The following is a 56,966-nucleotide window of genomic DNA, read 5'->3' as shown; positions in this document are numbered from 1 at the left end:
GAGATACAGAAAACTTCGAGATCAACCTGCAAACAAAATCTTCTTGGTGAGCTAAAACAGTCTGGCAGTTCCGTGTCCTTCATTTTTGTTCCCATGGGTTTTTTTTTTACTGAAATGCTGCCCTCGAGTGGCGACCAGCTGATTGATCCCAACTGGAGATCTCTGAGCTGCTACTCCTGCCTGGCTGGTGCTCTGTGTGCCACTTTGGGGGGTAAACGTTCCAGGTGCCCAGGTAGCCACCCGAGCGCGGGGAGGCTCCAGAGGAGGTGTTCAGCTGAAGGCCGCTGGTGAGCCTGCTCTGTGCAATAGCTGGTGAGAAGGTTCCAAATGATGTTACAGCACAGCAACTTGAACTCCCAGGCAGCAACAGTTTCCTCAGCTTTTACAAGAAAATGGAGAACTGTAATTCTGAAGGAAGTGTAATGATTTGAGATGATACTCTGACCACAAGCTCTCTAAATTTGATTTATATGAATGATTCTTCTGGTAACTCTGCCTGTTACACTGTTTCTGGACTATAGTTCATCGTTTTAATGCCGAAACTGTAACTTTGTAGAAGTGTTTTCCTGTGATGGGGTGAAGGTCTCTGAGCTTGTCTGAGCAGTACATTGTGCTCTCTGGGCCTCTCCACAGTGTTTTATAATTTCCTTTCTGTTAAACTCTGAGCAGGCTCGAGTTAGTATCTGACAATGCGATGCATACGGAGGAAATGCCATGTAGCAAAGGCCCTGTATGAAGGTAGGCTGTGAATGAGCTCCACAGCACCCCAACAGTTTATTAAGTCAGAATACAAGATGAAGAGTTAATAAAGGGATAAAGGTGGCCTGTGGGAAAGCAACTTGAGGCATTACTGCTTTCAGTTTTATACTATGACTCTCTACCAGAGGTTACAGTCTTTACAGCAGTTTTGCTAGAAGCATAAGGACATTGGCTCCTCAGTCAGTAAGTCATAGCTCAGTGTACTAGTTTAACTCAGAGATGCTTGTTTTCCTGGGCCACTGAAAAGTGTCAGTAAGTGACTTGTTTTGCCTGCAAGTTGAAAAACAAAAACAAAAATGAGAAAGGGTGAGAAACGGTTTTTATGTGAAGGGAGTTATGTCTTTTGGGAGGATGTTGTTTTTAGCATTCCCAGGGTATCTGAAGAATGCTCCATGCTACAATTGGTCCATTGTAGACCAATTGTTCAAGGGGATCTACAGTCCTTCCTGTATGTCGTTAACTCTTCTGGGAAGAACCAAGTGTGTCCTATTGGGAATATTCTTGTGCTCTCATCTTTTCCTAAGGACAGAGGACAGTGCTTTTCTTATGTACTGCAAACTTCTATCATCCTGCACAATGTGCAAAACGATACATTCTTTCTGCATTAACACATATAATTAGGGATGGGCTTGTTTGTTCAAGCATCGGTATGGTTTGTGGAGTCAGATTAAGTGAGTATATAAGGTCATTATAATTAGAATAGCTTCTTCCTCCTCAGAGACTTTCAGGCAGTCTGGTTATTTAAGTGCCCGAGTCTTTCCTACTTCCGTATTCCTTCTGAATCTCTTTCGGTGCCAGTCTTATTGTTTTATTTTTATTTCCTTTTTTTTTTTTAGCTAGTTTCCCCCCTCACTGCTCAGCCCTCATCCTGTAAAGTACTTGCTGAAATGACAAGCTAATTCTTGCTCACTGTCCTTTGGGTGATTAGTCTTTGCAGTAGCTGTGCCTGCGTGTGCATGAGTATATGGCATGTATGAGTATATGAAGGCCTCTGAGAGCTTCTGTGTGAAATATCTATGTCAAATATTGCCAGTAAATCATCTCCTTGATGATTTGGCTCAGCTGAAGACTGCCTGTACTGAAGAGCTCTCTCAGAAATTACTTACATCTCCATTTCTAGTTGCTGAGAACTCCTTAATTAAGACTCTGGTACTGGCCATAAAATGTGATGATTTTTTTTTTTTCCAAATGATAGTATTGGCACTTGATGTGCTTTTACCCAGCACTGCCTCAAGTCCCATGAAAACAGAGTAAAGTATGGGAAGGCTGGCAGGGGCATTATTACCACAGGCCAGAACATAGAAAGGAAATGCCTAGAATATTATGGTAGTAAACCCAGTATATACTAGTTTATGCTATGAATTGGCAAACATGAATGCCAGACTTGCAAGCAGATGTTAACGACAGCTAATTCTAGAGCCAAAGTTAGTAAGTTGGAGTGCTTGAAGCAGTGGTTATGTTTAACATTAAACAAGTGTTAGGTCAGATGCTAAATGTCAACCACTAGGCTGTATGTATATGGAGGTTTGGACAATGGTGGTTCCTGGAAGCAGTTAATTTTCACTGGACTTGCAACTGAAAGTACTTAGCTGTCCAGAGCTGCAATGAGAGGAGGCAGATTCTCTTTCATTTAGACTGTACTAGTTACATTAGACTTCACATTTATTTATAATAAAAGTGAATACATTTTGATACATTTAATCTATTACTTAAATTTAATTAATGAATTTAATTTTGATACATTAACAATTTACAATAAATGTGCATGAATTAAATGTACCAAAATGGAAAGCCAATGTATGAAACAAAAAAATTTAAGGAAAATAATGTGCTGTCACTATGTGAAAATGAAAATAATCCCTGCTTGTTTCTATTAGAAGCTGTAATAGCATTTTATCACCCTACCGTTTTCAGTTATACGTGCTCACAAATGTTTTGGTGGGCAGGTAATCTATATAATGCCATCATAACCTTACAGTATAACAATGCTGGATTTATGGCCAAACACCCATGAGTATATCAGACTGGGTTTTTTTACACTGAAACAATAGGTGCAAACATAAGCAGTAAAATATACAGTGGCATAGATTAAAAAATAAGATTAAAAAATAGAAACAATGGGTGGGGTGAATTGGGCATTTTGGTATGAAAGCTTTCTATAGTGATTACTCTCTTCTACAGAATTTAGATGCAGTCTGGTGGCAGAAAGTTTTGAGAGATGGTGAAACCTGAATTGGAATAAGGACCCATTGATTTGCTTGTTGCTTACACCAAATAATCTTTGCTTCCCTTGAATTTCAAATTTGGTCATGCATAGAATCATCTATGCTAGTGTCTTCTGTCCTTATAAAGATACCTTGAAAGGAAATGAAGGGAGTAAAGTGAATATTAGTAAAATAAGAATGCTTGCTCCCTGCTGTTCAATGCAGAAAAGCATTTTTCCTTTCCCTTTCCTATCTGAAATCTTCAATACACTTTTGGCTTTCGTTTCCAAGCTCAGTCCAGCATCCATTTGTTACTGTGCGGTGAATCTGTGTATGATACTAACTAGATATGGCAGCTCTTTTCTAAAATAGACTGTTCCAATCTGTCACTTTATTCTTTGGCACCAGGGATTTTCATTTTCCTGAGATGAACTCCACTACTGACCATCCAACCTGATGGAGTGGAAGAACTGCAGAACAAACTGCTGCCATCAGCTAATTCACCTGGACAGAGCAGTGTGTGAGACCTAACTCATCCTGTGAGTGCTCTGTCATTCGCAGCAGCTGAACAAATATTTTCAAGATGGCAAGTGAGCCAATGGGAGGAATTACCTGAAAGAGCCCGAACTTTTCATGCAAACACCTGTGCTGTTCTTAGTCATGCAAGTTTGCTGGAACTTGCCTCACATCTTCTCTCCTGTTAAGCAATTCTTTCAAACTGCTCTGAATAATTTCCTAACTCCATGTCACATGAAGAGCTTGAAAAGGTATCTTCAGTTTCTCAGAATTAGCCTTCCACTGTTTCCTGGTGAGCATCCCTGGCAGGTTTGTTTCATTAGGAAGTAATAATCAAATTAATTAGCATTTAGGATAAAGGTTGACTTTCTTGTAAAATTATATAAAACCCTTGAGGCCTACCTGTTTGTTACATTGGTTACAGCTGCCAGAATGCTTTTCTCTATCAGAAAAATGCAGCTTGATTATGAACGTAGCCCCACTAAGTGATGCCTTTGTTAACTATATGTATTGTTTGGTATCTTGCTTCTAGTGGGCATGCCATGTAAAGAGAAGAGAAGGTGAAGGAGGTGGAGCAAGGGGTAAAGGAATCCATCAGAAGAGCAAAGTGGTCAGAGGCTGTGTCTTGGCCTTGCATGTACAAAACATGAAGCTGAACTCTGCAGCTCCATAGCTGGGAACAAAAGCTCAAAGGTTTCTGCACATGTCAGGAGTAGACTCAGAGCAACCCTCTGGCGGCAGAGTCTCTGTAAAGCTGTGCCTGTGCCTCTCCAAAGACTTTGTGTAAGGAAAAATAATTTTAAAAATTGTTATTGTCATGGCTTTGTCCTTGTCTTGCATGGATCCTGAGGGATTAGGATGGCATTGTGGGATGTGTGTTCACATCCTTTTGTTGCGTCTGTCTTCTTCTGCAGCATAATGGGAAATAATGCGAATTTGCAAAAAGATCCAACTAGACTTTTTTTTTCCTCTACTCCATTTCCATGTAGTTAGTCATATAGATTAAACTTGGCAAGCTGATCACCAGTATTTAATGCATGAATTGAGAAACAAGAAGTACTTGATTTATTAATCTCTTAAGTGTTGTGACTAGTTGCCACCTGCTTTCATTAATTACTCTTATAATTGTCTGTCAGGGCAAGGTGTTAATTTTCCTTCATTAAAAGTAGCATTTCAGACTATCAGTATATTTCTGCTCACTCATATGACTGATTAGTATGAAATGTAGATTGAGTACAAAATATGCAAGAAAGAAAGAACTTTTAAAAAGTAGAATATTACATGTTAATTGCTCTTCTGGTTGAGGGAGAGGTCTGTTCATGTAATCAGTCCAAGTTAGTGCTGAGAAATACATGAAATCTAAGAAAAATCAAGAGAAGTCAGCTAATGTCGTGTTTCTCACAGAAAGATATGACTGTGGATATCAAGTGGCTCTGAGGGCAAAATCTTTGTGAAGTTGCAGGGTTTTTCACCTCCTATCAAGTGCGCTCTACTCATCTCTGAATATTTGTACAAATGGCTCAAACAGCATGGGAACTCTTACAGTAAACAATTATATGCCTCCTAGGGAAATAATGAGTGACTTAAAATTAGCAGGCAGAAGGATAATGTTCAGCAGTAGTTCTGAGATGTTGGCTCTGAATTAGATACTAAAATTGGAATCTTATTTCACAGCTTTGAATAGGAAAAAGCCGGGTGTGAACAAGAACTAGGTTTTTTTGTTTTAACTGGCAAAACTAACTTCCTTGAAGGAAAAGGTGTTGTGAACTGTGCTTCAGCTAGCTTGGTTACACAAAGATTCTTCAGCCTGTTTTACTGAAGTAAAACTAACAGACATGTTTAATCATCCTGTGAATTGGAATCATTATTTTAGTATAGTCATAACTACAAAGGAAAATGTTAATCACTGGGACTGGATTATGCAGTGACCTTTTAAATCCATGGTGTTTGCAGCTAATAGACTTGCTTCAAAGTAGGAGTCAGAAAGCACTTTCAGTAGTGGACCTTTCAGAAATAGTTAAATGTTTCTGTCTAAAAAAAAATAAATGCTACTTACCAGTTACTGATTCATTTTTCATTCAATGTGTAATCCACACCATGAATACTTATTATGTTCTCTAGGGCCTCAGTGTCCTGAAAAAGTAGCAGTTTTCAGCTTTATATATAAAACTTGTAAACTACTTTTATTTTTTTCTTTATTGAAATGATTTCATGTTTTGGTTTGGTATCTACATTAAATCTGAAAGTGGAACCAAGAAACCCATGTGTTTTTCAGGCAGATCTTTCTCCCCAGTAGGACAGTGGCTGCGGTGGTATTGGTCACCTCCATGGCCTTTCTGTGGTGAAAGCACCTGCGAACAAAGAAGGGTTTCTGTGGAGAGCAGTGGGTGAGGACTAGGAGGTGAGGAGTCCTTGCTCTGCTGCAGAGGCTGAACAAGGTCCCTAGGCAGTCAGTCGTGCCTAGGCTGGTCCTGTCTGACTGCCAGTGCCTTAAGAGGTAATTGGGCTTGAGGTCACTGGAGAGAGCAGAATAGCTGAAGGTAAATGCAGCTGAGCTTCTATACATGAGGTGCAATGGAACCAGACATACATTTGTGATTTTGAACTCCAAAATAGAAATATTAAAACTGCTGGTTTAGTTTCTAATCTCTTTGCAATGGTAATGATGCTTTTGCTAGATACTTGGGCCCTACGTGGCACACTGGGGCCTCCCATTCAGCTGAGGCTGCCAGGCTCTGTAAAATATAAATAGCTGTTACAAATGCACATGCAATCCTTAGAGCTAGTTTTGTAGCTTCTAATTGACCCAAGTGATTATCTAAGCTACAGTGAGAGCACTACCTGAGCTGTTCCAGTGCAGGGCTTAGAGTCATCTTCTTAAAAGCCTCTTTATGAATCATAACTCTTTCTGTCCCTGAATAACTTAAAATCTAACAGCATTGCAAATCTTAAGATTAACAGTCCAAACCTCTTAATGATGGTTGGTTCTGACGCACATCTGAAGAAGTAGGTACCATTACTCATCCTCATTTGGACTATATCCCTAGGACCATTTTGTAACATCCTGTAGTTCTGTTTCTTCATCACCAACTCCTGACCTGGCTCTGTAAACAGGCAGGCTTCTGTTGTTGAATGTTAAATCTGGCAAACGAGTAAATCAAGTAGAATGTGTATTCAGAGCTGACATTTCAAAGGTGAAGCCTATGAGGATTAGACTAAGATTGAATTTATTTTTCCAAAAGTGATTACACTAAAACATATTTCTCTGCAGTGGACGACATTGTGCCATACTGGTAATTCAGTCACTTTTCTACCTACCTTCACTACTCAGGAATTCTCTTCACCAATGTTTTTGCTTGCAAGGGCTTCTGCTCATCACCTCTATTGCCAGCATACCATCTGTGCACAAAATCTACCTTAGCTTCACTGACAGCCCATAAAGTTTCATTTTAAGGTATCCGCTATTACATTAGTATATCTGTGCTGGTCTTCCGTGTTGTCTGTATTCTCTCAAGCTCCCTAGTCCTTCTCATAAACAGAGATCTTGACAGAGTAGCAGCACTTCCTTATAGTGACCTCTGTCTCACTCAGTCTTCCCTGCATGTGGCTTTGTTTTGTGTGGCTACATCTGGTTTGGGATGAGGCTGCTATTGTTTCAGATGTGCCATTACACAGAGCAGCTTAGTTGCTCCTTGTAGCTGGATGGCAGTTACTGTTTATGCTGAATTTCAGGAGACTCAGGCCAGTCTATCACCATGAACAGCATCAGTTTCCACCTACTTTTATATTTTGTCTCCTAGCAGGAGCACGAACTCTGATTAGTCCGTGTTGTGATATATAACAAATCTTTCAAGTCAGTCTGAACTGGGTTCAAATTAAAATAATGATTCTTCTCCCCATTTGCACATGTAAATGAGATGAGATCAAAACAACAAAAGCTCCATGTTCTTTATTACAACTGGCCTGGTCATTCTGAAAAATAATTTTGATCTTCCCTGTGTCATCCTGGAAACTATACCTGTAAATAGGTTAGTTCTACCTTGTTAACATCAAACCCCACTGTGTCTCAGGTATAAAGTGCAGGACAAGAAAATGTCCTCTTATTGGAGAGAACATCTTGTTAGTCACGTTTTTCATCTGCACCCAGGCAGGTTTTTCACTATAACTCTCTTTCAAGAGAAAGTGATGTTCTGGAAGAAGAATGTGTCCCTGCTCCTCCCTGAGCCAAAATAAGTCCTCAGCTCTTTAGACTATCCTCAGGACTTTCTTCTGGGCAGTTCAGTCATTTGGCCCTATTAAGGCAAGTTCAGCTGGAGCCCTGAACCTTGGGTGAGTGTTGTCTGGGAGACAGAGTCAATGGCAACTGAGGAGTGAGGTAGAGGGGGAAGTCCAGGGTGCTGATTTACATCACTCAGTGCTGAGATTAAAACAGGGAGCTCTTCATAAGCCAGAGCTTTTAGCTAAAGGCTTGGCTGTATCTGGAGAATTCTTTTGTGCTATCTACATTAAGGGAAAAGCACTTCAGGCTTTGAGCCTTGAAGCCAAATTGTAAAGTCTTGAAAGAAAAGAGCTGTGGTTGTATCCCCCACACTGCAGATGCATTCTTGCTGTGGACATCAGGCAATTAGGGGGGCAATGCTGGTCTCATTCTCCTGCTTCCTATAGCATACCTTGTAGGTATTAGCAGTACCATTTATTTTTAAATCTATTTTATATGTCTAAAGCAGAGATCAACTTGAGTGCTTTTAGTTAAAGGGAGAATGGAGGTTCTCAATGTATTGCCATTTACTGCTGCTAGTAGATCTGTAGCTCTTTCCCTAGTGGTATAAAAGTTGTTAGGAGCAGCAGGTATTACCTGGAAAGGTAGTGCAAAGAACTAGTGAGGCGACCTGGGCTCTGTAATATGACTAGAGACTTCTTTTGGTGATGTATCTGAAGGGTGGATGAGTATCAGTGACTCTGTGCTTATAGGTGTGGTATATGAAGTGACCTTGTGATTAAGAACAGATGAATCCATCTTTCAACTGTTAGAAATAGTCACCACTGAGGAGCCAGTCCTAAAAACCTGTAATGATAACTGTGCCTTTCTTGTTGTGTTTGATTTTGCATCTTTTTTTCCTGAATGATTGCTTGTATAGACTGTCACTTAATACTGAAACAGGAAAAAAACCCCAACATTTCCAACTGTCTGCAGTTTTGAACTCTGTACTACAGGGATTTCTAGGCTATGATCTTTGGATTTCTGAAGGTTAGTGGCCTACTGTCCTTCTATCAGAAGATGTAAACTTATTTGTGGTAGGTCTCAGTCATCCCCTGGGAGGAGAGTGGACAAACCCTGACCACTTCCTCCCATGAATAAAGACCCAAGCGAGGGCATGCTTGGGAGCTTCTGGTTCCAGGTACATCCTTCCTTGCTCTGATGCTGAAGAGCTTTCTGAATGTTAGAGACTGGCAGGTGCTGGCAGTGAATCTCAGGTCTTTTAGTGATGAGCACACAGGGTCTAGGCAGATCTACTTGGTGTCCATCACCTTGGCAATGCCCTTCCTTGAGGCAGCAGTCACGCCAGCAGATGTACCCAGCCTTGCTTCGTCAGTGCTCCTTGAAGCTCAAGGCTTTTTCCCATATGCTATTTGGACTGGCTGTAGTCTCTGCTGTTTGATGTCTGAAGTCTTTCAGTGGTTTCCCTAGGGAGTGCAGTAACTATTATGACCATGGGAGAAAGGAAAGAGTGAAAATCAGGCCATTAATTAAAGGCTGTCTAGTTTGAGTAATAATGGTTAAAACACAGTTGCCATGACAGCAACGCCCCTGGATGCTCCAGCCTGAGTCACGCTCCTCCTGCTCCCCTCTGCTGTGTTGGGGTGCCCAGCTGCATGCATGTAGAGAGGGTGATGCTGCTTTCCAGAGCTTCTCCAGCTTCTACCCAGACAGTGAGCAAAGCCTTCAGTGACTCACAGCAGAGATCAGAGGGGAAGGAGGAGTATTACTGCAGCCCCAGTGAGCTCCACTGGAAAACAAATGCATGACTAGTAGATAAATCTTCATTGACAGGATAGTGCATCAGGCTCTAATGCCTGATGTAAGAGCTCCTACACAAAATGTCAAGGGGACTTGTATTTTTAACATTTTGTTGGGTGAATGGGGAAAAAAGTACTGAATGTATCTGTGCCTCAGTTTCCACCTCTGTAGTGTGCTAAGAATGCATACAGTAGTTGCTGTTTGAGTACTTTTAAATGTTTGCACTAAAACTGTTTGGGAAAATGCAGCAAACTATAATATATTAATGATTTGAAGATGGTCCAGAAATTAAAATGTCACCTGTACCAGTCTGAGGGGGAGTGCAACTGATAGCCACCCCTTCTAAAGCAGGCTTGTTTTCTAAGTGTAAAGGTGACATTGGGGGGCATGTTCTGAGGCTGAGTAACCTGAGGTAGCCATTAATGCCCAATTTAGAGAAATGCATAAAGATGCATCACCCAAAAAGCATTTATTTATGACCTTTATGTATTCCTTACCTTTGCAAAAATCTCAGTGCACTTACAGTGGGGGCCACACATTCAGCCTAAATCTCATCTTGCCTCCTCTGCCTCTTCAGTTAACCGTAACTAACTTGTTTTTCATCCTGTGACTTCATTATGGGGCGCAAACCTACTGTACGCTCTGTTCCTGGCAAAGCAGCCACCAGTACTAACCTACCCAGAGCCACAGCGGGAGAGTGGGGAGCTGTACTGTGCAGGGCACCCCGCTGAATGCCAGCACTTGTTTCAGAGCTTTTATCATTTCTGCTGCTTGTAAAACTTGCTGAGGGTAATGTAATCATTTGCCTTTGCAATAAGTTGATGTTAATTAATAGCAGGTGACTGTGGCATTTCCAGCAGAGTACATGCATGTTCCCTGTTAAAACCCGGTGAACTAAACCCTATTTTGTGACAATGAGCAGGCAAGGATGGGAAGTAACTTGCTGCTTGCTTGGGCTTTCCTTCACAGTGTATGAATACTGTTCCTGTCCTGTGCAGCAGGTAAGAGAGGATTTCCAAATATAGCTTAGCCTAGCAGCAGTGTTTACTCTAAACTCCTACAAGGTATATGCAGTCTGCCTAGGTACCATCAGCACACTGGTGAGTACTGCAGGTGCTGGGCATGGTCTGAGTGAAAGCACTTAAAAGGTTCTTGCTAACTTGGATGGCAATGAGGTTAAAATCTGGTTGTGCAGTGCTAGATTCCTCAGAGCTGGGATAAGAGTTTTACTGTATATGTACCCTTTGTAGTATCTAAATTCTTTTGGGGGTAAATTTCTCTTTAAGTTTAGAGCAGCTTTATTCAGGGGAGGAGATTCAAAGGGTCATCCAGAGGGCTGATTAGCTTGGCACTGATTTAAACATTTTCAAGTAAATTAGCCTGCTGAGGTGTCATTTGTTAAGTTCCAAGCAGAGATAATGATTGGGCTCGATGTGAACATCCGGAAAAGGATCCAGAAGGCTGGTGCCAATGCTTTTTTAGTATCTCTGGCAGATCTTGTGCACCAAACTGCTCATGTGTCCAGAGGTAAACCTAATCACCAGCTGTAAGCTGGTGTCCCTCCGCCGCGGCTGAGCTCACAGAGACCTTAGGCCTTTCACTTCCTCTGTAGCAGGTGGATTTTACTTTCAGCACATGGAAATACCTGCATATGTTGTACCTCATTCATTTTTGCCATTGCATCACTTAGTCTCTGGAACACAGTTCTAGTGTCAGCTTTTTAAATTTTATTCTAAATGATGCAAGTATTTGGCCTGGTTTAGATTACAGGCTGGTTACTGGCATGCAATTTAAGAATACCAGATACACAAGAGGCCAGACTGGGTGGCCCCATAGTCCCTCCTATGGAAAAATGAGACCCAATAGGATTGTTATTAAAAGGCAACAAGTTTCAAAGCAGCAGGAGCTGACAGTAAGTCATAGACAAAGCTGTGGCCTGTACCACCGAGGTGATTACACGCGTGGCCTTTGCAATAGCTTATCCGACACTGATATGAGTGGCATAGCTGGATGCTACAATGACTGTGTGCATCAGTGGAGAAACAATAAGCAAAACCGTTGCAAGTGTCCTCCTCAGCATACAGATCTCCTACTTGGATATTCTTGCAGCATTTCATTCCAACTCCAAGCTAGTGAGACAGCCCAGTGTGTCCTTCACGGGGCCAGCAGGTACTTCAGTGGTGTCTCTGGGAATTGCTGCTCTTCTCAGCACTGGCTGTGTGCAGGTGTGAGTCCTGGCTGACTTCAGGGCATGCAGGATCATATCCCTTCTTGGAAACAGTATGTTTTCTGTTGTACAGATATTAAAAGTAACTTGTTCTGACTAGTTAATTTAATTATGGAGTCAGTTTGAAAGCTTCAGAAGAGTGAAGGGAAATAATATTTTTAATTGGTTTTTCTCATTGGTACTAAACTAGAATAGGAAAGAACTAGAAGATATAACTGTCTCATTTTAATGAAAAATATATACCAAATGGAAGCAAATGCGTTTTTATTTAAATGTCATCACATATCTTTGTTTGAGTCTTTAGTCATACCTGTTTGAGCAGGGGGGTTGGAAAAAGATGATCACCAGAGGTCCCTTCCAACCCCTACCACTCTGTGATTCTGTGATCATGGAAATGATCTTTCAAACTCTATGAATCTCTAACGCTGGAAAGGGACTCCAGCTCTTGGCAGGTGGCATAACTGCTTATGTCCCTGCTGGCTGGGTTTGTCACAGCTGCCAAGCACTTCTGTCTGCTTATGACCATCAAACTTCCATTTCCCTTCTGTCAGGCACTCTGGTTTTTCTCCACAAATGCATATGAGATCAGTACTCTGCAAAAAAGCATGGTAAAGGGAGCAATTTAAATGTGAGCTAACCATGTCCAGCTTCATAAGAAGTGCTCTTGACCTTATTCCAGGCTCAGAAGAGATGCCATAAACTCCCCTGCATTGCATTTAAGATGATGTCACAATAATTAACCTGGATCAACCAGTGCATCTGGAGTATAAAGGCAGGGAGAGATTAACTGGAGCTTTAATCAGCTGCCACAGAGCAATCAGTTCTAAAGATCAAAATTTGAAGGCGATTAATTTGAAGGGATATCCTTATTTTCTAGTGAGCTTGACACATTTAATGACACTTTGTCCCCATCCTCAAGCAGCCTAAAAGCATGCACGGAAAAATACAGGAATGGGATGGAGTGACTGTGCCGCCTAGCGGGGCCGGGCAGGCGGGGGAGCCTGTGGGGGAAGCAGCACTAGCAGCTGCTGCGGAGGTCTTTATTTTTTCTGTTTCTGAATGCAGAGTTAAGTGAACTGTTATAATGACAAGAAAATGGATGCAACCTCTAAGCAACCTAGTTAATGTGGACAATGAACACCAGTGTGTGCAGTGTGCCAACACTGCTGGAGAACAAACTAATGTTCACCTGAAACCTCTTAATGCTGATTAGGCAGATAATAAGTATATAACCTTTTCACGGACAAGTGGCAGAATTAATGCAAGATTCTCAGGTTTGGGAGGTCTTTATAGGTAACATAGATTGAGAGTCCAGGCAGCTTTTAGGTGACTTGCACCTGTGGTGACAGCTGGGAAACAAACAATTTGCAAGTATGAAATGTTGCTTCCAGATTCTGTTCCATATATTATCAATGCAGTCATTATCAGAAAAGATCGAGAGTGAAACAATACATTCCATTGCTTTATCTGACAGCCTTGTTTTCTCTTCTCTTGCTCACTGAACGAGTCTACCTAATGTCAGACTCAATAAAGTCGGCAGCTGGCTGTAAGAAACAAACAGGCCCTCATTAAGGGAGGCCCCTCATGCTGCTTTTGTTTGTGCTCATTTGCTTTACTGGAATGGACAAGAGAAGCATGAATATTTAAAGCACTTTGAGCTGGTTCCCAGCGACTGCAATACAATTCTGGTTGGTTTTTTTTTTTTCCTTTTTTTCCCCTCTTCCACTTCTTCAAAAAGGAAACCTCAAATACCATTGACCATTCTGCTCCATTCAGACATAGAGGAACATTCACTATAGCTGAAACAGAATGACAGATATTTCTTGGTGGTTGTTGGTTTTAATGTGCAAATGCTGCTTTTTATTAAAATAGCTAAAAAGTTGATTTGAGAGTTGAATGGTCTAGTGGTTGCTGTCCAACATGCTCACACCCAGCAGAGTACTTGCCCTGTGGTTTCTCTCTCCAGCTGTCAGTGATCTCCGTGAGCTGCATTTGGATGCCAGCCTTCTGCAGGTTTGGCAGCAGCTTGACAACTGGGCACAGAGCGCAGAGCTCCTGGCTGTGGCTAGAGAAACACACAGACAGCTCAGAGCTGCTGCAATATGGCAGAAGATTTAGTCAGCTTGCACCTCTTTCTTTGATGTTGTATTAAAACTCCCTAGACTCTCTGTATCAGTCAAAATTGAGAAGATTTTACTTTTGGGTAGATGCATCAGAAGAACACCAGCAAAGGACCTTCTGGTGGACCAACCACAAGCAGAAAAAGAAGGAAAACATAGGCCCACTGTTAAACAGAATAGGAGAGTCAGTCACCAACAACACAGAAAAGGCAGAGGTCCTCAACACTTTCGTCACCTCTGTCTTTGCCAGCATTGTTGGATCCCAGGCTTTGGGGTCAAAATTCCCATTTGATCCAAACATAGACCCACCATCTGTGAAGGAAGAGTTAGTATGTGAATTATTACAGGAGCTTGACCCCTACGTATCGATGGCCCCTGACGCCATCCGCCCGAGGATGTTGAGAGGGCTGGCTGACATCATTGCAAGACCACTCTCCATAATCTTTGAGAAGTCATGGAGAACGGGGGATGTCCCAGAGGACTGGACGAAGGCCCTATGTACAAGAAAGGCTCGAGGGAGGATCCGGGTAATTATAGGCCCATCAGCCTTACTTCAATATCTGGGAAAGTTATGGAACGAATCCTCCTGGGAGCCCTCACAAGTCAAATGAAGCACGTGACTGGGAAAAGCCACGTGGCTTCACTAAGGGCAGATTGTGCTTGACAAACCTGGTGGCATTCTATGACAAAGTGACTTGCCTGGTTGACATGGGGTGGGTGGTGGACGTTATCTACTTGGACCTCTCCAGGGCTTTTGATACGGCCCCCACAGTCTCCTCCTGGAGAAATTAATGCGTTATGGCCTAGACGAGTGGTCTGTGCAGTGGGTGGGGAACTGGCTGACAGGCCACACCCAAAGGTGGTAGTAAATAGCTCTTTTTCAAAGTGGCAACCTGTCAGAAGTGGGGTCTCCCAGGGATCGATATTGGACCCAATGTTATTCAACATCTTTATAAGTGATCTGGATAACAGGGTCAAGTGTAGCCTGATGAAGTTTGCAGGTGACCAAATTGAGTGGGGAAGGAGACACTCCAGAAGGGAAAGCTGCTCTGCAGGGAGATCTGGATAGGCTGGAAGAGTGGGCCAGCTAAGAACCTTATGAAGTTCAATAAGGACAAGTGTAAGGTCTTGCACCTGGGAAAACATAATCTGGGAGTGCAGCACAGACTGGGATCCACCTGGCTGGAGAGCAGCTCAGTGGAAAGGGACCTGGGGGTCCTGGTGGACAGAAAGCTCAATACGGGTGAACAGTGTTCTGCTGCGGCCAAGAAGGCCAACAGGGTGCTGGGCTGCATCAAAAAGGGCATCACCAGCAGAGATAAAGAAGTCATTATCTCACCCCACTCAGTGCTTGTCAGGCCACACCTGGAGTACTGTGTACAGTTCTGGTCCCCTCCATACAAAAAGGATGTGGACAGGCTGGAAGGGGTCCAGAGAAGGGCCACCAAGATGGTCAAAGGACTGGGAAGCCTGCTATATGAGGGTAGGCTGGGAGAACTGGGTTTGTTCAGCCTTGAGAAAAGGAGGCTTAGAGGGGGTCTCATCACCACCACGTACCAGTACTTAAGGGGTAGCTACAAAGAAGATGGAGACTCCCTTTTTACAAGGAGTCACATGGAGAGGACAAGGGAAATGGACACAAGTTGCTCTTGGGGAGATTCTGATGGGACATGAGAGGGAAATTTTTCACAGTGAGGACAGTCAACCATTGGAATAATCTCCCCAGGGAAGTGGTTGACTCAGCCACATTGGACACTTTTAAGATTTGGCTGGACAGGGTGCTGGGCCATCTTGTCTAGGCTCTGCTCTTCCTAGAAAGGTTGGACTGGATGGTCCCTGAGGTCCCTTTCCAACTTGTGATTCTGTGATTCTGCATGGCAGCAGCAGGACATGGATGTCCAGTGGTATCATGAAGCACCTGGGGTTTGCACCGCTGTTGCTCAGTCTTGAGAGAGTAGTGAACAGATTGGAATAGGAAAGATATGAAGATTAATGCTCAGTGACTCCAACAATAGTATTGATCCTCTTTTTGTAAATGAGTTTTCAACTGTTCATATATGAAATTTTCATTCTGAAAAGAAATGGGTGCAAGGGAGAAGCTGATTCCTAAAATAAAGGTTCAGAATGAGAAGGTGGGATACAGTATCTGTGTTCCTTGACATATATTGCATTCATAGTCAAAATCCAAGGGACTTCAACACAACCCCTGTAATGAAAGGGATGCAGGACCAGTCTTTTTGCAAAAGCTATGAAATATGTAGAAATAAAACCCTATTGTAGAGATAGGAAATGGAGTGTGTGACCTCATGAGCTTCTCTGCAGCTGTATTCTGATTCCCTTATGACTGAGGATCTGGGAATTGTGCTGCATAGCTCCCGTGAGCACTGCCCCTGATGTTAGGCTCTGCAAATTCCAGCAGAACCACATACTGGGACAAAGATACATCCTCTTCTTTTACTGAGTTTTCCTCATTTTTTTGAAGAGCATCATCCATTTTTTGGCATGCAAGAGAGGAAAAGTAGAAAGATACTGCAAGATTTGGGAGTTAAAGTATTGACATAAGCAAAGGCAGTCTTTAAATGGGTAGAGAAGATGTTTTGTTTCTCTGTGGTCAAACTGTGAACTTCCCTGGGATTGCAGAAAGCACATTGTCTGTAGCGAGTTGTTCTGAGGTTTCTTTTTTTAACTGTCCTTATGTATGTGTAGTTATGTGTATTTTGCAGTGTGTTTTAACATACAGCATAGGTTCTAAGGGTCAGCTTAACCATTTCATTAACTCAGACTATACCTTTAGGCATTCTACAATGTGCTTGATTCCCTTGAAGCTTAGAGCTGTGTATACCCTGGAAGAAATCAGTATATGTTCTTAGTGTCCAATTCTAATGAGGCACGATATGGAAAATTGCTGAGACACTGTGTGGAGACGAGAGGGCAGGAAACACGTGGCGCTCTACCTCATGCTCACAGAAAGCCCATTTTGCAGGCTTTGAGTAGAAGCTAGCTGAGGAGGGATAATTTGATATAGTGCTTCTGCTGTGTCATGGCTGCAAGATCCCGATCAGACAATAGTGATTTTATGCATACAACTGCACATAGTTGAACTGGATTCTAAATTATGCAAAACAGTGAAATCTCTATCTTCTCTGAGTTAGTGATGAAGAAAACATGAAATCTATTCTTTGTAGCTCCAACGGCAGCAGCCCTTTATTAACTGCATTCATTTTTTAGTTCAAAAAAGAACAGCAGCCTGCAGAGATCTGTTATTGCTTTGTCACATCATTTCAGAGCTGTAAAAAACAGAGCTAAAGAAAATATTAAGCATTGCTGAATAAGAGCGCTGCTTTTCAGTTGTCTTTGTTTTACACTGTGTGTTTATTTTTAGAGCCCTGTCATATATTAAAAATAAATGCTAGTAATACGATCTAGTTGTGGGATATGGGGCATAACTTTCAAAAGCATGTAAGTTCCCAAAAGGGGATTGGGCACCTGCGCCAGATTCTTATGGTGGGTTGCCATCTAAGGACAGGAAACAGTATTTTATGTATCTAAACTTACACTGCAGCTGGTGAGAGCAGGTACCTAGTCACTCCTGAAAATACCACGGGTTTTCATGTGCAGCTTTAGATGTTTAGATGCATCACAAAAATCTGACCCAAAGTATCCCAGATAGTGACACATTCCAAAAATGTGAGTTTTTAATTTCCAGTGTGTTTCCTTTGGAGAAAAGTGCATCTCTTGATGCATCTTCCTCTGAGTAGCTCAGAGTTTCACAAGTGTTCATGGAGTTGGGAGGCAGGAAAAGTATTAGGTTGATGTTAAGAGTGTGCAAGCTGAGGCATGGACAGGTATGATGAACTTGCTTTAAATCTGGGAGATCTGTTAAACCTGGGAGGAGAATTCACGTTTCTCTGCTACCAATCCTGGTTCCAAGCGCCCAACCATCATTCACAAAGCTTCAGCCCAGTGCACGTAATGTGAGGGGAAGAGAAAGTGAAACCTGGCAGATATTCCAGACAAGTGAAAACTGTAAGAGCCACAGTGGAGAAAGATGCTTAGCCTGATCTCAGAGCATCAAGGGAGGCTTGGTTAAAGGCACAAAACCATAAGAAATTGCAAAAGCCAAATCCTTTATGAAGGTTTATTTAGAAAAACCACAATGCTGGGGAGTCACTGTTACATAGCATGGTAATTCCCTTCCTCTCGAGTACTATGCACCACACTGTGCGCATGCAATTACTTTTGTTCCAGAGATAACATCTTCATCTAGAGTTATACACGTACACATACGATCCTTAGTGCACGCTACAATTCACATATGTTATGACACGCACAAAGTTGAACTTTTCCATGAAAAACCTGTATAAAAAATACAAACCAAACTGAAGCTGTCAACACAAGAAGCAATGTGCAAAAATAGACAGTTACTTCTGAATGTTTGCTTAATAAAAAAGGACTCCTCTGTCCCTGTTCCCCATTCAGCATTGAGTATGCCAGATGTTGCTTGAAAGTAGAATTTAAAATAACTAGTCATATCCTGACCCCCTTCATGTTAGTTGCAGAGATTTTTACCAGCTAAATAATCCTATATTAATATGAAACTCTGCCTCCAAGCATCACCAGTGTGTGCTGCTGTTGTATTGAACAGATCTTCACATTGTTGCAATGTTTGATTTGTGCTGCTCAAGGCCAGGTGACAGCTAAGCCCTTGTGTGGAGCACACAGAAGAGGCAGGACAGGTGTCCCTGGTCACTAAGCCCCCTGGCAGGGGCTGGCAGCAGCTGCCTGGAGCAAAAGGCCAGGGATTAGGAGTTCTCATGCGTGCTGGAAGGAGCCAGACCTTCCAGGTCCCCTGCCATGGGATGCACAGCTCCAGGCACTGGCTGCTAGTGCATGGAGTGGCTAGTGTCTGAGATGATACTCTCAAGTGCCTGAGGAATCCTCTGTTCAGAGGAAACATGCCTGTGCAAAGAACATGGCAGATGAAGGGATGGAGAGCCCACAGGGCCTTCTCCAGCCAGGTACCTTAGTCCATAATGCAAACTGTAGCTGACATGGATGGAGCCACGTGACTATATAACCACTGTGTGGCTCTGGGCAAAGCTATACAGAATGACATGCTGCAGACATCATGAAGCAGTCAGACCAATCCATCCTTGTAAAACTGCTGCATGCAAATAGCAACACTTTAAATGGCAATTAAGACTGGAAATGGATTGCACTTGTTTCCCTTAAACACATATAGGTACCAACCTTTAAAAAAAGAAAAAGTAACCATTAAAAAAAATCTTCAAAATGCATAAAAAAAATTTGATAGTTGGGATTCCCTTGCTTGGATCAAAGGCAAAGAAGAAAAAAGGGGCAGTGTGATTCTAATTACTGAAGTTTGTCAGTAACCATAATCTTTTGGTTTTGGGGATAAGGATTCTTCCTACCCACAAGACTTGATCCTGCAAAGTCCAGTACTCCCCTGTTAATCCACATGTTTTTAAAGGACTATTTATTTAAGCCCATGCAGAGTTATGACTGTGTTACAGAACTTGTAAGTTTTTAAAATGGGATTCATAGTTTTTCATAGCAAATCCTGCATGGATCATGGCCAAATCTAAGCAGGAGTCCCGTGTGTTGTATTTTTTTTACTTGCAAAGCAAAGGTTTCAGCCTTATTCTGAGGAAGGGAAGGAGAAGTGGAAATTGTGAAGAGTGGGAGCTTTCCAGGGAAGTAAACTGTGGATACTGCACTTTACATTCCAGCTCAGCAGATCACTTTAGCAAACTATTTTAAGTGGGATTTAAGTGTATGTTATTTAGTCTGGACCCTAGTATGAAGACCAGTATCCAACAGGAAGTGTTGCCTTGGACCTGCTCATTTCCATTATAAAAGGCACTGAGGGAGGGTTCATGCTGTTAGCTTGCACCCCAGCACTGGTCATGAAAACATCACTCAGGGAAGTCAGTCAAACATGTACTGACTGCACCTGGGGCTCCCCCAGTTTCTAATCCCTGGATGGCCAGCTGCACAGTGGCTCACAGCAGCTCTCCCCCAGGGTCAGGAGTATGCTGTAGTGACCATGACCTCCAGCATCATCCCGTTGCCCGGGTGAAGGAAGCAGTGCTTCATCCCTGTTGTCCCGAAGGACATCTTGGAGGAGAGGCCAGTGTTTCCCAGGTAGCAGTGCTAGCCCCACATGTGTTTCTGCAGCTTTTTTGAAAGCATTGGTATGTGTGATACACCTAACCCGAGCCTCCCTTAGCTCTTATAGCACGTGTATGTGTAACCAAAATGAACCTCTGGCCGATTGTCAGAGGCAACTGTTGGCAGTGATAAAACAGTGGTACAGAATAGTTTTAGACTGTAAAATGCACAAAATGAAACATCAGACTGAATTCTTACTAAAACTTGGATGCTGTTGAGCATGGGGGTTAACTGCTCCTTCACAAGGTTTTCCACTGGGTTAAGATTATGTACAGCATGTAAGTTAAGGCCCTGATTTAGCAAAGCATTTGTGCATATACTTAAATCTGCCCTTATTCAGCTAAGCACTGACACAAATATCTAAGTGCCTTGTGATACACGGACAAACCTGAACTGGAGCCTGTAAGTGTAAGTCATGTAGTTGGTACAACTACCCTCTTAATGTTTTTTCCTGGTAGCACAGCTGCTCTCCTAGATCAGCTGTTTAATTAATCTTCATCTAAAAGGTCCTGAGAACATTTCTATAATACTAACAAACATACATAAATACCAGAACTAAAAAAAGTCAAAACACATGGCTCAAAGCAAAACAAATATTGCTCAGAATACTTGTTTAGATTAAGAATAATAGCTGTAAACTGTGAATTCTAGTAGCAAATAAAAACCCATTGGCCTAGAAAAAAAAAAACCCAAACATTTGAAGTCTATAGGGTTGGCAGCACTAATATTACCTTACAATGTGGAGTAAGGATAACAAATATCAGTGTAATGTTACAAAATGATCCACCTAACCTAAGCTTATGTAAACAAGTAGGCTTTGACAATGTTTATATATCTAGGCATGATCCTGCACTTGGACCTGGATGGGTGGAGACCCGAGAAGGTAGAAGGGTGCTGTTCCAATGCAGTTCCAGCTGCAGGAGAGAGTCTCGGGTGTGATCCTGCAAACCTGTACTGCTATCACTAGTTCTACACCTGGGAGTATCCCACTGAAGATTCAGATCAGCAGGACTATACATATATAAGGAAGGGTTATTCACAAACATAAGGCATTGCAGGACTTGGCCCTAAAATTTCTATTTTCAGCAGAGAATCCCTTTATCCATACACAATTTCATATTTTAACATATCAAAAACTGTCTCAAATAAGGGTTAGTGTCACTATGTTATTCTCAGTAACACAGTTAAGATTCTGTGCATTGGCTTCAGATACTGTGAAACATTTTTAAAATTAAAATTAAACCAACCATGAATCTTTCTCATAAAAATTAACTGTGAAAGTTAAAAATGAACCGGCTGCATTTTCAAGGTTAAAAGGAGACATTAACAGAAATGAGCAACTCCCATTGTAATGGTTTTCCAGTGCCTTCCTTTTTGACCAGTGAACACTCTGAGATTGCAGCTGTTGGCAGCTTCCAATCTTGCCTTGCATCCTCTATGGCGTGGCTACTGCCGCTCTCCTTCCACCCGCTTTTTACGAACTAGGCCAATAAAACAAGAAAAGAGCAGTCAGTATTGCTCTCCTGAGAAACCAAGGACTTTTCTCACTGACAAGCTCCCTTCTCAGTAACATGAGTAAGAAGGAAGAAGCTTCTAAAAAATATTTGTCAGGATTATGTCCATAAATGCCATAATTAACAGATCTTAATGCTAAACAAAACAATAGTATCTAAATGGTACTTTTCTGTATCACAGACTGTAGAATTTCACCAAATGTTCCTATCAATGCATTTTCTATAAAAAACAGATTCTGAGCTAAAGGTTTTAGATGATGGAGACTTCACCACTTCCAGTGCTTCCTCCCAGTGGCTCAGTTTAGATTTTTGTTACAGTTTTATTGTTCTTTTAAAAGCCACTGTGTTCCAACTAAGGTGATGCTGGTCTGTTCTAGTCTGCCTGGCAGTGCTCTGGATCATTTAAGCGTTAGGCATCAAAAATTAATAACTCTTCTAATTGCACAAGTGTCTGCTATTAGTAAGCAACAATCTCTCAGAAAATAATTTGAAGTACTCCTAAGTACTGATATCAGTGAGTACTGGCAACAAGGAATACATCATATTGGACATTTCAGTATCTGTTTAAACTTCACATGCTCTGATCACATCAGCCATCAGACAATATGTTAATTAATTCTGGATTCTCACTAGAAATGAAATAGGCTGAAGTTGCCATTTAGCAAAGCAGAGAGTGTTGAGCTTTGTGTTATGGTATGGGCACAATTATTTTGAGAAGCAGTCCCATGTGAATTTTTATAGTACTTAGGGTACTTTACAGCTGATATAGAGCAGGTCTAGTTGGGCAGTATTTCCTATTCCATACCATAATAAAAATGTATTGAGTCTTCTCTGACTTTTCCAGGTAAGATTAGTGAGGTTCTCCTGTTAGTATGATAGAAAATTTGATGTTACATCAAACTGGCATGTCCTGTTTCTGATACTGAACTGCTGAAGTATAGAACAAAAGCAGTAAAACTGGATGAATGAATGTTTTTCACTACAGAAGGTCAATAACAACAATATATTACTACAAACATCATGTTGCTTTACTGTCAGGAGGTTTATTTCATAGTGCGTTCTTGGCAAACTGTCTGCATTATTCCAAAGCCTACAGTGTAGCATCAGTCATTTGTGACTGCTTTCAGAGTTTTATTGTTTATTTTATTTTATTGAAATGTTTAGGTATTCTGCCCTACTAAATCTTGAACAAAACCATACAATATGAGACCAGGAAAATTAAGATTAGGTACAGGATATATGTCTAATGGCAACTGGTTAACTGTGGGAAAAAGTCTTCCTCTCTTTGGTGGATGTTTTAAATTCCATTCTGGGATCCTAATAGTTTCAGGGACAATAGTATATCATGGGAATACTTAGGTACTGCTAAAAATTAAAACTGAGGAAAAAAATTAAAAGTATGCATGAAAGAAGTAGGTTCTAGCTCAACTTCTCTCTTAATTCTCACATAGAGAAACCCAAGCTGAAGCCAGAAAAGGCATCATGGTTTGACACCCCACTTTGAAGTAGAATTGATTAATAACCCAGTGTTTTTTGTTTCGTTTTATTCTTACTGTAAACTACTACCTAGTCATCTCCTCCCTATTCTGTGTGTTAGGCACACAGGGTAGAGTATGACACACACAGGTAAAACTTGCAAACCTTTACTGTCTTTGCCTGTACTTGGTCATGCCGGCAGGAAAACCTTTTTAAACCTTTTTTTTTTGTTTGTGGTTTGGTTTTTTTTTTGGTTCCCTTGGTTGGGTAGGCTTGCTCTGTCATGGGCAGGGCAAAGAAGTGAGGACTTCTGTGTTCACTGGACAAACAGGATAGGTTTGGTTCTCTAGTTACTGGCCAGAACAGCTGACGGGAAATCCAGGCTGTTCCATGAAGAAGGCTGAACTATCTCCTCTTCCTAGAACAAGTGGGAGGGGGAGAAGAATAGCAGCTCCTAATCGCAGTAAGATCTGTGCTGTTGTCTCTTCTAGAGTTCGAGGAGCTGTGCATCACCCCTCGCATATAGCAGATTGAATGTTACAGAGTTAAAATTCAATCTTATGTACAGACAGGAAGAGTTCTGTCTAGGAAGGTCAGGGCTTGGCTCAACACAAACAAAAGATGAGTAGATTTAATAGCATCTTACCCAGATCGTTGTTTTTAGTGATAGCTGCTGCTACCCTGGTTCTTGGACCTTGCTTTGTGAACTGGTATCCAAACTTGAGAATCTTGGAGTTCTCCTCCAGCATCTTGGCAATCTCCATCTCTACAGCTGTCCCCAGCTGCTGCCTCTGTTGGTGATGTGGTAAAGTGTCCCCAAAAGAAAAGGAAATATTTGTTTTCATATGAGAGAGAAATAGTGGTTATATTTCAGTAATGTGCTGCAAACTACAAAGAGAATCCTTTCCCTAGAGATTTTGCTCTGGGTTTTATATTTGGCTTTGACCAGTTTTATTTAGAAGTTTTCCACTGTTTGGTTGCATGCACATGGGATATGAACTACAGAATGACTGAGCCACAGAGGCCGCTTTGACTTTGCCAGAGCCCTCTAGGACAACCCTCTGGGAATCCATATAGAAGGGAAACAAAAGTGGACTCACTCAAAGCTCTCTCTTTACCTGGTTGTCAATTTTAATCTCTGTCAGGGATTCATTCTCTTTCAGTGCATCAATTAGTGCCAAAATACCCGTCCCAGTGATGAAGTTGGATTCTACATTCAGACTCTTCAGTGTTTTGTTCACTTTCAACATATCTGCAAATGCCTGAGAGGTCAGAAAGAGGGAATATGAGATAACGTCTTGAGAATTTCAGGGAATAACCGAATCTGCAAAACATGGCTTAGTACCTACAAAGAAATAAAACACAAATAGGCTTAGAAGAACATAGAGGTAGATCAGAAGAGATCACAATTCTGCTTTGCATAGTCACAGGGAAGTTCTGCAAGGGCAGATGAAGAATGCATCCTAAAGCAGACACAGACCTATTTAAAAATTGTTGTGATTTTTTTCCAAACAGTGTTTAAACTTACAATAGCTACAGGGTCATTGCTTCGAGTAGCTGCAAGGCTGAATGTCTTCACATGTGTGTTGCTTTCCAAAGCTTTTGCAAATTCTTTCAGTGTTGGAATAGGAATATTCTGCATTAAGATAAATCCAGTAATTAGGAAAGCCAGTCACATCGCTAGACACTGATTTTAATTATTATCAAACTCATTAATAGCCACAGTCTATGCAATTTAAACATTCCTGATGCTTTTAAGAGTATCTCAGAAGGGACAAAGCAGTCTCTGCTTATAGCAGCCTTCACAGACCCATGGAGGCCTGTGCTAGGATGCAATGTCAGCATTGCCTTTAACTGGGTCAGGCCAACATAAGCACGTGACTGATCTCTGAGCTACTTTCCTATTTTGCTGCTGGTTGTTCAGTCTCTGTGTGCCAGCTCCTCCTCCATTTGCATGTGTGGGCTAATTGAATTTGGCCAGTGATGATTATATAGTGCCCATGAGATATCTTCCTTTAAAATCTGCTAAAGGCAGCCAGCCAGAAGGAGACACCCCTTGGGCAGGTGATTAATTGCCATCTAATTCAAAATCAGGCATTGATGACCTTGGAGCCTCTACCACAGTTCCCTCCTCTCTGCTTTCTGGTGTGTCCTGCTTTTCCTAAACAGCAGCCACACACAAAAGTTGAAGCTAAAAGGTAAGGGCTTTGGAAATATTTCAATAAACCCTCCTATGATAACATAAATGAAACCACAGCATCTACCTTTATGTTGTTGAGATTAATTTCTATGAGACTAGGATCATTTGCTTTTATCCTTTGTAAACTTGCTTCAACGTTGGTTGGATTAGGTGGCTCCTCAAAGACAGGCTTGACCTTTTCACCTTTCACCACATCTGTAACACAAGATCACACGAAATGTTGATGTGAGGAACAGGCATCATCAGTAACAGTCTGGCTTTTCATTTGCCATTTAGGTTTGTACTGTAGCATTCAAGAAAGGGTTTATATGAACCACAAAACTTGGAATAGGATAATTAGCCCCATTATCCCTGCTGTGCCTTCTGCACCTTCTGTGCACCCAGAAGCATGTCATTCGAGGCTGCGGTCACAGCGGCTGGGCAGCGTCCTCATGGGCATATTCCTCCTTTCTGTACAGAAGTTCCAGTATAATAATTTGAGCCAAAGCAGCTTTAAAGACTATTGAATAGGATGTAATACACTGCAAGGGCTGCTTCGTTCTTTGTCTAACACCTGTGAAGGAAGGTGTGCTCTGAACTTGTCCATTACATTAGTGAGAAAATATCCCTGTATAGGCTTTGCAAACATAAAGGAATGTGATCAGGAGGCCCCTCAGTTTCCTTTTTTAGGCTGATGCTATCAGCCTTACTATAAATTCAATTAGCTCTTGTAAAATTGCAACATTTGCACTTTCTAAATAATAAAGCTATCAAACATGAAAAGCAAGTCTGTCTGCCAGCCCCCCAAGATTTATGAAGTCTTTGAGTATTCATGCTCCAAAGAGATACAATTTTTAATGTTTGCAGCTGTGAGCTATAAATATTCTTAGAAATGCATAAAAATCATAGCTTAGAACACAACTAGTATTTCTAATTCCCACACATATAGTTGTAGAGATTAATTTATAAGCCCTGACCACCCAAGGCATTAGAGGCAAGAAAGCAATATGTTACTGACCACAAGTATGTTTAAACCCTTTTATTTTACGTTGCAGAGAGTTATTTTGAAGACTTGTGCTCAAGCCTCAATGTACTACACATTTCTGTTCAGTGCAATGGGTAAAGTTCATGCCGTATCATGGACCAAAAGAAAAATATTTTTTAGAACTCATACTCTTAGTAGACGAAGTTATGCACAAACCTTGAGCTGGTTTTCAGTCTGCTCCCTTTTACCCTGAACTTTTTATTTTTTTTACTAATTCCCCAAGTGACCGCACATATGCCTGAATAACACTCCAGCCTTCCTAGGGAGTAGGAAATTGAAAACTACAGATAAAAATCATATAGAGAATTCACCCTATCTTGAAGGCAAGGATGGAAAGTAAGCAAAAACCAGGAAAGCATTTTTTATGCTTGTGGCAACACCCTGCCAAGCTGGGAGCTTGCACTCTGTCCTCAGGTTAGATGTCACAGTGTACTCAGTCTAGAGTTAGCAGTATTTTTCACTTTCTGCTTGTTGTTTCCCATGAGTTTTATCTTATTTCTTTAATAATAGTGCTGTTTTGCCACATTGATGGGCAACCTTTGAGATATCTCCATCTTCTACTGGAGCATTTCACTTGGCTAAGGAAAGGTATTGCTTTTGGACCAAAGCATAAAGTGACTTGACAGTGATTTTCTGGTTCTTAAGTCTGTGATTGGAGCATAGTTTAGCTGACTCACATAGCTGACATTTTGACACAGTACAACAAAAATAATCTGAAATCTATGTGGATTAGTAACGCATGCAGTTGCCTGTTATGAGATAGATGACAGCTTGCACAGGGCCCCACTGGGGAGGCTTGCAGAACAATCTTAACCCTGAGAAAAAATGAACTGACATGGTGTTCTGTCTACTTCCCCACTTCCCCTTTAGTAAAGAAGGATGAAAATGAAAGTCCTTGGTAAAGATAGCTGCTGTTTATGTGGCATTACAAGAAGAAAATGGTTTTTGAGTACTGCTTCCCTAGAGAAGACCTTTCCACAATTTTGCCTTAAAAAGCATAATTTAGCCCACTTGATATCCCAGAGCTTGGAGGTGATGAGCTCTGGATCAAGGCTTGGCAGCTCTCAAGAAAAACTTGGAATTCAGGCATATCCATTTCTACCCCCATCCAGCCTCCTGTCATTTTTTGAGCTAAGATCTGATTCACCAAAGGTCTGTTTATTTAGTGCAAACATTTCTGGATTTGTTTTTATTAACTACAGCTGTTTCTGCTGGGGGATTTCCTGAGCAATTACACTTCCCATGTACCTAAGGAGCCATATAAGGGCCAACATTTAAACATGCTGCCACAGGACTAACATGAAGGTAGTAGATCGGAGAGAGTGGCCAGGGCAGGAGCACATCCATGTGGTCTTTGCCTCCCTATGAATGCAGCTCAAGATGACTCTGGTCAGAGATGTGACCCCACCAGGGATTCTGCCAGGTTCAAGCCCTGTGGTTACAAGTCGTTCTTCAGTTCTGTAAATGTGAGGCAAGATGGCCTGGCCTGGGATGTGGCCACCTCTTAGCTACAGCTCGCTATGTTTTCTGTCTGCTGCCTAAACCGAAGAGGAGCAAAAATATATATGTCTTGGCTTCCTCAATACTCCCATCCTTTCAACCACCTCTGCAGAGCCAGATATTGCTCTCTGGGAAAACAGAGCTCCTTAGGAATGATTTATTTGCATAGTACTGTTGTCATTATAGATAATGAGTATTAAGATTATATGTACTGTAAAGAGCTCCCCCTCATGATTAATTATGATCAATCAAGGTAAGGCCCAGTTACATTACACTAAATTAGACCAATACACCCAACCTATAGGTGTACAGTTCCCTAAAGATGACATAATGCCCACAAGAGAAATCTGCTTGCTTACTTCTCACAGTTCCTTTTCCATCTTTACTGCGGGCTCCTCCTTCATCAAATTTTGGGTTGTTGACCATGTTGTGCACTCCAAGAACAGCTAAAATACCAGCAACAGGATGCAATGTTAATAGCAGGAACAAAGACTGCAGAAAAATACTTGCTACAAATTCTAGTTTAGTTCCCCAGGCGAAAAGCCCTTTATAAAATAACTCTCTGAGTCATGCTTGCATGTAGGGAGAGTCTTAAAGAGTCTAAATACTGGAGATACAGACGCTTTTAATATAGGTTTTTGAACAACTGAACCAATGTAGTATGCATATCACAGAAATGCCAGCTGGAAGGAACCGCTGCATGTCATCTTGTCCAGGCTCCCTCTCAAGCAGGAGCATTGCCAACATTAACCAGGTCAGCTGTGGCTTTGTCTAGCTGGATCCTGAGAACATCCAGGGATGCAAATCCCAAATCTCTTTGGGTAACTTGTTTCAGTGCCACACTCCTAATAATTATATTTTTTTTGCCTAAAAAACAACCTGAACCCCTTATTGCTCTTTATTGTATTGTTGGGCATATCCAAGAAGAATTTGACTGTACATGTGGTTAGCTTAATAAATTGGCATTCACACTGGGGTTTCTTACAGAAGCACACGGATGCTAATGTGTTTAGAAAAAAAAATATTCCAGGACTTTAAAATAAATAGTGAGGATATAAACTACTACAAGAGAAATTATAAGAGAAACCAAAACTCCATAAAACAAGCTGCAAAGTTATTTTTTGTGCAAGTGAACTTCCATAGTATCAGAGAACAAATTGTGTTGTGTTTGCTGATACTTCTCCCATAAATTAACTAATTGGACTTCATTCTATAGGATCATACATTAACTAAAAGTTATTAACTTGATTTAGATCTTTTATCATCACTTTTTCATATAGAAAATACTCTGTTCTGTAAGCAAATGACTCTTTAGTTGCTGTTGCAGACTATTTTCAGAACTCTGGGCAGTAGGTATGCTACTTATTTATTTAGACTTCAATACCCACAAATTCTGTTATGAATGTCTGGATACTGACCAGCGCTGAGCAAAAATTAGAACTTCGTTCCATGAATTTTAGACTTCCTGAGAAGTGCCATCTGCATTATAATCCTGTGATACCCCGACTTTCAGTCAGAGACAAGACTAATGCATCCAGAAATGGGTATTGTAGCCAAGAACTACAGAAGATAATGGCAAGATCCCATCCTTCAATAGGACGATATAGTAGCTACAAGAGTTTTGAGTTTAACGTTGATCTAACCCAGATTCAGATTAATCTAATATCTAAATATCTAGAACAAGAGAATTGTCAATAGAGTTGCAATTCTCCCACCAAAATATTTATATAACTAGGTCCCAAAAAGGACCTCAGACAGCCCAGGGAAGGATAGGATCAACTCTGAGCTCAGTGGACAAGGCAGGAGATCTCAGTGGTTCTATAGGTAGGTCTCAACACTAGGCTGGGCAGTTTTTTAGTATGGCCCGTTGACATTAATCTTGCCAGCCCTGGTTGGTTTGCTTCTTCCCAAATTTGAGATTCAGATGATGACCTTCTATTAGAATAAACATATGATATACCCATGATACAAACTGCTTGAAAGTCACAGGTGGCTCAAGAACTACAGATTGACCTTGACTTTGTTATACTGAAGGTTCAAATGTTATTTATGCAGGTGGATATACTTCAAAATTATTTCCTTTGTGCACACTCTAGAATGTGAGGTTATACTCTGGATTAAAGGAAAAAAATTAAAAGGGGTAAAGATACCCAGGTCTAATCATCTGGCAACCAATTTTCTGATTCAAGGGGTTAGACTCCAAATCTCCTCATGGATGCAGGATCTTCATCCATTGCATCCTCTAACAAGTTCATCCTGCCATTTGGGATGCCTGAGTTGAGAGGAGGTAGCAATAGTATGCTACAAACAATGTGGATGCAGTAAGATCAATGATCTCCACTACAATGCAAACATCCCAGCCTGCAGTCTACCATCTACCCTTCCTTTCCCCAAATCATGTTAGCAGGATCATCTTCTCCCCCTGCCTGCCACATCAGTTAAAAGTAGACAAGAGAAGTCTAAAATGCAGCAGGTATTGAGTCATCCTTGAAGTCCTCAGGGGCAATGTGTGGCCCACAGGTTGGCCACCTGTCTGTATAGTGAAAAAGCAGGTACTTGAGAGATGATCATGAGACATTCCTGGTGGCAGGTCTAGGCAGAGAAAAACTGGATGTGTAGGGGGATCATACCTATATATTATCTAACCTGCAAGGTCATAGAGCTCGGTATCTGAAGCGCTGGCCAGGGCTTCTTCTAGTTCCGGATCCAGGGTCACTTTCTCTTCTGTATGGGTTTCTATAGGCTTTTCTTTAGGAATAAATATTTTTCCTATGGGAAGGAAAAAAACAGAGTAATGACTTATTGGAACAATTCATTTGCCTCCTGACAGTGAGGGGATAGGTCTGTGACAGTGGAACTCCTTGGAAATATTATCAAGTGCATGTTTTCCTCTTTCTTACTCGATGCTATCATCCACACCAGGATCTTAATAAGACTCTAAAAATAAAAGTGCAGACTTCTCATCTGTATTGATGATTGTTAATGTGGAAGCAAATTTCCTAAAATAAATCCCCAAGAGCAGTCACACCTGGGATTTTTTTGAAGTTCCCATGGCCTTAAATAGGCAGGATCAAGTCTACACAAAAAGCTCCCAGAAATTTCACCCGTATATTTAAATGAGGCACCAGAAGCAGTTAAAACCATCCTACTGCAAGAACCTTTCAGTCTATCAAATTCTATATAAAAGCCTGAACACTCAGCAAACCTGTTCTCTTCCAGTAATTCAGTTTAATTTCCACCCTTTCCAGCAGTATTTCCCGTGTCTCCTGATGATCATTCACATAAATAGTCTTTTCCTGATCATCTGTGCAGGCCTGAAAAGCCTGAACTGAATTGAATTGCATGTTCCCTGAGAAAGATCCCTGACCTATTAGTCTCTGTGAACTGCTGTTACATTGTGAGTAGCAGGTGTGTGTTTCCATGTGATATTCCCCCAAGACTGAAATGAGAAAACTGTACAATAAATCCAGAAACAACACCAAAAGTCCAACTACTCCTTTAGCCTGTTGTTACAGTTAACCTCAGTAGTGTGATGATGTAACTGCAAATGCTTGGAGCGAGGCCCTTTAAATCAGAGCTAGGGCTGGGCTTCAGTCACCAGCACTGCTGGGGCTTTTCTCCCACTCAACACTTTACCAAACCCATACAGTCAGTAAGACATTAGATGATGCCATATGCAACAGATATTGTCATTGCTCTGATAATTCTGTGAACTCCCGTGTTCTACCGTCCATGTGTGGTTCCCCTCACCTTGCCCCTAACAACTACTTCTCAAGCAGGCTTTAGTTAATCCCTTTGTAATGAAGCTGTGATGACCTTTGGATGCAGGTGGCTTTGGCTCACGGTCAACTTTAAATTGTCTTTTTGTGCAGCTTTGTACACTCTAGATGTAATGCTTGAAGCATATCCCATGGCTTTCTGAAATGTCTCTAAAATAGTTTAACTGTACTAATGGTATTATTTTGTTACCATTAATAAATGCAGTCCTTATACTCTGTTGAATTACAGATGCTTTGCCTCTGGTTTTTCAACACTGACATCCTTCTGTGGCTTAATTTTTCCCCATTATGGTCCAAAGTATCATTTTCATGAGATAATACCTAACTCATTTCTCTCTTTTGTACAAGTTCATCTACAGCAATTTCTATACTGTCAACTTCTGTGACTGACATCACTGGATAAGCTCAGAAAAAAATTTTAATGGCAATTTCTGAAACTCTGGCAAGGTTTACTGCTGCAAGATTAAAATTATTTACCCTAGAGATATTTGTACCAAGGCTAAATAATTTCTGAGTACAAAACTGGTCAGAAGATTATGTACAAAGACAAAGTAGTATCATATTGTGATTCATTTTTCATGTGATAGTAAGTGATTTTTAAAGAAGAGGCTTCTAGAAGATAAAAGCCTTTGTGAGCCAAAGGTAAGAATCATTTTAACTTTCACCACGCACTGGGTGATATAAATCAGAGACAGCCATCCCAGCAACATCAAACAAATGTCAAGTGGAAATCTGGGGTGAGAAATACTCTGAGAAGATAGATCAGTCGTGCCTTCCAGATTTCGTAACAGCAAAGGTGCTAAGATTTCAGACCCTCTCTGTACTACCACCTAATCTGAAGCGTTGGATGGCAGCTGCCAGACAACACTGACCAAGACTTAACTTGACTGGTAAGGATAGCGCAAAAAGGAAAAAAATATCATTACCATGTTGGAAGATAGAAGACCAAAATTAATCAGAATATCTGAGTAAACAGTCAATAGTGAGGAGTACTGTCCATAAAATATTTTCCTTTCAGATCACTGGTGGTTCCACATGAGTTTCAAGTAATCAGTAGGTCATCTGAGATCTTGAGGGAATCCTACTTATCTTTTATCCTGACTGATAATGCAGTCCCCTAACAGCTATACTCCACAGAGCCATAGCTCACATGAAACATCTCTATCAAGAATAAGTGATTCTTTACAGACCCAAACCCCACCCAGACTGTTAACAAATACTGATGGAAGTCTATACTTTCACACATAACATTGTAGGTGGTCACAGGACCTTGAGTCTTGTGTAAACTGGACACGATATGTATTACAATTAGTCCTTCTCTGTGGACTTTGGATGTGGGTAGGCCAAGTATCTTGTGTAGCAAGAAATCCAGGGGTAATGGAAACCAGTACAGGCTCATACTTCGTTCTGTGCAGTTCACATATATAGGAATACAATTTTTAAGCATTTGTTTCAGGCATATGTAATTCTTGGATGGCAGCCCAAATCTTTTTAAACGTGTATATGACTCCCAATGATAGTTTCATTTAAAGCATTCTTGGCAAATGTTTTAGAAAAAAATCTATTACTGGTTATCTGAAATATTTAAAGGGGCAAGGTCATGTCAAAGATGGTAATACATATCTTTAACATATGTGAGCATTGCTGGTGTCCAGTGGTGTTTTAAAAATATTCTTTTTCTCCTGCTATCTAGATAAGAACATTCTTTTGCATTATCCCACTGTGAAGAAAGGCTGTAACATAGCAGATGGAGGTTAGAAGTGCTTATGCATTTAGTACCTTATTAGGAATTCACTACCTGTCCACCAACAGTAAAACTGCGTCTGTGTTTATAGACAGCTGTCAACCAGTTTTTCTTCATTATTTTAAGGACAGAGTTTAAAGATTCAGGGGGTCTCTCCTAGTCCCATATCTGTACATTGTAAATTAATTATACAGAGCCATCATGGAATTCACTGGCAAAATAATATATCAGTTGTGGCTTGTTTGTTTCAATGGTCCAGCTTAAATTTAGAATTTATTAATTGGAAGAAACCTTGGAAGAATAGTGATGTTTTATTATTTTAAAGTGAGATTTATGAAAAAAGACTGCTGCTCTTGGTGTTTTTTATATTCACCCTGTATTTTAGAAGGCACTTTATTATAACATTCCATGTGGTATAATTAATGTTGGCTGTGTTACATTTTGCTTCCAGAATATGCTAATGTTCTGTTCTAAGTCTTAATAGTAATAGCTTATATTTCTACAAATGAAAAAGACAGTGACAAAAGTTATGTTTATATGTATGATACTTGAGTATGTATGATACTTGTTTATATGTATGATACTTGTTTATATGTATGATACATCAGTGTTAACAACACAAAGATAACGACATTTATGTACAAAAATAATATACTGTTGTCTTTAACTGCAAAACAAAAATTCAATTCCAGTAAAAAAAAATAGTAAGCATTAAAATGTCATTTTATTTTTACACATGCATAGAAACCCAAAATGTCTGGAATCCAAAGTGCTTTTTTTCAACATGATATTTTAAGCATAAACCAATGCAATTCTCCCCTTCTTTCTGTCAAACTGGGGTAAGTGGCTGGGGTGACCTGGATGACGACTGAGGTAGCTTATTATAACGCAGGGGACTTTCTGGCTGTGAGTGCAATGAATAGATATTTGTCCTGGCTCAGTCTAACAGCAGACCTCTTCATTTTCACACACTGCAGAACTTCTATTCAAACTGAAATATGATATGGTTCGTGTTTTACTCAAAAGAGGCTCAAAAATCCATTGAAAACCAGTGAAAAGGAGGATTCGGTAAAAAGGACTACAGAGAGACATAGAAATGCAGAGTGAGATAAAAGGAAAACAAATTCTATGAAAAAAGAAATACACTGGGTACAGTCATAAAACCAGAGACATAATTTTGCCACTTGGTGTCAGCAAGCTCTGATTTCCTGCATTATGCAAATGCCCCCATTAAAGCAATGTCAAAGTAAAGCAAGGAAATGAGACTTATCCCTACTTCCATCTCCTTGTACAATAATAATTAACTACATAACCACATATGCACATCTATAGGAAAATGTATTAATTGAGCAGGGAACTACTTCAAGTGTATTTTCCTGAAATACGTGTATTTGTTTATTGTTATATGAGGGGTGGAGGGGCGAGAATTTGAATAGCATACTTGGTAGGATTTTACTAGTGCGTCCAATCTAAAAAAAATTTTGAGGATATCATCTTCATTTATAGATTACATCATTTGGAATATCATTTCTGGTATGTCTTCTCTCTGTGAATAAATATAAATTGCCACCATTTTTATTTAGTATACTTAGTACTTATTCCCACCTTGTACAAGTCAAAATTGTACAAGCCAAAAATGAACAACACACAGAGGAATGGGAAATAAGTCCATTTATACTAGCTGTAAAAATGTCCTTTTGTTTAAAATCGGTTTTATTAAGGACAGTTACTTAATTTTACAATACAAATGCATTTTCTGCCATAATATATAAAACAATAATGTACTTTCTTTTCTTATAAACTGTAGTTCAGATTATTGTACTTTCAAGAAAATATCTGGTTACACTCATTACTTCTTACTTTTCAATGAATCACTGTCTACAGTGAGTGCCTGTTTATTCTCAACTACAGAATGCTACACTGACCTTAGAAGTGAAATCTTGGAAATCTGCCTTGCATAAATCACAGGCACCTGATTCACTTTTTCCAATTGCACTATTCTTTTGAGGCTTACTTAAACTCCTCCCTACCGATATTCTATGAAAATGGAGCTAAATTAGTTCTTACCAGGAATAAATTTCTACTATGAAGAACAAAATAGGCAAAGTTCAAATAAGCGTGAAGCTGAAAGCTAGTAGTAATTAAAACGAAGTATCACAATTGCTGCTGTGCTGTTACTCTTGGAATAGTGTCTGCATACTCTATGCCTTAAAAATTACAATAATGGAATAGGAAGGTTGCAAAGTTAAGCTTTCCAAAGTTATTAAGCGTATACATGATGAGTGAAGTTAAACTGCACCACCATCTTTGACTTCGATCAGCGTGCTGTGATTCTGCCACCTTAGCGATACCCTTTAAATAATTATTCTGAAAAGTACACTTTCTCAAATAAAAACAAACAAAAGCCAACCTATAATCTTTAAAACAGAAGGAAGCCCAGAATTTCATCAGACCCTCATATGGATTATCACAGCAGTTAGGATCCCTGTAGTCCTACAGCAGTCCTCTGGATTACCACCTGGATTAACCTGCTTCACCAACAGTACCAGAAAGCTCTATGTCTGATGTAGAATGGCAGCAGAGTAGGAGGAGAACCAAGCTCCACCACTGGGCTTCAGGTTTTCAGGGACATCAAAGAACCTTGAAACTTGGGCAGAGCTAGATGCCACACCAGTTATTCTCTCTGGCCTCTTTTCTCCCATCCCAGATATCCTTCTCTGTTCCTTTCCTCATACTCCCCTATGCCTTCCCCATCCCCTCTGTCTCCTGGTTTTGCAAATTTTTGAATCCTAACCCTTCCCACCATCTCCTTTCGCTCTGCCCTCTCTTCTTTACCACTGTTCTCTTCTACAGCTCCTTTCCCCAGAGCTGCACATCTAGTCCTTCATCCTGAATGTATTCATACAGCTCCTCAAAAACCAATCTCTCTACCTCTCTGCACCAGCCTCTCTACTGGCTGCTTATTCTTTTTGTCTCCATTAAAGTGCCCTTCTAATGTGAGGGGAACACTGTCAGAGCAGGAGCAAGTCTCCCTGCCCCGGTCCTGGTGTGGCAGTGGCCTCTCAGATGAGCAACTTCCAAGAGCATCCTCCACAGCCCACGCACCCTCCAGCTGGCCACACCAGGTCTCTCCGGGCGCTGCTGTACTGTCATATACGCTCTCTGCACATGCAGGCGGAAGCTCTGAGAACATGACTAATACTCAATGCAGGGGAATATTTGGAGAACACCATAACAATCTGGATGTACAAGCAAGTACAATATTTTGAAGATACCAAATTCAAGTATATTTCCCTGGAGATTGCAAAGGACACACATTTCCAGTCTCCTCTTCAAAGCACGGGGCACTGCATTTCATAAAAAAACAGCTGGAAAATTTTACTTTAGATGGCTAAAACAATGTGTTTTCTCCTAATCTTGTTCTTGGAAACAGCTGAGTCCTTTTTGCTGACACTTTCCAAAAATTCAGCCTGAGGCAGATTCTCAGCATGGGAAATTTCAGTGTGAACTCTCTGAGTTTGGCAAAGTCATGAGCAACTAAAACAGGGTCTTACAAAAGCAAGCAGTGAAGGGCACTGGCTAGGGGCATTACTGTCAGGAACTGCAGCACTTTCAATGCTTTAAAAGATAAACATCTGTTCTAAATTTAAGCCTTGAAGAACAGGAAGAAGGTGGCAAAAAATGAAACAAACCATTTCAGCATTGGGGTGAAAAGACCGCCTTTGTCAATCAAGAAATGTACTGTGTCTCTAAACTAAACCCTAATTTCTTTTATAGAAAGTCTGAGAAACTGGAATTGGAACTCATGAGCATCTACTCTAATACTTTGACCTTCTGAAAATGACTGTCGTTATTACTAGTGCTGCGTATTGATACTCTGCTTGGCACAGCACAACATGCAAGACAGATGGTCTCTGCCAGAGCAACTGAAAACAGGGGTTTGGCCAAAAGTTATATGGTTTAATCATCCTTGTTTTCTTCCTTTTCCCTTTTATCAGTTGGCTAAAAATGTTAGCATTTAAGTACATACAAGCGTCCTTCCCTTTCCAGCCACAAATAGTAATAGCCCAATCCACTGTATTTTTTCCATGACTTTGAGAACTGGATCTGATCCAAAATGAAATGGTTTGGTAAGGAATGGAAGACCTTGCAGAAAACAGGGATAGTGGTGAAGGGCTGAAACAGCAATCCTTAGAGCAATTAAAAAATGCCATGGCCAACTTTTTCTATCTAACGATATTTCGCAACACCAGAAGTTTTCTCAATTATGTTTCATTAGTATCATGTAGTTAAGAGAACCATTGCAACAAAGCAGAAACAGAAGTGTTGTTAGTAGTTTATGTTCGTATTACAGTAGTACTCAGATCGTAACTGAGATCAGATGTACGTAGTGCATTCAGTAAGAGAAAACATGCAGCATTGACATTGCTTTTTAATATTTTGTGCCTGCACTGCCACTTACTTTCTCCACGACCTTTCATGACTTGGAAATGATAACAGAAAAGGCTTCACAGTGACTAAAGTGAGATAAATGGCAGTTCCAGCTACATGTGTTAAATGCAGTGGGTCAGTCTAAGTAACTTCTGTGGTTCATCAGGTTCTATCTAAGGACTTCTAGAATATCTATCCTAAGTAGGAACTAATCAAAAAATACATAAAATAAACACTTACAATCTGCCAATCACTATGGCTACAATTATCAGCCCTAATTCCCTATACCTCCATTGCTCATTAATAAATGAACCCTCTGTTTGTGGGATTGGCTGATTAACAGTGTGTTGCACAACAGCTCCTGAAAGCCACCAGATTGTTTGCATACCACAATGGGAGCAAGCACTTGCCATGGGGACATTCAAACGAAGTACTACCCCCTGACTTGGGTTAGGGAGGATGTGGGGTAAAGCCTTCTGACAAAGTTGCTCGGTGGCCAGTCTGGGTGCGTGCCTGTCAGGCTGTGACCGTTCTGGCCCTGGTTCAGTGCAAAATTTGGGTTTTCATTGAAATTTGAGTGTTATCCCATACAGGCTTATAACCACCGTTTTGTACAGCAATTAATGTAGAACGTTAACAAGCTGAAATATGGCAGAGGACAAAAACCCTAATGCATGCCATACATTTGATCGTTTTTGCCAAACATTTCCAACCTCTCAAAACCACAATTACAATCAAAAACAAGGCAATTCCCTGCAAGACCAGCCCCCCACCTTGAGCTCATATTTAACACTTCCTTTGTTTTAACCACTCTGAATATCCCTGCCAGCTTTGGAATTTGTTTTGGCTTGTTTTCTAGCACAATCAAAACCTGATGGTTGTGTTCAGCATATAGAGCCCAACATAGGCAACTCAGCTTTGTCCTTCAGCAGCTGTTTAGTATTACTTTTTGGTCAAGAACTCTCCAGTAAAACATTAACACAAAAAAAAGAGACGCAGAGACACTAGATAAACAATAATGATGTATCACAGACTGTTCTGGAAGGAGGATATTTTAAATGCCACCTTTTTTTTGGCTCATCACTGAATTTTCAAGTCAGTATCAGCTTTGCATGATAAACACAGGAACTGGTAGAAATGTCACTTAACATCTGGTAGAAGCATCCCACTTCCTAAATTTGAAAAAAATAAATGCTTTCCCAGTGGCAGAAAAATATCAAAGTACAAAACAGTGACAAAAGCTTAAACAACACTCGACATATTCTAATCCTACTGACAGACAAATATTCTCAGGAGGTAAGTAGAGCCACATGTTACATCAACACCTCCCATTTCTAATTATACACAACTGGATGCATTTTGGAGCTGCCGCAGAACTCAATTTTTAACTAGCAGAACTAGTGTAAAATTAATTGGGGACTATTTACATTATGGCTACATTAAAGCACTGCTATAATGTAAAGAAATCATTTAACAGGCATCTGTATAATATAATCATATAAATATTTACTGATCTCTAAATACACCTTAGAGACCATCAACATGCAGAAGGTGAAGAATAAGCTTTTCCTCAAGGGAAATTCTTCTTGATTTTCTTTTGAGGACACATTTTAGAAATGTAAATTATTTATCCGGAACTAATTACTAAGCTTTGGAAGAACACTAATTATTCTCTAGTTGAAGTGACTTTAAATCTAGCATGTAGTATCATATCTTGGAAACATCTTTGTAAGATTGCTTTCTGTCCTTGCACAGAAAATATCATAGTATAAATGAAAATCAAGTCCTTAATATTTTAATACAATATTTATTTAATTCTGTTATTGTCTTTTTAATCAAGTTTGTCAAAGCAAGTCATGCCACAGTTACAGGCATGGATTCTAGGATCCAGAGCCAGCCACACATGGCCTTTACATGACATTCACCCAGTTAGCAGAATTATCATACAATTCATAGGAAGTTTCAGTACATTTGGCAGATGGAGATCTCAATCTTCTGTTTTAGAAGGCTCAAGTTCTGCATGAAGTCTTTGCAGTGTAGAGCAAGGGGGCAGGAGAACAAGAAAAGGAGGCAAAGAAGCCCACTGCTTGAAATCTGGTTGTCTTTCTGCAGGACACCTCCTGCCAACTTGGGGGCAGAAACGAGATGCAAGTACCAATATGGTATCAAGCTCAAAATAAACAGATTCTTTCTCAAAGCCAGTTCCCTTAAAGCAGCACAAAAAATGCACTGTGCAATTCATCCAGTTCTCAACTGTCAAGGTACTGGACCTCATTAGGTGTACAGATCTCAGATTAATTCAGCTATTTCTAATATCAACAAAGAAACAAAGGGTATTTTCATGGTATTTGGCCTTTGACTTCAAAGAACATTTAGCAGAATTCTTTTTGTTTAGATTATAATTGTAAAATGAGTGCAGAAATCACAGAACATGTGGTTGTTTTCATTTGACTTTATCTGCTAAAGCTGATACTGAAGATTTTCTTAGGACCTGGTGTTGTACAAGGAACAGGAGAAATTAAGGGAATAATTCCCTTCACCCAAAATTCTGTCACAACCTTGTAACTGTGATAATTCTTAAAACTGTAATTTTGAAGTAAATTATGACAGTGAATCAAAAAAAACCAAAATAAGAATCACTTTAAATGCTAGCATGGCTGAATTAACTCTGTGCTGAGGGAAAAGTGACATGTGTGGTTATTTGTGTTTATAAAGCAGTGGTATTTCCACACCAGAGACACCAGGAATTAATAAGCAGCACTAGTAAGCCCTTTAAGGGCATCTGGAAGCAAATATAGGAATAATACTGCTTTAGCTTCATCAAAAGAAAACTGAAATAGAATAAACAGGCCAGTGCGTACAATAACACTGTCACGGACAATACAGGGATGAGTTTTGTACAGATCAAGTGACGGTCTTATGGGTATATGCAATTCCATGCACTGCTGGGTTTTTTGTGTACTTATGTTTCAGGCATGTTTGGAGATCTCAGGCATGACTACAGTGCTAAATGCAAAGTCTTAGCCCTAAGTCAGTAAAAATCAATAAGGTGAGACCTGACAGAAGGAGTTGGTGTAAGTATGCAGAGAGCTGCAAGTAATGACTTGTACTGGTAACACTGCATTGTGTAGGAGACTAGAAAAGGGAAACAATTGATAATAAATCCCTAATACAATCAACTGTTTTCTCTTCTGTACAGTATGTTCTTGATCACTTCTGCTACCAGCAGGATCACTGCAGTGTCACTGCATTTTAGTGGGCTCAGCATCAACCCTGTGAATAGCAATGAGCACGAGATATGACGGAGGAAAAAGTTAAAGAATATGCTGCATGATAAAATAATGCATCCGTCAGATCAAGCTGAAAACTGTCTTGTTTGTCTAAAACCATTGTTTCAAAGAATGAGAAAACAATGTAATGACAGTAACAACTTTTGGCCTGCAAATTCATTTTATATCATTGACAATGATGCATAAAGTAAAAAATGTTGCCAACCAGCACTTGACTTTCTTGAAATATTTGCTTTCCCTTAAGCAGGTCCCATTGAAATAATGCAAATTCATCAGATGGTCAAAAATGGACCCAGACATAATAAATTCCTTCTTGAATGAAGAAGTGGCTTGAGGTAGGGAATTTTATCCACTATATATAAATGAGGAAAAGGAGATAATGGTGCTAAAAGAACATTGCTGACTTAAAAATATGACTCTTCCTGCCCTAAGGTTATCCTAGTTTCTCCTGTTCTTCCCTTTTTTCCCCTGTAGCTGTAGGACAAGGGGAAGCAGTGAAACTGTCTGCATGAATAGCATTGCCAGATGTGCTAGCAAACAAGTGGAAAAATACTTATTTTTTGTAAGCGTATTCCCTAAGCTATTACTTACAGCAATTACAGGGAATACTTACTTAGAAAGGCATTTAATACGTTTCCTCCTGAACACCTCCCCCACTACATCACCCTTGCATGGGCCTAATGCTTAACGTCAGAATAGTCCCGGTGAGGTTAGTAAGGCCACCTTTGTCCCTCCTACACTGCAAATAGAGGCGTTTCCTGATCTGGGAGCTGCTGATTGAGCCCTTTGCTGGACTGGCATTTGTGTGTTTCCATACCCACCAACGAGCCTGATTAAACCTGCAATTATAACTCCAGAGTAGCAAGGCAGACTGCTATGCAGCAGATAAAACCACCACTTCATCTCCTGCTACAACAGTCTAGATCTCACTCCTGAGCTTCACCCTGTACAGTAACAGCCTCCACCTCTTCTGTCCCAGCGTATTCCACAAAATGGCCAGGCAGTGGTGGATGCCTGTGCCCAAGCAGTCCGTTACTCAACACCGACACAAAGATGGATGGTACCTTTCTTTTCTCCTGTAAATGGTACAAAGTCTTCCCTGTCTTTGTGCTCAAGCGCTTGCTTCTCCAAGTATGAGAGCAGGCGCTCTCTGTCGAAAGGGCCTGTGGCAGGTTTAGTCGTCTGGTCCTTTTGCCGAAATCCTGCTGGAAGCAAGGCATTCTGTGAAAGAGAGGGAGGCATGTAAAGGAGATGAGGCAATTTCATATAGTGTTCCAAATTTCATTTCAATGTTATTGTTTTTTAAGTGAAACCAGTCTTTGCATGTTACTTCACATAAATACTCTTTGGTGACAGTAATAACACACATTAACTAAATGTAACAACTAAAACCAGTATATCTTCCAGGCTTCTTGATTGTACCACCTACTGATATTTTTATTAACAGTATTTACAATCACAGCACCAAACAACTGAGCAAGATCAGAGCCCTTTGTGTTACACTTATTATAACCATGGAGTTTGCAGCCCAGGTAGATAGACCAGGATAAGTTTTCTATACATTTCCTTCTCTTAATTTACTCTTTTTCCTTCCCATTTTTCTCTCTCTTTTCATTTTTTCAAAAATTCCTTTCATTCTAATGCAGATGCCTCTCAGACTTCAGAAATGAATGGCACGCCCAAAAAGTAATTGGTGAATTATGTGAATTTCAGCTATTTAGAGTATGCAGGAAACAGGCAGATGAAGAGCCACTTTAAACATGTAGCTGTGTGACCAGGTGATTGCAGCTGCATCACATAATACAAGAAGATGCATAAGGCTCCCACACTTTAGTCCTGGAAATCCCAGAAAGAAATATAGGTACATGGACTTTGCAGTGCATGTCCAGTAAAGCCAACATGTTGAAGATGCCCCAGAGTACTGCAGAAACATTTCATCGTTGGCCACAATGCGCACAATAAATCTGATCCATGGCAAATATCCTGAGTGCATCCAGTGAACTCAAGTCACTAGACATTTTATCTGTGCATGCACGAACATGCCCAGAGTGCTACAAATTTACTGCACGTAAGGAGCTTGTCTACAAATGCACCGTGGCTTGCTTTGTTGTTGTTGAATGTTCTGTATCTCCATTTGAGATGCCAGATACTTGAAAATACCAGAAAATGCATTGTAGAAGTGGTAGTAGTGAGGGAAGTGGCAACACAGAGCGAGAGAAAAGTAAAGCGCACCCTTAACTTCCAGGTAACTTTGTGCTATAGAACTAGAAGCTATAAATCTCTCAGAGTGAATGGATTTTATCTGCCAGTTTACCTGCCAGTTTTCATACTCCTGCATCAGTTTGGAAGGCTTTGGGGTAGGTGCAGTCACCAGCACGCTTGAGACTGTAACCTCATTATTGTAGGACTAAGTGGTTCCCAGGCCAGAGATCTTTTTGTGAGAGTGTCTTCAAATATCCAAATTATCCTTGCTCTCTGGAAAATGACAGTTGTGTAGCTGAATCTTATTTTTCTTAATCATGCCTAAATATATTCCCTTCAGCTAAAAACTTCTGTGCTGAATGACATAGTCAACTGATTTCAGAAGTTCAAAAGATCTGATCTTCACAAACACACATTATGTTTGTTTATTGCTGTGCTCAGAAATAGCAGCCATAAAAAGCTTCTCATTTTGCTGCAGTGTACAAACATGATTAAAGATTTACATTGCAGACAAGCTCATATCTAAATAGACAAAGGACAGAGAAAGGGCACACTTGTACAAAAGCAAGTAGGACATCAGAGCAGGAATAAAACCAAAATGGGTCTAGCTGAGCTGCTCATCCTTTAGGGTACACTGTCTCTACTGTAACAAAATGTACATAAAAGAAGGTGCCGTATGTGGCATTTATAATAGCTTCTGAGCTATGACCCCCCGCAGTCCCCATTACTAACCTCAGGATCCAGGTCATCAAGAACGTGCTCTAGCTGTTTCAGTTCATCCTCTGAGAGTTTGCTGAGTATTTCATCTTCATTGATGTTCTTATATTTCTCCAACTCTTTTCGGAAGGGCAGAGACATGGCTTCTGCTGCACTGCTTTACTGATGCTGCTCTTCAAGATTTCAACCATCCAGGAATACTGAGCTTCTTGTGGCTTCACTTACTGTTAACAATAAAGCATTATGAGTATCTCCACTTAGCTGATACAGTCCTCAACAGCCTGCATGCTGAGAGTCACATTTACACTTTATTAATGAAAACAAAGCAGCAAGATGTCCTGGCTCAGCAGAAGGGGTGTGGGAAGTGCTGGGGCTGCCTGTGCAGCAGTAGCCAAGGAACAGCAAGGAAGGGTACGGTACACTTGGGAACCTCATGAGTGCAGCAGTAAAGAGAAGCTTTGAGACGCAGATAAGAAAAAACATTGGGAACTTATCCTTTTCCAGAGAGATAAATTTGTTTTATTTAATTTGCTTAGAAACAGCAGTATCTGCTTGTTCTTTTGGCTAAAGGCAGAGGAAAGTGGTAAAGTCACAGAAAACTGTCCAAAGCTGACAAACAAGAAACAAAATGTTATGCCTTGAGGTATTCTATCTTATCCCAGCTTTGCTGATGGCTGAAAGCGTACCCACATTGTCTTGGCTGGCTTTTTGGTACATGCTGGTTGGTAGTCTTACTTCAAAATTTTTGCTTACTTCAAACAATAGTACTTATCATCAAAATAATTCTTGCAGTGGGGATATGCTACTTATAGCTCAAAAGATCATCTGTAAATTAGTCTGCTGCACAGGGCACCTGCAGGCATTCAAAACACGGTCATGAAAAAAATATGGCCACAGTATTTTAAAAACGTTTTAAAATTTGAATGTGGTTCCTTGTTAGATGATCCCAATGGATCAGGAAGAAGAAGGTGTCATTTGCATGGCCCCAGTAGTCATTTTCATATAATTTGACATATGACAAAGCATTCTGTTTTTACTCGCTCTTTTTTTCCTGTCCAGAAACAATTCTAGAGCCAGAATCTGCCTGTAAATGGATGGAGTGAGAGAGAATTAATGTATGATCAGAAACAGCATTAGCTGGGGGCTTTAATTGTGCTCCAGGCCCTCCCAAGTCTGCCCAGTTTGCCACACCAGCACCAGAGCTCTCCGAACTACACAGCTAGCTCAGCAGTTTTACAGCTGAGTTTTTGCATTTAGAAATTTCAGAGTTATGGCTGATATGGAAACCAGCCAACTGGCACCTACATCTGGCTTATGTATCAAGCCAAACTCTGATTTCCTTTGGCCAGGTCCTTACTTGTCATAAGCTAACAAAATCCACGCGGGTTCTGTGGTTCTTCATATGAGCTGGAAGCCTGATCTTTATTTTTCTTTTATTCAAAATCCAAATGAAAGTGTTGCATTTCCTTAGAGTTTCACTATCAAAATACTAAATATTAAAACATATCTCATTTTTCTATTTATCAACAAGACTAGAAACCAGCAACCTATAGAAAGGAAAGAATGAGCAGAATTACAAATTTGAAAAATCTGGAATTCTATGAATACTGCAAGGCATGATAAGCCCTGACTTGATACACTTAAATATCCTGTTCCAAGAAAAAGCATTATTTCCTCTACACACTCTCAGTTTTTTCCTTATTACTGCTCTATTTGTTGTCTCTGTTTTCATAGCATATCATTGCCAAGCCATTCCAAATGTCACGGTAATATTCAACTCTTCTTTAAACTGCGAGTTTCTTTTAGTAAGTTAGTCAGCACCTGATGTTTAACAAAGTTACAGCAGCTGTGCAAAATTCTATTATCAAAATTCTGTCATCAAAATTCTGTCATATATGATGAGCGTGAGATATTTTGGCAAAAAAGGTCTAAAAGAGCTAATGTGTTTGTGTACTTGGTGCTTAAAGAGAATACTAATTCTACATGTTTAATTGATACAATTTGTTACCAAAACTACTTGTTAGATAATGAAAGCATTTTATTTAGAAGTAAGTATATTTGTTTAAACTGTAAAAACAAACTCAGCTGCAGTACAACATTTCTGTACTAAGGCATCAGGTGCCTTCCCTAAGTTTCTCTGGATAAACTGATTAAAAATGCAACATTTCAGCTAGTGGTCATTAACCGGGCCAAAAAATGTCTTTGAGGGAATTAGAGCTTTTTTAAAACTCTGTTTAACAGTTTAAATTATTATTTATTGCATCCCTGCAAAAGACAGAAATGTAATCCCAAGGCTAGGTTAATTAAATATTGTTGGAAAAGTAACTGGTAAGAGTACATAACAGTTTCCCTGGCTGAGGTTCAGCACTTCTGTTGTGCAGGATGCCTGGTACCAGTACCTCTCCCTTGGTTGTATGGCATTGCATGGATTCCTGTCAGGGAACGCAGCTAAGAATTGTTTTACCGATATCAGCAAGACCACGTATGTAATGGCTTTTGTAAAAAAGCTGAATCCAGGTGCTAATGAGTAATTACTGCAGAGTATTTGTGTTTACCAGATGTTTTTTATTTCTTTGCAAATTACTGAAGTGCTTAGCCATAAAGGGAAGACATGCCAGGACACACTTTTCAACATGTGACAGTTTTCAATATTGTAACTGTTTCCTTTTAATTATTAGGAAGATTAGGCCATGTGCAGCAAGGATACACGAAGAGAAATATAAACCCAGATATTAAAGTCTAACATCTCTTATGGCATGAAGCACTACGTTGGATAACCCTTGTTAGATTAGTGGTGCATGGAAGAGCTTGAAACCACGCTTTTCTTGCATGCATACATTTGCAACAGAAATTCCCTTTATATTTTCCCTTTCACGACCAAATCTTACTCTTCAGTGGCTGAACAAAAGCAAAAGATACTGCTTAGGGAATGTCTTTGTCCACAATCCCTGTAAGTAGTCGAGTTCTTCTGGAGCTTGCATGCTGCTCTACAGGCTAGTGAAGGCTCTGCTGGAACACCTGTCGTTTATGGTCCAGCTTTATGCTCTCTATTGACCTTTCACAACAGTCACATTATTGGAAACCAAGGGAATGAGACATGTCTAACAGTTCAGCATCATTCAGTCTGGGAAGGGAACACTGAAGTCTTGAGTTCACATACTCTGGAAATTGCTGACTAATATGATGATTATGATCTCCACCTTCCTAGCTGGATTTCATACTGTTAATTTTGTGTATGTAAACAGGGCCATATGTTGTCTGTGCTGCTTCTTATTGTGGTTTGACTTTTCTGAGTGTGCACATACTGTTTACTTTTTATAGATTATATCCACTGGATTTCCTTTGTTATGATTACTTTATGAAACAAACATACTCCAAACTTTAGTCAGTTAAAAAAGCATAACTAACCAAGAGCTCCTAGCTACTATTATTTTGAGCACACAAAAGCAGATCAAGTGTCACACAGTGGAAAGGAGATGTTCAGTCTAATTCAACATTCTCATTCAAGCTGCTGAATGTTACACTGCATTAGGGACACTGAGGGAAGCAGAATGAGGGACCATAGATAAGACTACAGGGTTTCCCTTCAAGCTTACTAGAGTGAACAAGGAGAGTAAGGAACAGAGGAGCAGAAACCCCATTTGGTTTTTTCCATTTAGTTTCAATACGAAGCATCACAGTTTACCATGGACTCAAATATCTGCTGTTAAACAGCAAAACATGCTGTTACATGCCCAACAGGTGAGATTGATGCTGACTTGGGATAGTGCGGAACTGTAAGAGGTAGTATTTCTGCTAACCATGTGCCACTTTTCAATCTTTGTGGAGCGCAGATGTTTCACAAGTGAGCTTCAAAGACTACATTGCTGTATTTTTATCTTTAATTCCTTTGAAAGAAATAAATACCTTCTTCTGTTTTATTTGGGGCAGCTTTTTCACCCACGCCTGTCAAGATCAGGATTCAAGATACATTTTCAAAGATAAAAAGGGTGTCATTAGTCAGCCTGCATAAAATAATTATTGCTTTATGTAGTCAACACCTGCTGTGCTATAACTCCTCTATACTTTGCAGTGTTCCATAAGTACTTTTTGGTTATGACCCTTATACACTACTGAAAGGGTTTTCTAGAGTAGCTAGGCTGTAGTTTCTGCTCATACAATAATACTGTCATAACTTTCTACTGCTGTTCCAGATATTTCTTTCTGAGATGGAATCAGTCCTCTGCTGAATTAACGTTAGATGTCAGAGAGGTTCCACTCACATTTGCTGCGATCTCTTGAGAAGTGTTGGAACAACCTGAACTATAGAACCTTCTATGGACCAGCAGCTACAAAGGCACATCAGATCACTCATGCTGTCTAAAACACAGGCTATACACCTAGAAAACATGTCTCTCGGGCCTTGTAGAGATGAGAATTCCTGTGATACAGACAATGTGAATTTCTAGCCTGTGGTAGTGTGTACAAGCTAAGAATGAAGCTGCATGGCAATGTGCATTTATTATGCAAAAAGAGATGTGCTGAATAGGAAATAATCCAATAGACTTCTCTGCATTTTTATAAAAAAAAAGATCTTTTTTTATAATCTCACTTTTCCTTTCCAAATCATGGCAACTGATGTTTAGAAAGGAAATCCTGATGCATGATCTATTTCAAACTATCTCTGTATCCATAGTGGTGGATATTTGTATTGAAAAATAGCTGTGAAACTGATCTGTAAATGTGGAAAAATTCTTTCCTTTCTTTAAATAGGCTCAAGTAGCTAAACATGAAAATAAGAAACAGGAAATAAATCCCAAGCTAAATTGACACTGGACCAAATAAATAAGATTGGGGCCATTATGATTAAGAGCCATGTTTGGGCAACACAAGCAGACGCTCAGTAGAAGGAGGGTGACTGTTCCGCACTGTCCAGGCAATGGAGCGCTCCCACCATGACACTTAATCCAATGCCAGACAGCAGACCGCTCTGCTGTCCAGGAACTGCTATGAAAAATAAGGCTGGGCTGTTGAAAGCCCAGATATTAAAAAGAAAAAAAAAAAAAAAAAAAAAAGAAAAATGCTCCATTTTTGACATATAAATAAGACTCTTTTTTATTTTTGTGTACTTAAGAAGTAAGACCAATACGTACTTTCTAACCATGAATATATGGGAGATGTATACTCAGAGATCATGTTTTGTGGTGCAAAATTTCTTCTTGGTTTTGAACTAGGAGGTTCAGAAATCTCAGAAAAGCTAGGAAGGATGCATTAGGGCCACCACAGCACAGAAGTATGACAGGACCATATGGTGAAGCATTATGAAACGGATTTTTTTGTTTGTGTGATGAAAATGGTGTTAGCTACAGGTCCTGATGCAGAGACAGTAGACACACGAAAGAGACTCACATAGGTAGAAAATGGAAGAGAGATCTGTAGAAAAGGATTTGGTCTTCTAGAATCCCCCAATGATTCTGCCTGTTTTCTCAAAATAATTTCTGAAAAACTCACAACATAAGCAGCACTGAACCGCTCTGGTTTAGTCACCTTTTCTAACTCCTTCCATCCAGGACACAGCATGATCATTTGGTGGATCAAAGCAAATAACCTGTTAAAGGATTTATAGAGCTGGGTCCTTCGAGAGGGTGTCTCTGGGTCTGGTGAGGAGCGCTCTCAGCTGCACGTGGCAACGAGCTCAGGGCTGGCTCTGGGCGAGCAGTGCCGTGGCCAAACCTCTTCTATTCCCAGCCCGGTTTGCCATCTTTTCTCATACTGTAGCAAAAAATTTTTTAAAAATCCCTGTATATTTAAAATGCTGATTTTCTCCAGGGCTAATGTAGGGTTATTTCATGTTCTGTTCCTAGCAACTCGTTTAGTCCCATATAGAGACTGGTAAATAATTAACAATTATGTTGTCCTAATATTAAACTAGGCCTGAACCTTTAGGATAATCATTCAGTGATCAGAAACTCCACTTCACAATTGGATGAGCCTCTCTGAACCTTGGTAATGCTTATGCCACTCTGAAGTTTTCATTACAGTTGGCTTCTTTACCGAGGGATTGACAACTCCTATGCAAATAAAATGTGAGACATCAATTCACTTTAATAGGAGTTCAGTCATGCCCTTTATAAGAAAATAACCATCATGTACATTGCAAAATTATCCATATGAATGTACTGTTATTTATAGAAGATATAAAGGGATGTACTCCTTTTGATTCAGATAACATGAAAGGTTTTTCACTGGCAATTAAAGATGAAACATTAGTGCCTCTCCCACCAATGCAGAATGAAGTTATATAATAACTAATTTCTGACTTTCTAAAATAACATCAGTGGTATTATTCATAACCATTCAAAAGACGAAACTAAGTCCTGGGAAGGAAGTAGATTTCTTTACAATGCCTGATTAATTTATAACCTGTTTCTGGGTATCATCATATTTTTAGATCATAATCACTAGACTTGTTTCCATACAAAAATTATGATTAATTATACAGTGATCATATGATGATTTAAGCCAGTCTTACTTAAAAAAAAGGAAACCTTTGAATCACCCAATTCCTACCTACAGAAAGAGGATGACAGAACAAACCTAAGCTTTACAGATATTAGTGGGATTGTGTGTGGTGCTCTGATGCTCCAGTGATGCATCAGGTATAGAAAATAGGAAAGACCAGAGAGACCTGTATGTTTGTCAAGTCTCCTGCAGGGAGAGACTCCCCTTTGCTTTCACAGAATCACAGAATGGTAGGGGTTGGAAGGGACCTCTGGAGATCATCTTGTCCAACCCCCTGGCTTGAGCAGGCACACCCAGAGCAGGGGGCACAGGAACGTGTCCAGGTGGGATTTGAATGTCTCCACGGAAGGAGACTCCACAGCCTCCCTGGGCAGCCTGTGTCACTGCTCTGTCACCCTTACAGTAAAGAAGTTTTTTCTCATATTTAAGTGGACTTTCTGTGTTCCAGCTTGTGCCCATTGCCCCTTGTCCTGCCATTGGACACCACTGAAATGAGTCTAGTCCCATCGTCCTGACACCCACCCTTTAGATACTTGTAAATATTGATGAGATCCCCCCTCAGTCTTCTCTTATCCAGGCTGAACAAACCCAAGTCTTTCAGCCTTTCCTAACAAGAGAGATGCTCCAGCCCGTGATCATCTTGGTAGCTCTCCACTGGACTTGCTTGAGCAGTTCCCTGTCCTTCTTAAGCTGGGGGGCCCAAAACTGGACACAGTTCTCCAAATGAGGTCTCACCAGGGCAGAGTAGAGGGGGAGGATAACCCTTTCAGAGGGGTAAAGTTTAGTTATAAAATAATGAAGCAACCATCCTCCTTTACTGCTCATTGCAGCTGGTAACTCTGGGGAACTGGAAGGTAGGTTTCTTTCATCTTTAGAACTTAAGTGATTATTTGAAAATCTATGCAAGGTTAATTAGCTTGTCTAAAATAAAAACATAACATAGTTACTGTCTGAAACTGAAGGCAGTGTGAAGTACTAGGCTGAAAACCCTGGAAAGCAGTCTTTTTACACAGACAAAATGGGCTATGAAACGGCACCTACACCCACACTTTGTCATCTGTAAACTTCAGCTCTGATACGAACAAAAACACCCTGCTGCTGAGCTGTGCCAGTGGTGGTTGAGTGATGGTCCCTCTGGTAAGGCTTAATATCACGACTGACTGAGGCTATCAGTAATGATGCTGATCAGTGTTATAAGTGACAGCGTAAGTGCCCATTTGATAGCAACTGGAAGAAAACAGCCTCATTGTTCTTTGTGGGGCACCAATGATATTTTAACCTCTTTCAATAACTACCAGACCCTGCAGGTTTGATTCAGCAGTAGATAGGTGCTGATTTACCTTGAACAAGGGGTTGTACCTCCCCTGGTGAGCACTGCCCCAGAGCATACATGCTCCCAGTCTTGTGACACAGCAGCCCACTGCCCTGTGGTCCCCAGATAAATGCGGATTAATCAGTTCCTGTACCACACATTACAGTAACAGCTGTGACATTTACAAGATGGTGTCTTCAGCTGGTTCAGTCTCCCAGATTGTGTATTGTGTGAAGAACTGTAGTTCTTGTCATCGGCACATCTACCATGAATGCAAAGCAAAGCACACATTGAGGAATGAATTATCTGCAGCTTTGTAAAAGGGAAAGGAAGCCAAAGGCCAGGTTGTGGTATCCTCATTGATCAATCACATTTACATGGCACCAGCTGTTGTGGTGCCTTAAACGCAATCCACCACACGAGAGCCTCTCCACTTCACTGTCCTGTCAGAGAAAAGAAATGCTCTGTTCAAGGTCAAACAGAAAGTCTGTGCCAAGACAAGGAATTGAACCATCTTCCGAGTGTCAAGTGTTGGACAGCTTTTCCTTTGGCTATGAGTCCCTTCTTCTATGGACAGACTCATTATTTAAGTGGCTCTTTTAAATTAACAATATACACCAAGTGAAAGCACGGCAGAGAGAGAACCAAAGGCTGGGTTAAGAGCATATAGTACTGATTGCAGAACTGTGATCATTAGTACTGATCGCTGTCAGATAACCTCTAAAAAAACCTTTTTGCATCTTTCCTAAGCTGTTTTTTCTCCTTACGATGTACAGAGACATTGTAACTACCTATGTGTTTTGCATTTTAGCTGTAAACCAAAGCCAGAAACCATCCATGATATACACATCCTGATAGCCAAAACAATAAATAGAAGGAATTTTACCTGGAAATAGACTTTTTATTTTCACAACAAAATAGATCACACCAGCCCTGAAAAAGACAACACTAATGTTTGTTTTTCACATGTTGGAAACATCAATAGGAAAAAAGGATACTGGGTAATATTAACAAAAGCATTGTTCCACCTGTGCTGCCAACAGATAGCAAACTGTGTGCTATCTTTTTGTCACTGCTGTTCTCAGATTTCCCTATCTTAGAGAGGCAGCTGGACCTTCAGACCCAGGTGCTCCTTCAAATAACCCTAATAAAGAAGGATTAAAAGAATAAGTTTACAGATTTCTGTGGCACCAAATAATGATGACCAAACTCCATTGTTAACAGAGGCCACTGCTATACTTGTGCATTACAGTCAGTAAACAGAATGCGTACATTCACCCCAGTATTAACCTACCGTGTGCAAATACATGTAGCTTCAGGATGCAACCTGGTGCCTCTCAGTGCAAAACCCTGCATAGCTACCACAGCCTCGGTCAAAAGGATACTCAATCACAGGAAGACATCCAACTATGAGATTTAATAACTTAGGAATGCTACAAAAAACCCTAGAGGAGATTAATAACAGCAGAAATGCATCAGTATTGCTTGCCAGAAATTGTAAAATAGTGGAAATAATTTGGGGAAGGAAGAAAAGTTATGCAACACGAGAGCAAAGTGCACCATTTTGAAGAAAATTATTTAGAATGTCAAGATGAGAGATGCTACCGGGTAAGTTCAGACAAATCCAACCAAGCTAGATGAATGGGAGAAAAGATACCTATGGAATTTAGGTTGGCAAAGTCACTCAAATTACTCACATAACCTTCATTTTTTTAATATGTTGTGGAAACCAGTTAAGAGCCGCACAGCATACAGCACCACAACAAAGGCATACAGCCCTTTAGATAGCAAGTGGGTGCAGAATAATGCAGAAAAGATTGTAGTATTGTTAGTATAGTTCAGTGAGACACCTCCATACATCCCTCAGTTTGAGTTCATTTTCCTTCTAATAACTGTATCCCTTGCAAGGACTTAGAAGTTGCGATGTGTGCAGTATTAGGCCGCTTGGTCCCAGGTGTTTCTTTCCCATTACATGTTCCATCTCCAGAAGCGGAGGGCAGAACAGAGGAAGTTCAAGGACAATTTCTGCGAATAATCAATTAAAGAAAAGCTTTCCTAGGATAAGAAACTGAAAGACTGCACCTATACTACAAATACACAGCTCAATAACTTACTGAAGACTTCTTTTACTAAATGCTTTCAAAAGCATAGGTCTACAGAGTGTGTCATGCATGGTACAAAAACATTATCACTTCTCCCAATTATTTTTAATTGATATTTGATATTGATACATTTCTGAATTTGTTTCATCTTTAATGATTTTTTTCATAAGTTTATGCTACTCCTAAGCTCAGGGTGATCATGTGAATCTAACTAGTTTTCATTTGTTTTTTGGTGTTGCAGTCCTCAGATTTCTCTACATGTTTCTCCCTGATCAGCTGTGGATTTTTACTCTGGCAAAACAAATTGCCCCAAAGCTTCCATCAAAGCAAACCCCTTTGAATTAGCAGAGGGCCACCCCGATAATTTTGTAATCAGAAGATGACAAAATAGAGCACGTGGGATACCCTATGCCAACGAGCAGGTTTTGAGGACACATTTTGCTCATTGAGAGCTTGGAAATGTTACTGAATGTTACTAAATCAGCATCCTGTTCCTGAACCTGTCACTGGTGCATTTATTCTGACCTGCTCCACGGCAGTGGAGCATAACCACCCTCCATCGATCCTGCTGTACCTCTGACATACAAAAGGCACGACAGCTTTAAGGAGAGACAGCTCATCTTCATTTACAAAAATAAATTCTTCTCCTAGTTTATTAAATTGCTTCATCAATTTTTTGTCATTTAACGCCTGGCATAAAGGATGCGAGCACATGGAAATACATGCATACGCATTCCCTTGTAAAACGCCCTATTAAGAACAAAAAAACGGGCAGGAAGGGAAGGGCGCTCCTCGCTCCGCGGGAGCCTCGGACGTTTCGGGGCCGGCCGGGCGAGCCCCGCCGTTTTCCACACGCCGAGGACGGTTCCCAGCGCCTTTCCTGCCGGCCCGCCCGCCGGCTCCGGTGGGAGCCGGCCGCCGCCCCGCGCCCCGCGCCCCGCGCCAGGGATGCTCCGCCACCCCGCCCCGCCCCGCCCCGCCCCGCAGTGCGCGGAGCCCCGCGGAGCCGCCGCCTGCCCAGAGACCGCGGGCGATGCCCCGGCGGCCCGCCCGGCCCCGGCCCCGGCCCCATCCCCGGCTCCGGCCCTCGCCGCCGCCTTACCCCGCCGTGGCGCCGGCCCTCGCCGCCGGCCGGCTCCGCTGCGCCCCCGCCCCGCGCCGTCCCGAGCCCAGCGCCGCGGCGGCAGGTGGGTGCCCGGCGCGGCGGCTGCGCACCGCGGCCCCTGCCCGACCGGGCACGCTGGGACTCGTAGTCCGGCAGCCGCCAGCGGCCGCCGTGGGGTCGGCGGTCGGCGCCAGCCAGCACGCCGCGCCACCAGCCGCATCCCTCCCTCCCGCACCTGAGCTGGTCACCCCACGGCCTCCCATCCTCCCTCACCCCTGCCCTTTTCTTTCTGCGCCAAGCCCACACATGAAGTCCCACCTAACCCGCATCCAGACCATGTTTATTCCCCCTCGCCTTTGACTTGACAAGACATAGCCTCAGCCTTACCCCTGCCCTGTGTGGCCTCTCTATATGGAAACCATGAAAATAGATTGTGCTGTGGCTTGGATGCTCCACTAGCTGCAGCCATCGCACTCGCCCTGTGCACATCTCTAAGCAGTTCAGCTTGTGCTCACTGCAGGTGGATGGGCGGCCTCGGCAAATGTGCTGGACAGTTCTGGGCGCGCATGTAGGCAGCTGACACTGAAGAGCAGAGTTTGCTGCTCCTGCACACCCTCTGCAAACTGGCCTGGCAGCTGAACGAGCCAAACCAGTCCTGCAGCATAAGCCAGCTGGCCCTCACCCTGCACCAAGATGTGTTGCTCCAGGGAGCCAGTTCTGGAGGGCAGGTTGCTGGCCCCTGCCCAAAGCCAGCCTGCCTGGGCAGCAGCCAGGGTGCAGGATACTGGCTGGAGAAGGACTCCTTTGTAATTGGTCCTCCTTCTCAGTAAGGATTAAGAGGGGTCTCTGTTGGTCTCATCTGGAGGCCTACAGGACAGGAGCATCTCAGGGCACTCCTCTCCATTCGAGAAGGATGAGTCACTCCCTTGGCACTTCCAAAAAGCTTGGTGGATTTTTTCAAGGAGACCACTGGCCATATCATAGCGCAGTGAGGTTACGGTGTTACAGTGGGGTCAAAACCTCTCAGAACATGTTGATCTTAACAGAGGATATAGGAAAAGACCATTTTGATGCTTTTCCTCTCCTCTTTTAATTAGTTTTGACAATTCAATTTATATATGTGCTTGTATTCTACAGTAAAGTTAACCATTGATTGAAATTGTATATAATACATAATACAATTTTAATGTATCCCCTGTAATCAAGTATGTCCATCATATGATTTATCAGGTTGCCTTCACTGGGTACTCTGCTTTAGCTGAATTGAGGCCCTTAGTTCTGAGCACTAAGTGATGAATTGCTAGCAGCAGAAAAGCTATTCCCCTGTTTAAAATGTCTTTAAGTTTTATGACATGTTGGCAGGAAAGCAAGACATTGCCTTGTTAAGAAGCAGATGCTGCACTGGAGATGAATTTTCCTATGAAAAAAAAAAAGTGCAACTAGGAAATACAGTGCCTTTGGCTTCACTCCATACCCTGCCAAACACCTCAGGCATCTGTAGTGAGATTTACAGCAGAAAACTCAGACTAATACCAGGGACTGAGGGGTTACCTTGGGCATTTTGCCACTGCTGCTCAGGAAAGCACCTGTATCCACAAGAACATGCAGAATGCACAAAGATGCTCCAGAACTGCAGTTATCTGCTTGAGGCCTCTTTGCCTCAAACTTCTTATGAAATGGGACATTCAGTCATAAGTTAACAAAGCTTTTGCCAAACATCCAAAATGTTATCAGATCAGCAGAAATAGAAAAGAAGCAGATTCGTTTACTCCACAAACTTCCCCTCTCTTTCTCTGCCTTGAAGTGTTCAAAGAAAACAGGGTTTGCATCCGTGGTTTTGCTTGTCCCTCATCAGTACCAGACCTGGCAGGGAAGCTGAATTAAATTGCTTTGAAATTTGGTGCTCTGTAACTTGGCGGCTCAGGCTGAAGATGAATCTGTTGTCTGGGGTTGGGGTTCAAGCTTTACTGCAAAGAGGGCTGAATTCAGACATGAGACAGAGAAATGTGGGTTTAACTCCTAACACAGATTA

At 41.0% G+C, this 56,966-nt stretch overlaps 1 protein-coding gene across 2 annotated transcripts; it reads right to left on the bottom strand.

Moving 5' to 3' along the window:
- Positions 1–11,973: 11,973 nt before the first annotated feature.
- LOC142060308 (tropomodulin-2) lies at positions 11,974–55,003 on the bottom strand. Of its 2 annotated transcripts, none has more exons than XM_075100358.1 (10): positions 54,932–55,003; positions 43,930–44,138; positions 42,060–42,216; positions 30,398–30,520; positions 28,111–28,197; positions 25,292–25,422; positions 24,556–24,663; positions 24,146–24,289; positions 23,674–23,818; positions 11,974–12,318 (listed from the first exon to the last, which is right to left on the bottom strand). In XM_075100358.1, exons 2-10 carry the CDS (start codon positions 44,053–44,055, stop codon positions 12,311–12,313), a joined length of 1,029 nt encoding a protein of 342 aa, XP_074956459.1. In that variant the 5' UTR covers positions 44,056–44,138; positions 54,932–55,003; the 3' UTR covers positions 11,974–12,310. The 2 variants fall into 2 exon arrangements, with proteins under 2 accessions (XP_074956459.1, XP_074956457.1); XM_075100356.1 differs by lacking the exon at positions 11,974–12,318 and adding an exon at positions 17,970–21,518.
- Between the last annotated feature and the right edge of the window lie 1,963 nt (positions 55,004–56,966).

The sequence above is a fragment of the Phalacrocorax aristotelis genome, chromosome 7, assembly GCF_949628215.1.
Source record: "Phalacrocorax aristotelis chromosome 7, bGulAri2.1, whole genome shotgun sequence".
NCBI classification, from domain to species: Eukaryota; Metazoa; Chordata; class Aves; order Suliformes; family Phalacrocoracidae; genus Phalacrocorax; species Phalacrocorax aristotelis.
The sequence above is the reverse complement of the archived record's forward strand: the minus strand, read 5'-3'. Positions and strand labels throughout refer to the sequence as shown.

Coding starts and splice junctions, on each gene's coding strand:
- LOC142060308 (XM_075100356.1), bottom strand. CDS start 44,055: ATGTCTCTGCCCTTCCGAAAAGAGTTGGAGAAATATAAGAACATCAAT. Junction 30,521..42,059: donor ATTTACAGGAGAAAAGAAAG/GTACCATCCATC, acceptor TCCTTCCCATAG/GAAAAATATTTATTCCTAAA. Junction 24,664..25,291: donor TTAATCTCAACAACATAAAG/GTAGATGCTGTG, acceptor ATCTTAATGCAG/AATATTCCTATTCCAACACT.